We start from the raw sequence: 60,948 nt of genomic DNA, 5'->3' as shown, positions 1-60,948 counted from the left end.
CGTGTGAGTGTGACAAGGAGAATCACCTTTTACCCTAGACAGTTTGCGTTAAGATCCAATCCTCGTTAGTATAGTGGGCTTCTGTTCTGATTATTTCGTTGTCAGTTAGGTAGATCCCTGGAGCCTGCCACGGCCACGATTCCCTTGGCGCCTTCAATCTGACTTAAATGATAACACTCGTCAACACTTCCTTAAAGTCATGTTTATGCATTTAGCTGTCTCGATCCACCTTCCTAGTATAATAATCTGACCTTTGCTGTTTGAGCCTCAGAATTGAGGTGGCTTCACGCATTACTTTTTGTTGACTACATTTCTGTTTCTCCTTGGTCAAGTAATTCAACTCCTTCAGTATCAGACATACAGGACACATTTTCTTTTCTTTTCTGGCAACATAAGAAATTCTTCCCTAACAGTGTGCATGTTAGAACTGTGAAAGAAATGAGAGGAGTGGAGTGAGAGCAATGTGGAGGCAATCCCAACCCGCTAGTATTTTGAGTACAGCTCCTTTAGAGTCATACAAAAATCAACTTATTTAACAGTGTCTGATGATGGCTACACTTTATTATTAAGTAAAGAAAATATTCTAGATGTCTTATATCTTATATAATTTTACAATGTCCTCTCTTCCTGCAGTATCGATCATAAAGGCAAAAGCCCCAAAAATAATATTTTTTTTGAAAATGGCATATGAGATATTTTTAGTAACAAAAAAGCTGTTGTCGGCAGTTTATTTTTGGTGATGATTGGTAAGAAATCCATAATAATCTTTCATCATATTGTATTTCAAGTGTCAAATCTAGCCTGTGACAGGGGACTTTGGCCAATCACAGGTCATTTCAGAGAGAGAGAGCCTTCCTATTGGCTCACGACAGAGAGGGGAGAGGCAGAGCTGCAGGACAAGGTTTCAGCTTCTAGTTCTGGCTTTTTTTGTTTTTGTTTTGCCTGTTACCTACTGCAGCTTTAATTTAAATGTCTGGTCAACCTGTGGACCAGACATTTAACATTTAGCTTAGCTAGCTGCTAAGCTAAGCTAACTAGCTGTTATTGCAGCCTTATGTTTATAGCTGCAGTCGGCAAGTCTGGCAGATCGAGTAGACTAGAATTTCGCATGTTTACGACTCTCACATCCTCCCTCCACTACCACCCATAGATTGTCTATGCTATCACCACGCTCTTCAGCTCCCTCCTATTGAGTGCACATCAGTGCGCATGCACCAGATTCCTGTGAACTGTTACTGTTACTGTCGGCAGCCCAGTCTTTAGGAAAAAAAACACACAAAAAAATACATTTTGGCACCTTTTTTACATCTGTATGAGATGTACCGGCTTTGAACTGACTCCAATCTAAAACCATCCATGTTAATACAAGTGCTCCAGAAGTCAGGTGACGTAGTACAACAAGACTAAAAACACTTGTCTTTACCCATCGAGACTAAAGTTCATGTCCCGTTCATGTCCCGTTCCATGTGATTTCAGTCTTTTCCTAAACCTAACCACGTAGTTTTAACGCCTAAATGTAAGCAGAGTTTTTGTTTGAATCCACAACTTTAACCATGTGTTAAAATAGACCCATCAATCTTCTCCACTGAACTCCTCACCAATAAGCAAAGTCAATTTACACAAAATCTCAAACTATTCCTTTCAAATTGTCTTTTCTTTTCTTTTCTTCTTCACCAAAAACAAATGTTGAAAAATGGAAAGTTTTTTTTCTCACATATTATATCTTATATTCAGGCCAAAATGGTAAGGCAGACATTAACACATAAAGATGACTGACTCATCTGCCAGGACGCGATAATTTCCAGTCATCTTTATTAAACAAGGTTTCACTCTATGTTTGTTTAAGTGGCGTTGCGTCACAAGTGAGCGAGGAAAAGGCGAGGCGAGGTGGGCAGCTCATCCAACACACACAGGTGATGCAAGCCCAGGTAAACATTTACTCTTGTGTGTGTATGTGTGTGTGAGAGAGAGAGAGACTGAGAGAGGGAGAGGGATCTCCATGGAGGGAATGACTATTTAAACATGGCAAAAACATTCATAAACACTGATGCATTCATCCATTTGACAAAATAAGTTAATAAGGGTGTGGTGAGCTTTGATAGTTTCGGTGGCACTGTGGTGGGCCTGTGAGCTTTTGTGGGTGACCATGGAAACAGAGTAAACAAACGGGCAGATGGTTGGTCAGTGATAATTCACTAGAGCTCAAATAAAGGACATGCTGGAATTTCCTGGGTGTGGTAACGCTTTTTTCCCTTCACCTTTACAAGAGAGCAGGTCAGGTCATGCTGGCAGCGTGGCTCTATGGATGGCAGTAGGTTGGCCCAACACTTTGATCCAGACTGAAATATCTCAACAACTATTTGATGAATTGCTGTGAAATTTGGAATAAACATTGTCATGTTCTCCAAAGGATAACCTTGGTAGACTTTGATGTTATATTTGAGCCCTGTCCTTGAGTGCATCTGAATTTCATTGTTCATATCAAGACTGCTGTTGGAAAAAAAATTCCACAGCAGTTTGGTATTGGTGCTTTGCTCAAGGGCACATTGGTAGTGCCCAGGAGATGAACTAGAACCTCACATAAACTGGCGACCCTTGAGTTCCCCAAAGTCCCTATGGAGTCTGGACGGAGCTACTGATACCCCCCAATAAACATCAACTGCAAATATTGTGATATATTGAGATAAACGTCTTCTTCGAACGCTCAGAAGAAGGACGATATAAAAATGTCTGTTATGTTTATTTTTCTCTATCGTTTTGATCGCTATGTTGAAAAACCAGTGACTGAACTTTGTCACAGCAATATCTAGGACAATTTGGACGACGCTTTATGTTCTGATCCTTGCACGTTCATCCTTAAGTCCTTAACAAAATGAAAAAATACTCATAGTACTTTTCGTTTGTCTATTTTGAATTCACAAAAAGAGGCTTTTTCATTGACTATGTATTCATTTATTAAATTACCAGAAAACATGGCATTTTGTGATATTTTTATAGAAATGTGGAAGGACCTGTATCCGGATAGAAGATTTTCACCCAGCCTTAGGTGGTACTAATTTAATTTAGATAACCTTTACGTTATTGCATCATTTTTGTCTGTAGTTATTGTCTTATATGTGTACCATTTTCATTGGACTGTTGAGAAGGTATTCATGCTGTCACAATAGTCAATGGGGATCAAAATAAATACAGTAATAATAATAGAATATTTCCATTCATCTATCTATTATTAACAGAGCTAATTTCATAGTAAAGTCTTTATTAGTGTTGATGGAAATAATCTTGACCACCAGCTGAGTGAACTCTCCTCTCCGTCAGTTACTGCACCACGAACTAGAGCAGAGAGCACCACCTAGTGATGGAGCATGAAAACTGAGTCCCCGGTCATGAAGACTGGGTGTACAGAGTAAATGTAATTAGCAGGCTGAGCTTGACTTCTGTGCAACAGGTTAAACCCACAAGAATTTAGAGTAGGGAGCAAATATTTCAGAGAGACAAAGGAGAACAAGGAGAACAACACTATTTTAGATAACCGAGACAAAGAAAGCTGATGAATAACCCTTCTAAATATGTAACTGTGCAAACTTTGATAACAATGGCAAACGTTTCCTTTTACTGGATGTGGACATGCAACACTCATGCAGCCTTTTGCACATTTCCTGTAGAGGGTCTTAAGATACGTTGTGTGACTTTGTCTCTTGTGGTCTCTCCTGTCTAAAGATACATGATCAGCAAGACATTTGTTTTCCTTTACGGGTCAGAAGAACTCCATGTTCTCTGCGGTAAATGTCTCACACAGGAAGTGTTTTGGAAAAGTCTATATTTCTATATCTATATCTATATCTCTATCTCTATCTCTATCTATATTTGACCTAAAGAGCCAGAAGAAATTTAAAAAGAAAAACAACAAAATGTTCAGTGAGACATCAGAGGTTTTTAATTTGAACACTGATCTCACACGACCTGAAACCAGCATACTGAAACATAAATCTGTGATGCTCTGTGACAAAGGTGTGACATTAGGAGATACTGTAATGACAATGTGTTGTAATAGACAGAGTAGAATATATTAAAAGAAAGAAATATTTATGTATGTATGTCTCTGTCCTTAAGACAGTTACAAATGTCACTGGTTTCATGAAATCTTTCCACAAGATTTGAGCTGAAGCCTAGACATCACTTTCAGCTTCTATTGCAGGAAGTGATGAATCCTTTTGGTTGAAAAATGTCACTTTGGTGATTCGATTTCATCTTAAATGAGATAGCCCTTTAAAAAAAATACTATAACATGAATCAATGTCTTATACAGGCGACCTAATATAGTATATATATAGTATACAGTGAATGTAACATGAAAAGAAAGGCTTCGTTTAGGTGGTTAACTTGGCCCAGGATACAGAATTATTAACAAGGAGGGCTAATTATATTTCAGACTTCTTCATTGTCTTTCTGATCCAGATGAGTTTTTTTTCTGAGAGAAAAGAGTACACGCCAGGCTTTTTAATCAGGCCACACTTCTTTCCAAAAGAAGTGACACCGACTAGCACTCCATTGCACAACAGTGGTCCTCCTGAATCCCCCTAGAGAAAATAAATAAGCAACATGCCATGTTAAGGCACACGCATAGCAGTTATGGTGACAGGCTGTTTACTTCCTGCAAAAATAAAATCCAAACACACTCACCTGACAGGCATCAGCTGCTTTTTTACCATCTGAACCAGCACATATCATGTTGCTGGTGATGACGGGCTTAAGGCCGTAATATTCAGGAGAGTTGCATTTCAATCTGTCGATCACAGTCACATTGACAGACATCAGGACGTCTGACATTTGCTTGGCAACGTTAGATGTTGCCCCCCATCCAGCCACCAGACAGCTGGAGCCGGCTGCTGGTTCTTTGGCGGTGTTACCTAACGATAGACATTGCACCGCCTTGGTTTGCTTCACCGGTTTGTCAAGCTGGAATTTAAAAAAAAGGAACATTAAATGTTGTCACAACACCCTGCTACCTTCTCCTTGATATTGACCTGTTGCCTGTCATGTCGCTGCTGGATTTGTTTGACTTTTTGGACTGCCATGCTGTTCCTGATCTTAAGCTATCAGTACATTTCCCTCCATCTGACCTGCCTCCCTGGTGTGCTTCTCCTGCAGTTAAGCCACCAGATTCCACCAGCCGTGACAATGATTGTTATGAATAAACTTTGCAGCACTACTATGCAGTCTCAAAATAGGACAGACTGAAAGTTCATTTATTTGTGTACGCATGTCCACATTGGGAGGGAATTGAAGATAAGCAGTTGAGATAAGCAGCTTCCTGACTTTACATTGGCAATGATTTGATTTGAATCAAAGTTTGTTTCCGGTTTGGTATCTTTCTCTCCTGCCTGAACAAATTTAAAAGCAAATATTGAGTTCAAAGAAACTGCTCCAAATATGTTTCTCAGTCATCTCAAACCAGAACAAGCTTCATGGGCACTACTGTAATGTCACCTTACCTTGAGCAGCATGAGGTCATTGACCTTATCTGTTTTATCATAGCAGGGATGAGGAACACTGCGCCTAACCCCACGGATCTGCCTGGAATCTTTCTCCTCTTCTTTGGTGGAGTGCACCCCCAGTAACACCTTCTTAATGCTGCCAGAGCTGGAAACACAGGCTTTTTATGAGTTCACATGCAGAAGTTAACATGCTGGGAATGCATATATTAGTGACAAAATGATGACTTTATCACAGGTGCTTCATTGTATTTCCATATATTATCACATTTAATATATAGGCTATAATAAAGTGAGGATATCGCTTTATTGAGGTTCAGAGAAACGTGAATTTGTCCCCCTAGTGTTGGTTGATAAGTAGAGAGAGTTGGTTCTCAAGCAGAGCTGATATGGCTGTGTGGAAGATGTTTAAAATGTCAAATTCACTCGGGTGTAGACTGATCAGAGATGTGATTTTGAGTCATTGAGACTTGGACTTGAATTCTTTTGATGACTTGTAAGTGGACTTTACATAAACTAAATGACTTAGATGTGGACGTTAAAGACTTGACTTGTAACGTGATGATTTGAGTGACTTGTCTGTGTTCATTTTAGGTTTCTGTGCCAAGAGTTATCGCTTTTGGATTTAAGAGTTTTACATGTGAAGGTTAAAGGCGAACTGCTGAATGTGAGACCTGCTCATTAAAAGATTTCCGACAGCCAGACTACAACATCAAACCGTGTTTGCCATGACTCACGGCTGTTATCATTGAACAATTCTGTTGTGACAAGGCTGTGGTTAAGGTCCAGGCACAAAAACACTTGGTTAGGCTCAGGGAAAAGATTGGGGTTTGGAGGAAAACTCTGACTTGATTTCGGACTCGACAAGAAAAAAAGATTTGCTGGAAACTTGGACCTGATGACTTGACGTCTAGGACTGAGATAAAACTGTTATCTGTTTATCTTCACCCAGAGTTACATTTATACAGGCAGAATTTTGCATTCACAGATATGATTTTGTATCCAATAGAAGGAGAATCTTCCAACTACATATAAAGATGACAACAGAACCACAGTGCAGACAGTGGTTCTCAGAGGAGGAGACTCTTAACATATTTGTAAAAGTTTGCCCAGAGTGCAGATTCAAATGTTACAAGGCTAAAGAGCATATCCTGTCTCAAGCCCTGTGTCCTTTGTGGTTTCTTGAAGTGAGACATTTTTGCTTTCTTTTCTGTGCAAAGTCACTGTGTACTTCAGGCTACCTGTCATTTGGTCAGAAAAAACTTCCTTTATTATTCAGATTCTCCACATGCACACCTGTTCATGGCTCAAAGCCTTCAAAGAACTGCATCAGTGATGATTCAATGAATCATTCATCATTGAATCATCAGTGATTCAATGATGAATGATGATGATGATTGTCTCTCTAATTAGGTCACTGAGAACTTTTGAGATTTTTACTTTAAAGAGCAAACTTTCATCTCAATATAACATAAGAGCAGATTGTGTGTGTGGATATTATATTTAATAATAAAAAAAACACAAACATATCTTTCATCTGTACAAAGTAGCACTGCATGCATTTTAGGAATGTGTGTATCTTGTCCTTACTTAGCACAGTGGGCAGCAGTCAGGACCCATGACGGATGGATGAGGATCCCTCCACAGACTGGACTCTCCATCAGAGCCATGAAAGGCAGCGAGTGAGGCTGCACTTCTTTCCCTCCAATAATCTCAGAACCATTACCTAAAACAGAACACACTCGCTTCATTAACTTCACATAAAAGCAGATGAATTAGTCAGAAAGTGGTCAACCACACACATCATAAACACCATCTACGTTGTAATATTGAAAGTAGCGTTACCTTCTGCCGTTTTACATGAACGAAGAAGATATCACAAGGTAAATAAAGACTACTCACTTGGGTGGACGGTGAGGAGGACCACACAAGAGATCAAAACGATGAAATCCCTCGGGCAGAACATTTCTTCTTATCTCTCTCTTTGATGTGATGCTCTGAAACCCACCTCGATGCAGACACTTGCCTTTATGTGTTAAGCAAAGGATGTGGTCTGACCGTGGAAATGCATGAGTCAGCAGAATATATGTAAGCATGACATGGGTCTCGGTGTGTCCTGTCTTCGTTTTCAAGCCCATGTGGTAACAGTTTGTGTCATTTCCCAGTCATCATAACCATTTCTTTGTTCTTTTCTCAGTGTGTGTTAGAGGCTTTCCTTTTACGCGGTGCAGCTGACATCATCAGGGTGCAGACAGTTCGCTAAAGGGCCAGTGTGAAGCGACTCAAGGTGGAGGCAGTTTGCTGTTATACATGCATCACAGACTATTTTTTGTAACTTTCTAAAGTCTCAGCTACTGACCTGGCAAACCTCAAACGCAAGAAATAGTCTGGCACATAATGACCCATAAAAAGGCTGTTTGATTTCAGTGCTAGTAGGCAGATTTTTCTCTTTTTGGACAGAACCAGGCTAGCTCTTTCCAGTCTTTATGCTAAGCTTAGCTCACTAGCTTCTGATATCAATCTTTCTAACTAACCTGAAATGTTGATCTTGATTCCTCAAATGAGTAAAAAGAAATGATGACACCATGTCAACATTATATATTTATTCATAAGGCTCACAAAGTGCTATTGCATTACATATCTTAAAGAATTAAACCTGAAAGCCTCACGCAAATGAGAACGGTAAGTTTTTATGATCACAAATATTTTCTGAATGTAAAACAGCTTAGTTTTCAAGGATTGAAAAATATTTCATTTTTAATAACAATACTGTAATTATTCCTGTTTTGAAATGTGATTTTTTTTTTTTGCTTTGGGTCCAAAACATCCAAATGAGTGATAATAAATTAGACAAATAGGTACATGGGCTTATGGGCCCAAACTTAAAATACTGTATCAAACAAAATACCACAAACAAACGGATAAAAAACAAAGAAATAATAAAAACAACAGAAAAGCGCAAAGAAAAAAAATAATGGCGATACTATCAGAATTTGCTGCCAGATTCACATTAATGCATCCCTTTAAGACTTTCAAGTTTTCAACATAAAATATTGTCACATATGGTCTTTAGATCACTTTGGGCTCACATCTGGTCAGTGACACCAAATGACATGTACCTTCCTTAGCTATACCTCTGGACCATTTCACATGTTCTGACATTGTGTCTTTTTAAAATAAACTAACTGGATACCGACTGAGACTTTATTTGTCATATTACAGGGTGACCAGACGTCCCCGGTTTCAGTGACCTGTCCCCGGACATGTCCCCGGTTTTCACTGTGGCTGAAAGATCCGAAAATGGAATACGGGAAAACAAATGAAAAAACGTAAATGTTGACCAAACGACGAATGAATATCAAACTGACTTCTTACTGGTCATGTTTTAGAAGAAGAAGAAGAAGAAGAAGAAGAATTACTTTTATTTATCCTGCAAGGGAAATTACATTTTTTTTTACTCATGTTACAAACACACAGGCCCGAAATACACACATTTGGAGGTTTTTACGCCTCTGAACCAAAAATGTCCCCAGATTTTGTCTCAGAAATTTGGTCACTTTATCATATAATGTTTCAAAAAAATATAATTAGCATATACTATACTTTGCTGATTCTCAGCTGCAGTCCTGTGAAGTTGTAGAAAGGCAGGCACAAATGCTGCCACCTACAGTTTAACAATGAAACTATTTTTAGAAAACACCAACGTTCCTTCAATACATCATCATTCTGAGAGGAAGAGGGGCCTCAAAATACAGATTGCACTGTTTCCCAGCTTGAAGTACACCTTTTACATCAACACTTTACTCATTCATTCAAGACCTTTTGCTCCATTGCTGCATGCTAAAACGTTTGCTCAGATTTTAATGAGTGACAGTATGACACATGCAATATTTCAGAAATTACAAAATAATAAAAAATCAAAGAATAACAGATAAGAAGATAAAAAAAATATGATACAAAAATACTACAAACATCCACAGTGGGACATCACTGGCAGAGTACAGCTATATAGTTACTCATCAGGAACAGACATTTCACTATGGCTTTTCTGAAAGTTTTAAGTGTTTAGCAGTTTCAAAACGTCGAAGTTGCTGAAATTAGGTTTATTTTAATGTTTTGAAGTAATCCACCAACAAAAAAAGCACTAAAAAACGTCCTAATTTTTTTATAGCAACTTTCAATGGGACCTGTGAGCAGCAAGTTAGTCCTTGTGTTAAATTTGTGTTGACATCTCTTCTCCTAAAAACCAAGGCTCAGATCGGTTAGTTGAATACAGGAACTGGGGCTTTAAAAGTAAAACAAAATGGGCAACCACAAGTCAGCTACACACGGTTAAACATATATAATCCCAGTGGAAATACTGTGATGCTTTAATGGAGGAGAATTGAGCAACGAAACAAATGATCTACACTTGTTTACCTCAAACTGACCAGTTGTGTTCAGTTCTGTTTTGTTCATCAGCCCTGTTTTACCAGATTAGGAAACTAATCCCTTTCCATTTGCTATATATTCAACTTGATGAGGATATGTAGTGTTCATGCTACAATTCATGCTAGATAGAACAAGGTTAAGAAAGGATTAAAGCCCTTCCTCGCCATCTATACCCCAGTATCGAGTATGATTCTATGGAGGTCTAGAAAAAGATTTCCCCCTTTCTAACGGATTCCTCTGTTTTTCTCAGGGATCAGCTCAACAACTGTCCTCAGTTTAGAGCTCCACTGGTAGGACGTCATGTTCGGAAGTCTGGAAAAGAAAAAAAACACAGTAAAGAATGTGGAGGATACATTATACATATATGTGTATATTATGAGGAGTATTTTAGTGTATTCATTTTCTTACACAAAAAAGGAGACTTGCCTTTTTTGAGGATACGATAAAGAATCCACAGCGGAGGAAGACAGAGACACGAGCTTGAGCAACTTCAAAATGAGAATGATGCCTTGGGGCTGCCCAACAGAGTCCACTAGGGCAGAGAAAGGAAACATATGCATCACCTACAAATGCAAGAGTTTCAAGACAATCATTTTTGAAAAAGTTTTGAGTTTCCAATCAGACTAATAGACCATTAATTGTTAGTTTTTTAATTAATTTTAGTTTTTATATTCTATATGGCATCCCCAACTACCAACTGCAGAAGGCCATCATCCTTTTGGTAGAGCTGCAATTAATGATTATTGTTTTATTGCAGCAATCCTATCATGTTAAAGCTTGACAAAAGTGAAAGAATCTTCGGCAACAGTTACCCAGAACAGCCAGTCGCTGCAGAAGCTGTGTCTCAAAGGAAAACATACATTTTGTTTTGGTCTATATTTTTCATTACTTTTCATCCAACAGCTGTCTAATCTTTCCTCAAATGATCATAATGATGCAGGTTTACCACATTCTCCTCTCTGTCCCTCGTCTGCCTTAAACTCCCTGTGTTTGGGAGGTTTATAAAATCGCCTCACACCATGGGGTGATGCAAGAGGTGGAGGAAATGGGAGTGGCCATGTTGACGGTTCACCTGTGGGGACGTCACAATGTTTATCCTTCATTATTTTTTAAATAGAAATTTAGATATCATATAAAACCATTGCCAACTCACACTGAAAAAAACAAACTTTTCTGTCTTTTGCTTTCAGAAAATATTTCTCTTATATATTTCATATCTCTCCTATCACCACAGAATTGTAGGTCTATACACATTTCAATCTGCTTAGCTATCACAAAACTTTTGCACAATCTTTTTACTTCCTGATTATATAGTAAATTGAAAACAACTGACTGTGTAGTTAGCAAACCAGCGTGTCTGAACAAACTGAAAACCAAGTCAAAGGTGTTGAGCTTTTATAGGAGGTGCTAAAAATACTGTAGCTCCACCCTTAAGTCTATTTTAGGAGTGAGCAGTCTGGGGAATGTTTGTTTCAGTGTACTGTGTAACGTGGAAATTTGAATCTAATTAGAACTAGAACAATCCACGGCTTCCAGAAATGAATGACGTGTTTATAAGGAAGAGGAAACACTTTGAAAACTGGTTTGCATGAGAAATAACTAGAACAAGTTAATTATCAGGGTTAGGCTTTGTGCCCCCTGTCACCCCAGATATACTGTATCCGTGGGTATGGGTTTGAAAAGTCAACTCCTTGCAAACACCCCCTGTGAAGGATTCTAGACTGCAAATAGTATAGGAACACACACTTATTCACAGTAGGAGTCATTGTTTTGCCAGTTTATTTAATGTCATCATGCTAACATGCTGATGTTTAGCAGGTATATTGTTTGCCCTATTCACCACCTTAGTCAGACATGTTAGCATGTTTACATTTTCTAGCACTAAACACAAAGTACAGCTGAGGCTGAGGGGAATGTAATTAATTTATCATGCATTTAGTAATAAAGAGAAGTACTGGACAAATTGAAAAAGAACTAAGAAGGCCCAGGCTAATAAGAATGTGCGATTAGTCTCAATTTCCAAGGCATTATCAACGGTGCAGAGCAAAATTCTCCTGGACGCAATTGGATAGACCTACAACCATCAGAGCTGAACGGACACGCAGACTGGCATGCATGGTGTCAGTCATCGTCTTAAACTCGCCCCACATTAGATCACACAGGTCCAGGATGGCTGAAAATCTGTACCAAATGAATGGCAATGCATCCAATCAAGGCTGTAGTCAAGACCAACTTACCTGAGTCCGAGTCAAGTCCAGAGGAAATTGAATCCTTTTCAAGACCATCGTGGGCAATAGTGTCTTTCCAAGGCTAGTGATTAAGCAGTTAGGGTGGATATATAGACAAGATGCATCATCTTTTAATATCTAACTAAATGCAGGCAAACGTTCTGTACAATCAGCAGCCAGGAACAACTTGACCTGTTCTCAATAGGCTCGAGACCAAGACAAGTGCAAGACTTCCCAATAGTGGTCTGAAGGCCAAAACCACACTAAAGTACATCCTTGGGTCCACTAGTTGTTGAGATATTTCAGTCTTCACCAAAGTGGTGGACCAACCGACCAATGGACAGACCCAACGTCCCCATATCGAGAGCCACCACTCTTTTACAGCAGTTGACCAATATTTAGCTGTAGTTTCCTGTAGTTTTATAGGCCTTTGTAGGTTTTAGAATAAATCTAAAGCTGGTGCCTGATTGAGCCAGGGATTATATTTTAACTTCTCACTGTGGTTTCATAAAACACTGTCATGGCGTCCTTATGCCAACAAGATCAAACAACACTTTGGAGTAAAAAGTCAGTGCTTAGTCAGATTAGTCATTGTACAGTATGTTTCACTGCTGATGATGCATCTTGGTGTTTCTGTTTTTTTCTATTCTATATGTTTTTTTGGCTGAAAAGTTTAGTTTTTTTATATCATTAACTCTTATCACCAGTGTGTCTTGCTGACCTGCAATGATTTGAGAGTCTTTGAGAACCGGATGTTTGTGGTGACAAACCTCGCATGTCACAGCATCTCTTCTACACTTCTGTCTGAGAACATTTTAACCAAAAGATCACACTTGACAGTGGTCTTGCCTTTTCTTCCCTTTGTTAAGAAGGTCGTCACCGCATGTACTCTTGCATAACTTCTCTAAAGTCTTGTCTGGTCACATACAGTACGTGCATGAGAGATATCTTTCAACACACAGGTCTTTACCAGGAGTACTTTACTTTGCATCTATTGACATGTGACACACACACTTGTTAGTTAAATAAAATCAAGTAGTAGCAATCAACTAATGTCAAGTAAAAACACATAAGCCTGATGTGATAAAGACTTCATTTAATTGTTCCAAAGATAAAAGAAATGGATTACATATCTCAAGACCTCAACCTTTAAGGTGCAGGCAAGAAAGAAAGGATGACATACATTGAAAAACTTTAAATTTACAAGTCAGGTGAATAAATAAATTATAATTACACACACATGCACATTATTTAATTTCAAAGTTACATTCTTGCTAAATAATAACCTCAATCACAATAAATTTCTTAAACAGAAAGACTAGCTTCGTTGCACTGGTTATGAAAAACTTTTTTGAAATCCTTCTAATTATATACAGGGTTACAGGGTCAGGTGCCAGAGTACATCAGTGGATTTTTATTCCTCAAAAACGTCGCTGGAATCTTTGCTTTAGAAGAGTCCTTAAATTAGTATCCGGTCACTGTCTCAGCTTCAAAGTCATGCTTCAAAACATTTATATACTCGCCTTCTTCTCTGAACACCAAAACATATTTGTTTGCATCATTTTTGGATGGTTTTATGTTTAATATCTAACTTATGTAGGTCAGACACAAATATATGAATGCATTATTATTTGATAAATAATTACAAAAAGCTAATATTGGATGGGCTCTGTGATTGCATGACGGCCAATGCGTTCTACCTCTTTTTTTTGCTCTCCACGCATACTTTTAACCTGCATGCAACCAAAGCCTGCTCAAACGTGATTGATAACTACTACTCGGTCTAAGACTGGAAACCGGACTGCTTCTGCTACCCAAATCTCTTCCTGTTGACTACAAATTCTACATTTCTGTGCAGAATCTGTTTAATCTGTTTTTTACTTAGTTTACCCAAAGGTTAAACTGATCTGTAGTTGAGAAAAAAAGAAAAAAGAAAATCTTGTGGTGCATGACATATCTTAGCCTTAACCTTGCTTCTCTTTGTGGTTAGTTCAGAGAAGAGGACAGGACGTGTGTATTCTCAACACAGTGGCATTACCAAGAGAGTGAGCTATAGGTTTTACACTGGTCTGACCAACAAAATTCACTCTCCATGTTTTTTTGTTTTTTTTTATATTTAGATTTTATTGCTTTTTCACAATGACAATACAAGACAAGGACAAAGACAACAAGAAAGTACAAAACAGAGACAAAATACAAAACAAAGACAAGGGGAGGGAAAGTTAGCTGCAGTTAAATACACATTATGTATACATTAAAGTTCTCATATAGTCCAAAATTCACCCTCCATGTTGACTGATGTGGATAATTACATTTCCCAGATGTGAAACTGTTGGTCCGCTCCAGCAGAGAAAATCTGAGTGCTGCAAGGATTTATGGCCAAGTGCAGGACTCGATGGCAATGACCTGAAAATGACAACATGATAATACTTTGATATACCTACTTTTGCATATAAAACAGGTGTCTTTATGTCTAATTTCACCACTACAATTGTCTAATAAAGAAGTTCTAACTTTGACAAGATATCATATCATAAGGATAAACATTGGACCATGAGGCTTTCTGTCATTTTCTTTTGTGGGTTCGGTTTCACTTGCATGTCATGATTTGTGTCACATCAGTTTTCAATGCAAGACTGCACATTCACTGAACGGTAAATTACGAAGAAATACATAATATAATAGGACATTACAAATTGAGAAGTTGTCTCAAACAGGGTCATATTTATTTAATTAATATTAAAAAAGTCAACATCTCATCAAACAGAAAACAGCCAAGATGAGCACGTCTTCAAAACAGAATGGCAACTCAATCTGACTTTCAGGCTAAAAATCCCCACCAGAATTACTGCAATTTTTGAGTAAATGAATAACACACTCACTGAAAATGTACAAAGTCCTAAACCTAAAAGAATGTTTTAACATGTAAGTCTTTGTTTCCCCCTTGACAGTTCACAACAGCTCAGGAAACTGTGCCATGTTATACCACCCGTAGTGTTAAATTCATAGTTTCACATTCACTGGAAGCCCAGGACATGAATGAGTCAGCACAAAATGGCTATTAAATATCTCAGTCCAACTGTCACACTAAAGCTTCTCTATTTATATTACTCAGTATGTATAATGATGCAACACATTTATTCCTATGAGGCTGTTGTGAATGTGTTGGTCGATGTAGGTGTACATGAACCATATTTCAGGTTCTCTAACCTTCGAGCTGGTAGATCGGGCTGAGGGAGGGGAATTCCCAGGACCAGCAGTTGACTTGGTGATGAGGGAGGCCGTGACCTGTGACCAGATATTTCTTCTTTTCAGCCCATTGTAGAGAACAGATCTGAAATTGGAGAGGTTAGGCATAGCCTGCATTCATATAGCCCATATTTATACACAGTAAAAAATACCTCTGCTACACTTTGAGTCTTAAGCACCTGAGAATTTGTGTTGACAGAAGTCACACAAGTCCCAGAATCTGTGTCCCAGATTCTCAGTTCTCCATCTTTCCATCCGCCTCCTGTGGCGATCATTTTTGTCTGCCATGGACACCATCTCGTTGCCTGAATACACACAATGAAAACAAAAGCACAAACACATTGGTCAACAGATTGTCTGGTTGACCAATGGGAATAGTTGCGGGATAAACTAACGGTATTATCACCTCTGTATAATATTAACCTTTAAGCATACCATCCAGTAACGTGCCGCTCAAGTTTGCACAAGCTAAGATTAATCATCATCGTCATACAGAAATTATGCTTGCAATTTATGATTGTGGCTGTGTCAATCACGTGTTCCCCTGTTGGTATAGCACGTCTACATTTCCATTTGTCCAATACTTTACGACCACCTGCAGATGTTAGGATGCAAACATACTTTATTAGGATGTAAACCACAAATACAACATAAACATCAGCATGCTGACATTTTCATTTTGAGCATGTTGTCATTTTTGCAGTTCGCCTACAGAGCCAACAGGTCTGTGGATGACGCCATAAACATGGCCCCCCACTTCATCCTCCATCACGTGGACTCAGCAGGAACCAACGCCAGGATCCTGTTTGTGGACTTCACCTCCGCCTTTAACACTGTCATCACAACCCTACTACAGGACAAGCTCTCCCAGCTGCGCGTGCCTGACTTCCACCAGATTGATCACTGACTTCCTGTCTGACAGGACGCAGCATGTGAAACTGGGGAAGCACGTCTCCAACTAGCTGGCCATCAGCACTAGTTCCCCTCAAGGCTGTGTACTTTCTTCACTTCTATTCTCCCTGTACACCAACAGCTGCACTTCCAGTCACCGTCAGTCAAGCTCCTGAAGTTTGCAGATGACACCACCCTCATTGAACTGATCTCTGATGGAGATGAGACTAACTACAAGTGGGAGATTGACCACCTGGTGACTTGGTGTGGACAAAATATTCTAGAGCTCAATGATCTAAAGACAGTGGAGATGGTTATGGAAAGAAGGAACACAGATGGACGTATCTCCTTCCCCCCAATGTCGGAGGCGGAGTCAAAGTCTGACAAGATGGCGACTCCCATAGGTGAGAACGATTGGATCAAGTTAAGACAATGGACGTGGACGGGTATGCTACGTCCATTTTTTTTATACAGTCTATGGGTCAGACCAGTGGAGTCTATGATACAATTTTATAAAAAACGTAGTCCTGTATCATTGTTTTTACAACAGAGAATCAAAGTATAGGTATTTAAAGGTGAGATTTCCACGTCTTTTTGATTATAAAGCAGATCAAAGTGCTATTGTGTGGAAGTATCAAAATGCTCATTCCACAGAAAAATACGCACAGCCCGTATTCAGAAACTGTGCCATTAAACGAGCCGACAGGACTTCTGTACGGTTGTGATGCCACAACTATACTATAGCTAGGTAGAAAGTGCTGCTACTGCCATTCCCTGGCTGCAATGACGGTGCTGAGAGGCGGAAAGTTCAGATGCAGAAGACCCAGAAACACTGACCAATCAGTGGGCCTTTTTGGGGAAGGGGCTTATAGAGGCAGAAGCTAAAACTGAGCGTTTCTGATAAAGTGAATACAGGAATATTCAGACAAAGAGTATGAGAACAGGACTTGGTTCTAGGAGTAACAACAGAAAAATACCACTTCATAAGATTGTGTCACATTTGACAGACACAATCTTAAAAAAATGACACAAGCTGTGTTTTAATTTCAAGTCCCAGTCATGAAGAAAACACTAACCTTAACAGCGCTGGGCTGTTTCATGGTAGTGATTGGCTGACGTGACCTTGTGACCCCTGCAATGTCACTATCCCATATACAGAGGAGGCCCTCTGTGGAGCCGCTGGCCAGCTGGTCGTCTCCTGGTGACCACTGGAGGCTGCAAATCCCCTCCTTCTGGATGACTGCGCCCACAAGATGTGTAGGAGCCCGAGGGTCAAGGTGATGGATACTTCCGAGAACAGAGCCGCTGTAAGATCGTGGAAATTCAGTCATTCAGTCATTCCACTGCTATAATACTGCACATTATATACTGATACTGAATGTAGTGCCCTTTATTACTGAAATACTTTGTAACTTCCATTCATACCTGCTGAGTAACTGCTGTTTCCAGGAAAGAGCTCTGACCACAGACAGGTGGGATGGCAGACACCTCATATTCTGCTTGTGCTCAACATCCCACAACTAAGAAAGTCAAAGAGAGAGACACCACAAACAGTCATGCTGCTGATTCAACTATGTTACACTTCCCCCTCACACAGACCCCCCCAAACACATTTTTGTATGAAAGTTTCCATCTCCTTTGTACTCATAATCTCCAGAGCTTTTACCTGTATCTCCCCTCGTCTGGTCCCAACGCAGAGAGTTCTGCCATCTCTGCTCCAGCTCAGACACGAGATGGACTGGAGGCACGCTTGTCCTCGGGTCCTTGTACTCAGGTCAAAATGTCCCACCAGAGCTCGAGTTTCTGAATTCCAGAGGTAAACAGAAGAGCCCAGTGCTAATGCAATCATACCAGTACAACTGCAGTCCAGAAGATTAGTGTCTGAAAGGGAAGAGATTTTCCATCTCATCAAGAGAGGACTACAGAAGCTAGTCAGAAAGCTGACAACAGAATGAGTCTTAACCGACTGATTGAATGTTTCATAGTCAGCATAATAGTAATTAGATTTATTGTGTGAGAAACACCAATGTATTTGTCACAATCAGAAGCTTTATTTGGCTTTAGGGTTTTATTTTTAAAAAAAGGGTTGCTTGACCTATCATGAAAGTCAGAAAAACATATAATACAGGAGCTTCTCACTGATTCTTAAGGAAGTCCCCCCCAACACACACCTTGAAACCATCAAACAGATTATTTTTTGGGCTTAATAGGACAGCTTGAAGAGGGATAGAAAACAGGAGAGAGGGCAACATGCAGCAATGGGCCACATGTGGGAATCAAATTCAGGTTTCTGCGCTGAGGACTTCTAGCCTCTGTACATGGGGCACCCGCCCTAACCACTGAGCCACCAGGAACTCCAACAATCAGACAGTTTTGACCAGAAACTAAAGAGAACGTCTGTAGCTCACAATAATGTTATAATTTCCTGGAAATTTAATACAATTTGAACTTATTACATTTTTGATCAGATTGAGTGCAAATGTTTGTTACATTTTCAAGAAGTGATTGCATTATTGGGTGCTACATTGTCCCTCGCATCTTCTCTTACAGTAGTCGTTCAGCAGTGACGGTGCCGCCAACTTCATCACTGACTTTCCCTGCTGACTCACAGAAGTTTTGTCCAGAACAGCAAATGGCTGCAAAGCATGTCTTCTCTTATCAGAACCTGCGAACGGAAAAGATCACACAAATACACACTTATACATCTTTGGTTTATTGTTGACAATGCCTACTGCATTATTTTTACTTTGTGTTATTTTTCTCAAAATGCTTTACAAGATGGACTACAGATAATGTAACAATCATATCAGCAAACATGAACCTAAACATGACTGCCCTTAATCACCAAGCACGTACTGTTGCTTAAAAATATTTCTGCACACTGTTTAAGGCCTTCAATCTCATTTCCTGGTATGACAGCATGCACTATTGCTCTACATGCCATTCAGAAATCTATTTGTGTGTGTGGGCCAGGATGCGCTGTAAGACTTTAAGAAAAGAAAACGAATGCTGTACCATCCTGTTCAGCACTTCCCTGTTCTTGAACTCCAGCTCTCCACACCCACTGCTGCCAAAAAAAGATTTTTAGATTCAATCTTTTACATTATCTTTATATTAATTTATTTCAAACATATCTTCTATCTTATTCTCCCAGTTATGTTTTATCTATTATGTGGCATAATGACATGAACAGTAATATCCGTAATAACAGGTGTCACTAATAGCTAACTTTAAGTGCTTTTATTATTTCACCTTAAGTAATCCTGCATAAAGAATATTATCATCAGACAGTCTGCAAAAGGTAGTCTAAGCCCTTCTGGAACATCTTGTATTTCATTTGGAGAAAAAAAATCAAACTTCAGTGGCACAGGTACAAGTTAAACAAACCTGTTCTGGTGCATTTTCTGTAGCAGGTAGTATCCTGGCAGTGACGGGACACGGTGTGTTTTGTGGTTTGATAGTGCTGCAGTGGGAAATGCCTCCTGTCAATGCTGTCTCTGATCGGGAGAGATGATATCACAGGAAACATGACATCACAAAACAATGCTGCGAACACAGGGAGACAGCCACATGATGGTGAAGATAACCAACAGTGGATGAACAAGGGCTTCTGGTTAAAGCCCTAATGTTAAGTACAGCTGTTTAGTAATGGAGTACATGTAAAAAAAAAAAAAAAAAAAATCTCTTGTATTTTGGCTGATATTTGATTTGGCGGCCAATGTTTATAGCATTATACAAGATTAAACTAATTCTGGTAGCAATTAATCAGCCTATTCCAATAAAAAATGTACATATTTTCAGCAATCATCCCTGAAATATAGTGGCATACGAGTTATGATTAACATATACATATTAGAAACTGTATTTTACAGTTGAAGCACCAATGTATTGACAAATAAATGACACAAGGATTTTTTTTATTTAGCAATACTGCATTGTTTAAAAACATCAACCGAATTTAATATAATCCAGTAAAACATATACCATATAAAAAAGCAGCCATTGTCAGGCCTCTTAGAGTGCACACAGGTAGAATTTGTGTGTGTATGACTGTGACAAAGAATGTATCTAATTACATTATTAAATATGTAAAATGATGTTTGCATAACCTGAATCAAAATCATTTTCTCATATGAACTTCTCCAAAATAACAAAGTCATTTGAATAGAGCTTGGTCCTGATCACAGCTTGGATGCGGTAACTGTTTGGGATGTTTTTATTGTGCCTTCTACATTTTTTTAAATGATGATGATGTTTAAATAATAGTCTACCTTGAAGGTTTCCATGCAGGACTCTCTGTGATGGATCGTGGTGTCTCGGTGGAGAATCCAGCTGCAGCCTCCGACAGACCGTATCGAGCTCAAAGCGGGGCTCACTCTGCCGCCCAGTGGCCAGCGGTGTGCTCGCTGCAGGACCCTCACCGCCGCCCCTCCGGATGATCCGCCTCCTGAACCGCTTGTAGGAGACGTGATGGGCGCTGTTTTGTCTCTTGACAGGGCAGACAACAATACATCACTTCAACAAAAATAAGGCTAGTCTTAATAATCTAAAATTACTGAAAACTACATTTCTCTACAAACTTCAAACCACACTAACTTCACTAGTGTCAATACGGCGACACAGAGAGCAAGACTTCCGGTTAAAACTTTCAAAGCAAAAGTACCGCTCAAAACAGATGATGGATGATACTAAAACTATAATGTTTAAAAAGTTTTGTTTTTGTTTATCTGTGGTAATAACCCCGTCTTATTTTTTGCCTGGCACTAAAAGTTTGGGAGCAAAACTTATGGGTTTTGATACTTGAATCCTACACTTTCACAACAATTTCCGAAAGCAAATCTTTATGCCTTATTTAATGGTGCTTTATGACTAAGCAACTCACTGGATTATGTCTAAGCTGTTACCATAGTTACTAAAATACAGTTTAGGGGTTGCTAAAGGGACAATAGGTCGTGTGTGTTTGTTTCATTTGTTGCTTAAGTGTTTGGAATTGTTGCTAGGCAGTTGCCCATGTTGCTAAGGGGATGCTAAGATCTTTCTGGGTGGTTGCTAAAATACTGCTAACTGGTTTCCTAAGTGGTTGCTGTAATGTTCAGAGTTTAATTTCTCTGTCACAGTAAATGTAAGAATAATATATGGATACTTTGAATCAGTTTCTGAATATGCTGATGCCAATAACTTGCTAATATGTAAGCAATTATAATTACAGCTACATTATCCTAACAATTCAGTGTGAAAACGTTAGCTGGCGTGTACAGTTAGTCTTGCTTTGCCACACCTAATTCCGGTGCATACTTCAGGTAAGATTATAAAAAATGATAGAACTTTATTAATCCTAAAGGAAGCTCTTGTTCTAAATTGCTCCAAAATTTAGTAACAAATAACAATATAAGATAACAAAAGAGCATCAAAACTGTGAAATATATAAAGTGGAAATGACATAGCATGATGAAATGAAGATATAGTGCACATGAGAATGAACATAATGGGATTGAAATAGAAAAACATTGCACATGATGATGAAAGGTAATACTGAGCAGTAAATTGAAACTGTACAATACACAGCAGCACACATTTCTTCTAAAAACAATATTAAGAATTATATTTTAGATTTAATATCCCTAAAATACTTACAATTTTTTACTATAACGTTTTATTTTTTCTTATTTTGAAGGAAGTAACGCTAGATTTTCTTCTACCCATCTTGACTCTGATTCTTTTCACCGACCCGCCCCAAGACTTCCCCCCCGTCCCCCGTCCACCGAGCACGGTTCGTTCTTCCCCCTCCAAGATGGAGGCCTTAGGGGGCTACCCTACGAAGTCCTCCAACCCGAATGTGAAAAAGTTAACGGTCCTGTTGAGCATGACAGTCGGTGTCGGGTGTTTGTTCCTCCTGCAGACTCAGCTGGTGAAGCCGAAGAAACCAACGGATTTCTATTCGTTTGAGGTGAAAGACGCGAAGGGGAGGACGGTTTCTCTGGAGAAGTACCGAGGCAAAGTAAGTCCACATCATAACCTTTAGTTTGAGAGGACATCTGTGCAAACGTTGTCAAAGTTATCCAGTGTCAGTTAACTGTGTGTTTCATTGCTTAAGGTGTATTTATAAAGCACTTATTCCACAAGTGATGACACCCCGTTTCCCCCTCCTGTACAGGCGTCTTTGGTTGTAAACGTGGCGAGTCACTGCGAGCAGACGGAGGCGAGCTACACGTCTCTGCAGGAGCTCCACCGCGAGCTGGGCACCTCTCACTTCAACGTCCTGGCCTTTCCCTGCGGTCAGTTCGGGGACACTGAGACCGGGTCCAGCCGGGACATTGAGGCTTTCGCCAAGTCCACCTACGGCGTCACCTTCCCCTTCTTCAGTAGGATCAAAATAATGGGCTCAGAGGCGGACCCTGCCTTCAAATTCCTCACAGGTTGGCATCTCTACCACATCTGTGCACCATATTGTACAAAAAACACACATGCACGAATATTTGCAGGAACAGTGCACCATCTCTGTGATCAAGGTCTATATGTGCATTTCCTTCTACCTAAAATGAGGACTGATAAAACATGATTTATGGCTAAACTTGAGCAGCTGTCTGGCAGGAAGTGCAGTCTGGACCTATCACTGCACCACACCAGTCTGAAACTTTATTTGTTCCATAATGGTTAAATGAATATGTATGGATAATCCAAAACAACACCTGGAGAATTAGTCCCCTGTGGAAATCTGGTACTTTTGTATTAATATTATAATATTGAATAATATTTGTTATTATTGTTCCTTTCAGTGAAAGGACTTTGTTGACTCGTGATTCTGTGGGTAGTTCTTGCACTCAAATAGGGTTTACATTTGGTTTATACCTGTAAACACTTCTTTAAGGAAGACTGAACCGTAAAAATTATAATTTGTTTATCAGTCACTTGTCCCGTATTTTCTTTTTCAAGTTTTTTCGTTGAGCAGCAAATTAAGACAACACTTGCACTTTACATTGTAGGTTATTTTCCAACACCCCTGAAGGACGGCCAACTACAATAACTTCTTAAACCACAAACGGCAGCAACAAGCACTGCCTGTCCCAGCCGTGTGCGTCAGTTTTTAGTGTCCCGTGGAAACACTTTCCATTGTGTTGTGAGCTTCTTGCTGCACTTCTTCTAAATTCTGCACGTGTCGTTAAATTGGTGACGATGTTTCCTCTTCTGCTTCGTTGTTGTATCTATTTGCACGTTTCTTATTATTTCACAGTGCATTGAGCACTCAAGAGTATTGTATTCTTGAATTGTCTTTTTGTTAAATTAGCTGGAACACCTGTTTTTCTCCCAACAGCTTCCCAATTGCTTTTCCATATGTATGTATATATATTTATATATCACCCATTACTATTAGGGTAGCAAACAAGCAAATTTTTTTACAGCAATGTTGTTTAAGTCATAACTTAAACAATGACATTACCTGAGGTTCACGTTTGATTATATTAGTTTATAACCCCTTAAAATGCAACTCAGTGAGACGTAAGGATCGATTATCTGTATTAAGTTGATTTATCAGAAGCACTGGAGGTGGAAACATGCAGGGCAACATCAGAGTTTCTGTCTAAATGTAGATTGTAAGATTCATTCATGAGTGCATGCTGATGTGTTGTGTTTCAGATTCTGTGCAGAAAACTCCCAAGTGGAACTTCTGGAAGTTTCTGGTGAATCCAGAGGGGAAAGTGGTCCGGTTCTGGCGAACGGACGAGCCCATGGAGAGCGTTCGACAAGAGGTCACGGCGTTGGTTCGCAAAATTATCCTGAAGAAACGGGTGGAGCTTTGATGGGGCCAGCTGAGGGAGATACTGGGCACATCTGTGTGTGATATGTCAGAGTCTCCTGTGCTTTGACAGCAAGGAATGACTGAACTCTGAACTCTGATCTGTTACAGTGAGCGTGGTTGGGTGATGTCTCGCTCAAGGGATGTGCAGGATGAAAAGATCCACTTAAAGTCAACCAAGGCTAGTTGGAGTGTGTGTTAATTATCCTGTGGTTTATGACACTCATAATGAACATTCCTCATAATGACCACTGCTGCAGCTGAAGGATTGTTGAGCCAATGAAGTGTTGGATTTTTACAAATGTTCAGTTTGGCTTAGTCTGTACTTTGTACCATCTCTTTCTAATGTTTACATCCAAATCGATTTCTTATGATGAAGCATAATTTGTTAGACCGTTTTGACTGATTTGAGCCCGGCAAATTGTGAAACATCCATCCAACAATAAAATAATTTCATAATTATATGATTAAGCTAATCAGCTCAGGATCTTTTGTTCAGTTTATATTTTAAAAGTAAGAATTTTGAATGCAGAATATTGATACCACAAATCCATATTGGTGCTGGTTTTGATATTTTACATTTACTTCTAGTGATAGACTAATACCTTGGCTGACCGATATTATCAGCCGATATTATCATTTTTTAGGTGTATCATATCGGTCGATGCGGGCTGCTGTGTTCGCCGCTAGTTTTTTCCTGGCATTATTTAAAAACATGCGTCCACAGGCAGCTCCGTGTTGCTGGAGACATCTTTTTTAGGTTTATAAAATGTTCCTTTTTTCAAAAAATTCAGACTTGTAACATTTGTTATCATCATTGTATAATATTTATGATGTAAATTGAGGGAGCAAAAGTAGTATCGGCTCCAAATATGGGCTCAAGAAAATCGGCGGCCTGTACCGGTCATTGGCTAAGGCTGATGAAATCAAATCGCTATTGGCATTGGCCTTTAAAATCCATACCAGTCGATCCGTACTTGTTTCAGTATCATTGGTACAGGTCACCTCTAAAGATTTTTTTTTTTTAAACTGACGAATGGTCACAAAAAAAGCTTCTTTCATCAAATGTACAGCATAAGCTCCGAAACCCAACCTGCTGTTTTTAATTGATAGAAGTGCATGTTGATTGCAGAAGGCTCCGGCTTGCAGGTGTGGATTTAGATGGACAGTTGGAGGGCAGCAGCAGGTAAGCTGGCACAGAGAATCAACCAGCTAACAAGACACTGCCTACCAGCCACCCACGATAAGAGAGCCCAACAACTTTTTGTAATATCATGTGATATTATCTTCCCAAGTTGTTCTTTTTTAGCTCTTTTCTATACCAGGAGCTCAAATATTGAAAATAAAATTCTGTAGACCAGCTGCTGGAGCGTATCCTCTAACTGTGCAAAGTTTCTAAGCATCTCAGAATCCTGTAAGATGCTTGTATCTCCTGATGAAATGAGTAATAAACATATAGTCAAATGTAACTGTTAAGGTAGCAGAGCAGTGTGAGCTGGCAAGAGAAACATCAGCTAACATTACACTGCCTCCCAACCAGCCACGACACAGGCCTGCTGTGAATGCAAATGTATGGATTTGACTGTTGAACTGATGTTGAGTACATTGCAAAATGTACAATTTAATGTTTTTTTTTGTCATCCATCCCCCTCCAGACTTTATTGGATTCTTGACTTTATATTTTCACGGTGAATGAATAAGTGTCAGCAGCAGGATGTTTGAGGTCAGTAGGTAGCACCAGTGAGGAGTGCAGCTGACAGCTGTCAATCAGATAGCACAGCCAGCAGCAGTACACTGCCACACTGTCACCACCAGCTCACAGGCTGCCTGGAGGAGAGGATGCAGCCAAAATAATCAACCTTTTCATGCCCTTTATTTCCTCTCTTACCTTCAAGGGGCAAAATCTTCTCTTTCCTACAAAATCTCTCAGCATTCTCCTCATCTTGTCCTGTTTATGGAAACAAAAAGACTGTAGTCAAGGTGATGCTCAATATCGTCAAAATCTTTCTTAGGATAAACTAAGACTGGAATCTCTATTTTCAAATGATTATTCAGAGAGTTGGGGTTATTTTATTAATGTCACAGTGTATCACCGTAAATTGGTGTTATTTTATCAACGTTTAACAGTAAAACAGGCTCAAGTTTGCAGTACCAAAGAGACACAGCCATGTGTTTAGAGACTGAAGTGGTTGCCTCGTAGCAACAGCTTTTATAGAATTGTATAAATTACTCACCCAGTCATTTGATGCTCCACCTGTAAGTTTCATCTCCAGTTTCCATTACTTGAGTAAAACACCATTTCCTTCCCTCCGCGCCTGTTCATGCCTGGTGCACCTGTTGTCTGCTCTCCTGGACGGATCCCACCTTTAAATACTCTCTCCGGGCGGACGGCGGCGCGGGAAGCACCGTCCTCTGCGCTGCTATTGGCGGTTAGGTTTGAGTTTGTTTTTTTTAATTAAGTAGGCCTGTCCAGGGATTCCTTCCGCGTCTCCGTTTCTACTGGAAACAAATTGACACACAGTAAAAGAAAAAGAGCAAGGCGGTAATGTTTTAAAGGCGGAGGCGGCAACATGTTATCAGTTAATGACCCAGACAAGGACAGACGTTTATTTCTAATGTCAGTCTAAACACTTGATCAGATCTGCCACACTCAGCCTATTATTAACTGGCTGAGGGAAATATTATTCTAAGGAGTAATGATGATGACTAGTTAGCATTATTAAGGAAAACTCAGTTGGGTTATTTAAAACGCAGGCAACCGAGTGAAAATAAACAATTTAAAAGGACACATGTGTATGCTATTAAACATGTGTTTTTCCTTAAAAATAGACAGAAAAAAAGGCAATAACCTAAGACGAGACAGACACGTCTAATAATAAATTGTTTGGGGAATATGATTATTATCACAGTAACAGTGTATCCTAGTATTGTTGTTTTTTGTCAGAATATACATGATTTAAACAAAATATACCCCTTGTAGCAGGTAAAGATCTTTATGCAAACATATATTTTATTCTATACTCTTTAAGGAAAGTAAAGTATTTATTTTAACAAACTGAAAAAACATTTAAATAAAGTGAAAATATTCTAAAAGAAATGCTAGGCCTATTTTCTTTTATTTTAATTAACAACTAAATTGAAAGAAAAAAAATGAAACATTACGTATCAACTCAAATTAAAAATGACACTACAATATAGCCCACCTCCACTATGTATATACAATTTCCACAATACAAATCAACAAACACATCAACAAAAATAATATTTAATCATTTAATTCAATCAAAAAAGTATTCTTTTGTTTATCTTTTTAATAACCCTGTAACTGCTCTTTAACAATCGCCTCGTTTTGCGGGAAGAGCCCGTGTGGCCGCGGGCCGCACCGTTTTAATGATGAGCTGCTCTGGCGCTAAGCGAGCTGAACGGCGCGAGCGGCGCACGTTCTCGCCACCTGCCAATTCCATATGCGCTCACACCCCGAGCTCGAGCCTGGCACTGTGTGACAGGTGCGTGCTCTCAACGACACGCGGCAGCAGACACATGCTGACTGACTGAGCTGCCCCGTAAGAGCTCCAACAGCAGGCAGCCGTGTACCCATAACAGACATTATATATCTATATATAATATATATGTATATTATATAAGAATAAAAATCTCAGTTGTGATCCTTGAAGTTGTGATAATTAGTTGAATCCATTATTAAAGGTGATTGCAGGTCGTCGATTAAACAGTAGGCTGACTCATTATTGTGTGTCTGTATTGTTATAGCATATATGCAATTGTATGTGGGTCTGTGTTTTACTATGCCTAATGTTTTCCTCATTATATAACTTATAGGTTATTGCAGCCTGCTTTAAAATAGGCTAAATGTGCCCTTGCAATTCACTTGCATAGAAAGAAGCTTAAATGAGCCTACAAAGAGATAAGTGAACATTTAGGGACACCTGATTAAAACTGGAAACGTTTATTTTTCGTTTCACTTGGACTTTAACTTTATGTTATAGCCTGTATTTGCCCAGAGGCGTTGCAGTGCACAACCATCAGCATCTCCACAGGAAGAATTAATGTTTTTTGTTTTTTTCCCGCGGGACTCTGTGTGGGTTTGCAGCCTCCCTCCGGGTTTGGCTTTAGTCACCTTAGAAACGCATTGTGTCTGTATTTTCCTTTCCCCTCCCGCATTGTCCCCCGCAGTTTGGCGGTAGCTTAACCGGTCAAATGTGTCACAACCAGCTTAAACAAAGCGTCGCCCTGTGTGCCCACTCTGGTCACTGACAAACGGGTTTGTTTGCAGTAAAAGTGGCTCAAGGCGCGCCTGTGTGTGAAGGTTTGTGCGGTTATATGAGAGCTGACAACAAGCAGGAAGTTCAATTGATAACGGTTATCAGGCGTAGTTCCTCGATGTCAGGGGGGAAAAGTAACTAGGCTACTACTCATACTGTACTTATACTTAAGTGGGTCCTATTTTGAGGGCTACATACATGTAATTACTACGATTCAGAGGCATACTTCCACCTTTAGACTACTTAACAGAATAACACAACATATAATATATAGTTCAAACCAAATTTATTATTATTATTTTTATTATTATTATTATTATTATTATTATTATTATTATTATTATTATTATTATTATTATTATTATTATTATAAGGCAAAGAAAAATAGTTCTACATTTACCAGCTGCAACACTGAAGAGATGTAGGACACATAATGCATCATGGTGATTCTGAAATGGGACATTCTGCATGATTAGCTATTTTTACTTTAAGTAGAATTATATTTTAATGCTAATACTTTTGTATTTGATTTAAGTAAAATGTTGAAATACTTTTTTCCTGTTTTTACAAATATATGTTATCTGTATAATGTTGTTGTTGTTAAATATGTTGTTTATATAGCTGGAGTTTGCAATGAAAACAATTTCCCCCCAGGATTATTAAAGTATTTCTGATTCTGACCTTACTTGTAACAGTATTCCTACACTGTGGTAGTTCTACTTCCATGGTCGCCTAAACATGTGACAGGTGTCTAAATTCTGCCTACATTATACATTTTTTTTCCTGTTTATTTATTAAAATACATGTGATAGACCTATATGGTGATTTCAGCACTAATGGATAAGTCAATCAACTAACAACACTTATGTCTAACATGATAGATAGATAGATGGATAGATAGATAGATAGATAGATAGATAGATAGATAGATAGATAGATAGATAGATAGATAGATAGATAGCTTTCCATGATCTTAAAATTAAATGTTTTTGTTTATCAGACGTCCATCTATTTGTCAGGTTCGTCTTATCTTTGTTCATTAGTGTTCATGACAACAGCAGCAGCAGCAGCAACAGCAGCAGCAGCAGCAGCAGCAGCAGCAGCTCTAAGTGGGGCTACCAATGGGCCGCACTAGTGCCTTCACTGCTCTAAGGTAAACAGGCCCAGGTTTGGGGAGTTTAAACAGGTGTCTGACCTGAGGTTCGACATTGTCCCCTGGACTGGTCTGCCTCCCACAAACTTTAAAAAAAAGAAAGAAAAAAGCTTAAGTCCTCACCAGTGAGGTTGAAGGACTATACGCCACAGATGAGGTCAGAAGGTCACATCCTCTTAAGATAAGTTAATCTCTTCTTCTTGTTTTGATTCCCTCTGTCTTTCTTATCCAAGTTTGAAAAATAGGATTTATAAGAGAGGTTTTTGTGGGAAAGATGGGACTTTTTTCACTAGGTAATTTTTTAGTTAGTATTTAATGTTGAAGTTTTATACCAGCATAGTGTAAAAAAGCAGTAAGTCATGCAATCTGGAAAAAAATAATCAATTTCCAGAATGAAAGATCTAAACAAGGATGTTGGCTACAATGCATCATGACTCAGTCCTGTTTTCAGACCACACAGTCGCTCAGACAGAGACAAAAGGAAAGGAAGTCCCTGCTTCTTAAAGAAGGTCACAGGGTCACATTTGTTTCACTGTTCAAACAAGAAAAAGTTCACATTGAAAACTGTTGCTTTCCATTTATTTAAACATCACCTCTACAAGTCAGCTTTATAAAACATAACTTTTATTTCCAAACCAAATCATTTCTGGTTTCCAAGGCAAATCATATATTGAGGTGTGAAAATAAGCATGACATTGCTCCATTGTTTGGCTAGATCGTTTTGAGGCAAGTAAACAAAAACACAATGAAAACAAAAAGCTGTGGCAGTATCATTTCCTTTGTCAGGCATCTCCTCTGACTGATTAGCTTACAAGCTACCTGAGGAAGACATCATGTAATCATTTACAGATCTCACTATAGATTATTAGTTAGGCATTAACAATCATGTCCCTCCTACAGTTCCTTCCAGTCTTGATGTATGGCACTTACAAATCCTTAATAAGAAGCATTAATGGATCCACTTTTACATTTGCTAACCCTTCCGTTTCAGCTGTGGTTGGGAAGCCAGCGGAAGCGGTATCCTCCTTGCTGAGTCCTCGAGGTGAAGGCATGTCCGTGAGGAAACACCTGAGTCTTTATGGTGCAGTGTTCTCTAACAGAAGTTTTGAAAGATGAGTCGCTCTCTTCAGGCTCTGCTCCATCGACCATCATGCTGCTGTCTTTGGATATAGAAGTCTGTAGGCCTGAGAATGCACCGTACATGCGTATAGTCTCTGTTTCCTGCAGTGGTTTTGTTCCAGTGGCAGCGCTGTGCAGGACGGCGTTGCAGCGTGTGCTGACGTCCCTCAGCATGTCCTCCACTGAATCAGAAGACTCTGTTTCATAACCTTCATCCATTCGCTGTCGCTTACAGGGACTCAGTGCAGCTCTATCACTACAAGGCATCACTGGTTCCCGTAGGTCTCTGACTGTCATCAGTTCCTGAAGACCAGAAATAGATTTAATTCATGATAACTCATGCATAAGAGGTTATATATTGCATCCAGGATGAAACTGTGTGTACAAATTTGGTATGAACTCACTTCAAGCACTGAGGCCAGGTGCTTTGCACGGCTCGCCAGCTGCCTGAGATGAATGTTTCTCTCCTGAAGGGAATCAATCTCCTCCTGTTTCCGTTGTAGAGTCTCATGGAGCTGCTGACACACAAAGACAAATCTGTTGAATCATACTGACAGTAGACACTTTACTCAGACTGAGAGTCCTGAAAGCTTTTTTCATCAGGCGAACAGGCTTATGAACAACTGACACTAACAACCTGTTGCCTGTCTGTCCATGACTCACACAAACACACAAACATGCAACGGCATACACAGCCCAGTCATGCATATTAACATTTGCACATTTACACACATATGCACAATATTTATATTGCAATATGATTATTGCATTGTATTTTGTTGTATTGTACTTCACTGTTTTTTTCAGTGTCTTTCTATTGTCTGTGTTTATTGTTATACTGCTGTAATGTCCAGGAGCCCAAACTAGATATGTTTGCTCTCTTATACTTGTACAACTGGGAGGTAACAATAACTGAATCTTGAATCCTGCCTTAACTCAATATGCAAACTTATTTCAAAAGTAGCCCTATTGCACCAGTAACGACAACCCCCAGCTCCACCTTTCACCAACCAAACTGGATTACATGTACAAAAAAAACACCAGTTCTTTTTCTGAGTATGCTTTTGGAGGTACAAAGTCTTAACACAACAGAAGGGCCATGACTGAGTCCGAACATGTCAATTAATTTCTCAAAGATCATTAGCAGGGCTTTGGGATGTCTTGGATAACACTGACATATAAAATATGAATATTGTCTTATTATGTGCACCACAGTCATGAAGTGCAGGTTAAAAAACAGTGTATAATCTCCCAGTGAGGCTCTACCTGAGTGTTAGTTTCCATGGATTCTCCCAACATCCTGCCTTGGCACTGTGCAATGCCCTGCCAGGGAGCTCCATCTTGGGCAAATGGGTTGCCTGCTTCTGTGGAAGAATGAACCAGACTATCCTCTGAAGAGAAGTACCGCTGAGGGTTGAGGAGAGGTATGGCACATCCCTGAAACGGGATCAATTCAGCTGGAGACAGACTGCTCTCCAGTGTGGCAGGGGAATCTGACAGAAGAAACAAAACACAACAATTTCCTCAATGATGATGATGATGATGATGATGATGATGATGATGATGATGATTATGATAGGTGTTTTTTCTTTTGCTTCACTCACCTGCCATGAAATCCAGCGCATAATCTCCAAAGTCTTGGTCGTCTACATCAGATTCATTTACCTGTGGGCGAGTAAAATTGACGATTAAAAGACATACATGTATTAAAAACTTAGTTGACAAAGAAATCATAACTATCCCAAACCTGAAAGTCCCACCACGACCAATCAGAGTAATGTGGCTGTATGGCAGAACATGTCTTGGTGGTCATTTCAGTAAGTGTGCCGTCGCGTAATGTGATTTTGGCGCACGGTGAGCTGTGCCAAAGAGGCTGCCTTGTGAGCATAACTTGGGAGGTCCAGCCAATTAGCGGTAGCCTGCGTGTCATGAGTAAACTACAATCCCATTCGTGCAGAATTCCAGCACATCGTGTCAAACATTAACAACCTTATAGTGACGCGTATCTGCCAACACATTATCGCTCTCTGGTAGATCTACATTGACAAACCCGGTGTCACAAAAATATGAGATTTCTCAATGAGAATAAGACATTTCCTTCTTGTTCTGAGGAGGGTTTTGTCTCACCTGAGAGTTAAAGGAGTCTCTTTCCAGTCTCACCATAGACGCACGGTCTTCCAAATCATCCCATGCAATTGTTGAAAACGCTACAACACAAGAAAATTATATGTATGATTCAAACCTCGAAATGTATTTATTTACACACGAAGGCTTTATACCTATGCACGCGTTACCTTGTTCAATGATGCAGGGGGACCCAACGTACACATTCACTGGACTGCTGCTTCTTGGCACCAGTTTATCCTGCAGGTAAAAAAGTGTGTTAACATCAGCATACAGCACTGCATTGTGCGCATCACTGTGAAGAGAAAGATACCTTTTTGTTTCCTGCAGCTCTCCTCCCCTGTTGGACCATGTGGTTGGGGCACAAAGCACCAAACACCTTTCTGTCTCTTTGCATCTTCATCAGCTCAGTTTTGGCTGCAGGACTGCAGGATCAAGGTTTGATTTAGAGCTCATATAGAAGAAATTCTCCCGGTCTGTGTCTCTCCATTCCGCGGCCTCATAGTTTTGGCCCAATCAAATGCACTTCTTTGGTCTCCAGGGAGTGACAGCGTCCTCGGAGATTAAATTGGTGCAGAGTAACGGTTTTCTGCTCTGAAGTGTAAAGTGGTACCGCGCATAACGGCGCCATTACAGCTGGTGCTCTCTGCAGCAGACCTGCCCTCCCTCCGCCTGCGGCCAAATATTCCCTTCGCCCTGCCAGAGTCGCATGTACAGAGCCTGACATGGCTTCTCCCGACCATGTCTGTTTAATACAATCAAACACTTAAGCTTATTTGTCTTCTGACCAGCCCGTTGGTACAGTCAGGACTAATGCTTTGTTTCATATGACAATATATCATTCAGTGCGTAATTTCGATTCAGCTGTGCGTAAAATATCTTTAGGTCAAGGCCTGTTGCCACATTTAAAGCGAAGTGGAAAAAGGAAAAGGGCAATTACAGCAGACAGCTCAGTAAACACTCTTGACAAATGCCCCTATTAGTAAACAAACAAGAGTAAGCCTAGTTGACCCTTAACGCTGAATGCACCTGTGTGGTCGACACTTTGTCAGCAGGTCGAGATGCCACGCGTAATGGATTATCAGAGAAAGACCCTCAATTGACCAGGCTGTGTTGGCACAGGTCAGTACATAATGATGCAACGGTAAGTAAAGATGTGGCTAAGCTGACCTCAGGGCAAACAGCCACAATAGCCTTTAAGCCACATAAATCACTTATACTGAGAGAAGAGTATTTATTTCTGCTATTATGCCTAAAGAGGGCCTATAACCTCACATTTAATCTATAACCTTATATTTTTGTAGTCTACTCTTTAGCAATCTAACTGGGCAGTCATGCATGCCATAGTGAGCTTTTATGCTATAGTGCCATACCCATTCAATCCAGATAAAACTGCCATCATGGCCAACAGTTACATTGGTTGTGCATTTAGCCTAACAGTATGATTTCTTCATTTCATGCAGTCTCCATGACATGTGATTTGAATTGATTTTTATTTGGATCTAGCTCATTGGCTAATCTTCTAAGTCAAGCATCATTCCTAAACTATGGGATCAAACCAGCTGCAGCACCCAATCAGCAGACCATACCCATCTTTGACTTCAACCTTTCATTTTGACCTCAACTACACACCTGTAAAGTTTCATGATTGTACATTGTCTTGTACATTGTCAGACCAGGGGCATAATGGAGGGGGGCGGGGGCTGACTTGGATCATGTCCAATTCCACTTTCGTTTTAATCTTGACTACAAACCTGTAACTTTTTATGACTGTATATTGCATTGATGACGCTATTGCAGTAACAAAATCTGTCCACAGACGGACTGACATACAGTTAACACGTGGCAGAATACTCAAAACCACCTCTGTGTTAGTTCCCGCTACAGTAGGTGTCTCCAGGACCATATTTTGCCATGATGACACACACAAACACACACACACACACACACACAAACACACACACACACACACACACACACACACACACACACACACACACACACACACACACACACACACACACACACACACACACACACACACACACACACACACACACACACACACACACACAAACTGGAAACAACAGCAGATTTACTCAGCTAGTCACAGCTGGTAACAATTTAACAACACACATATCCAACATGCATACACAACCTACATACATTGGCTCATATACAGTATGTGTGGTGAATATACACATATTCATCTACACGTGCTTACATACTATACCAGTACTCTACAAACCTACTGAGTAGGCAGTACAATAGTGCAATGATTACTACATTTGATTATTGCAATCAAATATCACACTGCCATACTATTCTTGACTGACACATGGACAGACTTGTTTAAGATAAAAGAGTTATTATTAGGGCTTCACATTTATTTATCCATTCAGAGACCAACATAAATTCATTTACGGATCATTTATTTAACAATAAAAACAATCAATTAATTACAGTACACTTTTCCAGGTCCTTCATTAAAGAGATTGCAACAGTAACATATCTTGTAAACTTGCAGCAAGACAGTGCATACACAGTAAATAATGACTTTTATTTAGAATGCATTAAATAAACAGAATATATTAATGTACTTCATTGATAAACAATAGTAAAATACTATGCTCAGTTGTAAAACATTCATTCAGTTTGATTAACGACGTCTAAGAGGTTGATGAGTTTGCATTAACACCAGACTTCTGAACATCACCTTTAAATAACCCCAAGAATAAACCCCCCAAAGTGGAGGAGAAATTGGTATATTGCTGACATCTGAATGGTGGCACACTTGTAGTCACATGGTAGACATCACTTCCAATGTCTCCTGGTTTAATGACACCAACAGCCTCAGGTTGTCCTTGCATTCCTGGGCCAGATTGTGGTTGTAGCTCCCCTGACTCACAGACAGGAAGTCAACCTTTACTGCCTCAGAAAGCTCAGGGTCCTCAGATGGTTGGGTATATAGTTCCTGCACAAAACTGCCCCACTGGTCTTCTTTTGACTGGATGGCTGCATTCTCGACAAGCCCTTGTTCAGGTTTCAGTAACTCTTTGGCTATCGTCAGTGCACAGCTAGCAGTCAGAGATGGTGGGTATTTGTTGAAAGCATAGTCCGCAAGACTCAACTCGCACACCTTTCGTGCAAGGCTGCCCCACTGTCCTGGTCTTTTTGAGTCTGAATTCATTTTTGTAAACCTGTCACCACCTGTGTACTCAGCCTCAAGCTGTGCAGCCTCAATGCGGTTGTTGTAATAGTCCAGGAAAAAGGCCAGGGTAGGTGCAGCGAGGTGGAAGTTGAGACGGAGGAGGATGAGACTCTCCAGGTTACAGAGCTGCTCCTTCGTGAAGGCATCACAGCACAATGACAAAAGATGGCTGATCCGCGGTGAGCACACCTCCACCTGGGCGATACAGATAAATGAAGTGAGTTACAAATTATAATTTAAACATGCAAATCTCTTCATCGAGCATTAAAACACTCAAAGACGCACTTGTTTGCTGGCTAGGAGGACTGCAGTGACACCCAGTAGCTGGAAACAGTCAGCAGCCACAGGTGTGGATGCCATGAACCTGTCCATGATATTCACCGCCAGGCAGCAGCACTCAAAGGACAGACGGAAATGTTTGTGTACAGGGATGAGCCAGCTGACGAGCTTACACCGGGCCTCTGCAGTGAGCTGCAAGTAAACACACACTCCATTAGAATAAGCAGCACAGTTAGCTTGATATGGATTATTAGGATTTTAGTGACCCCAAAGTATTCATGCATTCGGTTTCTTAAGTTCCACAATGGCAAGACTTCAGGAGACTGTTGAATGTTATTGACAACATCATGCAGAGATACTGAGAGGTAGAAGGTGAAATATGAATAGTTAGGAAAGGATCATCCATGCTGGAGAATCTAATTAGTCTAATTAGAAATATATTACCATTAAAGTCAGATGTACAAATGAGCCAGTTTAGATGACCTTAACTCTTAGTTAATGCAAACTGTGAAAAGTAGGTTAAATATTGTAAGGCACATAGCTTAAACGAATTCATACAAGATGTTTAATAAATTACCCTTCGTATTTTCATACAGCCTATTGACCTAATGTGGTTTCCATCCAGCTACATTTCATTGTAATACACCTGATCTAAGGGTGCATAAGGTGTTAAAGCCTACCTGTGGTTGGCGTGCCAAGCTTCTGCAGGAATGAAACTGCGCCTCTTTCTCCCTCTGGATCTTGAAACCGATGTCACCGTACTGGAGGTACCAGTTAGACAGTTGCCCTGCAGGAGGCTCGTCTGAACGGAGCGGGGACACATCTTTCCCAGCCGGAGATGAAATCGGGGAGGATCCCAAGTCTTCCTCAAAACCAGAGTCACTCAACTTGGACATGAGTGTTTGCTTTCTGTGCCGGGCAGTCTGCTGGGCAGTTGTGCGCGCTTCTGTTGGAGTAGATGCGCCAGTTGTCCGTCTCCGTTTGTAAACAGCCAGGGAGCCACATTCACCATTCACAAATGACACCATCTCCTGTAGGCTACCTCTCCCTGGAGCCTCCGCTAACCGTGTATTACTGAGGCCGGGTCTGCATATGGGTGGCGAGAGGGTGAGGGGAGTTCCGTCTGGCTACGTCAGTTTTCCCGGGGTCTTCCCCGCTCCAGCAGCGCACCTTTCTCCCGTCGCCCGGGCAACCGAGGCTAAACAATCCCTTGTCCCATGTAATTAACTAAACCTAAACCTTGAACCATATGGCTAGCCTGGCTTTTGCTGTCTGCCGGTTTATTTCATGAGACAAAAATAAATAGGCCTAAATAAATAAATATATACTTAGAATACTTATATTTACACATGTGATAAACATGTGAAATGTGATGAATTATAGTGCAATGCTTGAAAGAGTAGACTATATGGCTATTTCCTTTTATTTGAATCAACCATTATAAACGTATTGATATATTTTTGTATCAAAAAATAAATTCATTCAGAATATAAACTATTTTAATGAATAAATAACACAAAATACAAATAAGTGAATAAAATGGAGTGAATATTAAAACCAGAAGGACCTGTCCTGAGATGGGCGGGGCTTTAACTGACGACTAGAAAACAGACATAACTACGTCATCTTTCAAACTCAAGTGAGAGGCGAGCGATCATGCCAAGTCAGACCTGAACAAGGCTTCAAGTATGCCCTCTGCATCCGTACAAAAGGTATTTTAAATGATTTAATTATACTTATCCTTCACATGTGTTTGATAGCTGCATTTGTCGCCGTTGCAGCTTGAAAAAAAACTGTAATAAGCAGCAACGTTAGCTGTCGCTAGCTCGAGAGCTAACGGTCGCTGTTGCTAGGTGTCCTAGCTAGTTAGCTAATAAATAGGAATAGCTAACAGTAATGCTAGCTTGTTGGGCTGTATGTGACAAGTTAGCTAACGTAAAATGAAATGACCAACACCACTCTGTTGATTGTGTGTTAGCTACTTGCGTGATAAAGTTACGCCGTTAACTCGAGGAAGAGGAAGATGTAACCTCAGAGGCGAATCAGACTGCAGAGTCTAGTTGGCTAACGTTAGCTGCTAACACCGTGCAATAACAAGCCCCTAAAGTCAGCTAGCGTTACAAGTTGCCAGGTAACTTAAATCGCTGGTTAATTTTACAGCCGTGCATACACTTAAATTCATGTTACGGTCATGCTATATTAGTGATAGGTTTGGTAACACGAGAAGCATCAGTGTTAACGTTGGTGTTTCCACGGGACAGATTTTCGGTTTGGAACTGTCAACCTTCACAGCCAATAAAAGCCTGTTAACGGTTAACCTAAGTTTGCAGAAGTCAAAACAAGATGTTACGCAGTTTAGGGCTAATATGACACAATTCAAGTTCAAATTGTAGCTGTGTTTGATTTAGCTGCAAAGTTGTGTAACAGTCCGGTATGACTTACACGACGAGCTGTGAAAGCTGTGAGCAGTTGCATCCAATGAAAATGTATTCTCAAAATAATTGGCATCTTCCAATGTCAACAGTTTGGCAGATGACCCCTGGCATACAGTTTGTGGCAAGGATGTTATGATTACATGAGGGCTATTTCAATATTAACTGGTTCATTTCATCCTGCAGTTTTAGAAAAAGTGAACCATGGAAAACTTTGGCAGGCCTTATCGGGCTAGGCAAGGTGGCTGGGAGAGGGCAGCAGGAGCAGAGCGGGCAGAAAGCTGGAGGATCCCAGACCAGGGTCGTGGACAGAACTACAGATCAGAGGGAGGTCAGCAGGGCAAGAACCATGGCGGGCCCTACCGGGCCAGTCCCAACAAGGGAAGACCGGGGCCCCAGAGTTATTCCCCCGGTGGATTCAGAGGTGGTCACAGCCCCTCCCAGAAGGATGACCCCCGGTGGTCCCAAGGTTCTGAGAACAGTGGTGGGGGTCGTGAAGATAACTGGAGAGAGCGCTCGCACTGGTGGAGGAATAACCAGGGAGAAAGTCCAAGGGAGGACAGGGAGCAGGGAGGGAGAGAGGACTCTGATGGCAGTGCTCATAAATCAGGTGAGGATTTGGAAATCAGACTCTGGGGAAAGTGTGGAATCCCCACTTACATTTTTTTTAAAGCAGTCTGCCTTAGACTGAAGTCTCAATGGACACCTTAGAAATGGGGGGGAGGGGCACCATGATTCTTTACTTGCCTACAACTTGGATCCTGATCAAAGTGATGTACTGTATATTAAAATCTAGCTTGAGTCTGATTTTAAGAACTGGCTCTACTCCATCATCCATGACATACACACATTACATATACACATTACCGTCTCCACGAAAGCATATTCATCTCATTTTTGACACATGTATTTCGTTCTTTCAAAGGGAGAAGACGGAGAAACAGAAACAAGAATAAAGCTTATGCTGAAGAGAACAGGGGCCCTATGATTGACGAGTCCACACTCTCAGCTAAAGAGCTGCAAAGCCTACGGCAGGCAGAGAGGCGGCTTAACAGAGAGGAAATCTACAGCCTGAAGAAGGTAAAGGCTGCCTGTGTGGTACGCCATAATATACAGCCATGTGCATATTTATATGTTGGTCAGACAAAACACGACCTTTAGTGCTCTGGGTCTAGAACATTGTGTTGGACGTCATTCACAGTTTTCGGATGTTTTATAAAAAAAAAACTTTAATGGAGAAATAATCTGCACATTAATCAATAATGGTAATAATCGTTAGTTGCAGCCCTAATTTGCTTTTGAGTCTTTTTAGAGTAGTTAAATCTGACAAAGCATTCTTTCTTTAGAGTCCTTTCAGTGTATTTGATGTTTATAAGGTACAGATGAGTTAAGAAGATTAATAACAGGGTAATTATTTCAGCTGTTATCTCATGTCTGTCCTTTTTTTCCATTGGTTCAGAGGTCCCACAACAACCCTGATGCACTTTACACCTGCGCTCTGTGTGATGTTCTGCTGGAGTCTGTGTCTGACGCTTACAGACATATCAGAGACAAACGGCACAAGAAGAGGGCCAGGGTAAGAAATATAGCCTTATCATGCAAAAAAACATGCAGACAACATTTTTAGAGAGATGTTGCTAATATTCTGTCATTGTGCAGTTATAGTCTTAATGCATTAAAAATTGTGTTAACCCCTATTTGCTTGTGTGTGTTTGTAGGAGAGGCAAGAGCAGGTGATGCTGACTGAGATTCTGCCTCCTGGTCCAGAGCAGACCCATGCAGTGAGTGCTGTACTAGAGGCTGTTGTCCTGGAACATGGGTTGAATGACCAGGATGTTGAGTCAAGACAATGTGTTGTCTCCATGATGCAAGACCTCCTTCTGTCCGTCCTGCCTGGTAAGTCATCGTAGGATGAAATATTGGTATGGTAACAGAAACATCCTGATGGGGATATTGTTTTGTATCAAACTTGCTGTCTTTATGTTCTAATGTAAATAAAATTATTCCATATGTCTTTCTCTTACCTGTAGAGATCCGACTCAGGCTATATGGGTCATCTTGCACCAAGTTTGGATTTAAGGATTCTGATGTCAACATTGATATTCAGTATCCACCTCACGTGAGTAGCCCAGTGTGAGTCCGATAGTGGGAATCTGTTTTTGTTTTTTTACACCGCTTTTAATTGGATTTTCTCACATTTTGTTAAGGACACCCACACCTCAGGAAAAAATAGATGCAGCATAAGCAGCTTTGCTTTACAGGATATTTATAAGACAGATATTCATTCCTACCAGTATGACTTTATGACAATCTTTAAGTAGAAAAAGGGACAGTTATGACCTAATGGTTGGCAGCTTATTTCCTATTATTATTATTATTATTATTATTATTATTATTTGCATTTGTTAGAATCCTTAAAGGTGTTTTGTGGTTATTATGTTTTGTAAGACAAGCCACATATTGTCCTTTTTAATGTTTGTTGTATAAAGACTTTGAAATGGAATGTATTCACAGATGCATCAGCCAGACGTCTTGTTGTTGGTCAAGGAGAGCCTCTCCGTGAGCCGTGAGTCACCTCTTTATTCACTGAACCGCAAGATTTTTTTCCCTATTGACTGGCATGAAAGCTTTAAATTCAACATATCTTGTTGTGTCCTCAGCTATTTTTGTTGATATGGAAGCTGATTTTCATGCCAGGGTACCTGTGGTCATCTGCAAGGAGAAAAAGAGGTGGGTACCTCCCACAGTTGTTATGTTTACCCGATTATTTGCATGTCCAATTTATGAATCAAACTGTGATTCAGAGAAACTCTGAAATGATCTTTTGAGAATTTCAGGATGATCATTAATCAAGGAATTATTGAAGTACCAGAATGGGTTTTCTAAAAAAAAGTGATTGCTCATATCAGGTTTACATTTCCACATGCACAAGAGCAGTAAACTGAAACTGTTTTCTCAACAGTGGTCTGATGTGCAAAGTGAGTGCAGGGAATGAAAACGCATTCCAAACCACCACCTATCTTTCTGCTCTATCCTGTCGGGAGCCTCTCCTCCTCCCACTGGTTTTGGGTCTCAGACGCTGGGCCCAGGTATGTTTCCAGTCGAGACCCTTTTGTTGCAGGTAGAACATCACATTTAGTTTTTAAAATGTGTTGTTCCTGCTTCTGGCTTAGATCTGTGTGATTGACCGTGCAGAGGAAGGTGGGCTTCCACCGTATAGCTTCGCCCTCATGGTTATCTACTTCCTACAACAGCGCAAAGAGGCCCTCTTGCCAACCTACCTGAAACAAGAGGTGTGTTGTTCTTTTCATCTTGAGTCTTAAATAAATTAGACAGTAATTTCAGCATTGGAACTAGGTTGAAACTAATCTAATCATCTGTTTTTGGATTAAGGTATTTTCACTCAGCAAGCTGTCAGACTACAATCTCACTCATACAGAGGATGGACATTTACACTGGGCCTACACCCCTTCCTCCAAAGAACAGTCAGCCGACGGCTCCTGCACGAGGGGAAAGGTAGTCATTGAGACACTAATGTAGTTTTTTGTCCAATAAGAAAGTGTGTAGGTTTCTTATTTTTGGCAGTGATTGGCATTTTTATGATAAATGTGCTTTTTCTTCATCAGATGTATTCATTTTGTTTCACCACAGTAAAAAAAAAAAGTCATGTCATAATTCATCACTTAAAATAAACCAGGCAACCAAAACACAGAAAATAGTTTCTGAAGAAAATAATGATCTTGTTGTTTAACCAGGGAACAGGAAAAATGAGTTGGGCGACTCAAATACAGCAAAACGGTTTGGAATGCTTTTGGGAACTGTGTAGTTTAGTAGAGGAGCAAAGGTATGCATAATATGGTCTTTTTAATCCACTATCATACTAGCTCCTTACAGTTTATACTTTAACATTGCAGGTACCGCTGGTGTTTCAGAGCCCTCACCTGCCTGTGGAAGTTGGGCTTCTTTGGGTGGAAATGCTTCGCTTCTACTCGCTGGAATACAACTTGTCTGACAATGTTATCAGTGTGCGGACCAATGCTGTCCTCTCCAGAGAGATGAAAGACTGGCCAAAGAAACGCATCGCTGTGGAGGGTCCGAAACTTTCCTTTTTACAGTCAAAATTTCAAGAATTTTGCTTTTGGGTACTGGGAAAATCACTAGTGGAGTTATGCTAATTCACAGGTTGAAATAAACAAGCAGCAATGAAATAAAATGCTACTTTAGCATTTCAATTTTCAGAGTCCAATTATAGCCATTAATAGAAATGTTATTTTGGTAGATGGGTATTTTTGGATTTTGTTATACTGAATCCAGATGGTACCAAACCTTAGATGTGTTAGTGTACCATATATCTATTAGCTTTTTAAATGAATATACAGTAATCTACATTTATGAATACATGAAGGGATTAGTAACTGTTATATGGTTTAAGTAACGTATCTGTTTCTGTGTTCAGACCCATTTGCTGTGAAGAGAAATGTGGCCCGCACATTGAACAGCCAGCAAATGTACGAGTACATTGTTCACTGCCTCAAATCCACATACAAGTACTTTGCACTCCCACTCAACACGCCAGCTGCTAATCACAAGACAATGGCACAGCGTGGAGCTGTTCAAGGGGCAGAGGCTTTGAATGAAGAGACTGCATGCCTTCCAGATTTAAGTAAGCTCAGCGTTCAGTCACAACATACAAATCAACCTAAATCGGTAGAAAATGGCCCTGAAGACTCTGATTGCATTATTGAGGAAGAGGAGGAAGTTGAAGAATATAGTGAATCAGATGAAGACAGAGAGAAGGAAAAGGTGGATTTGGGCAAAAGCAGTCTCTCTGAGGATGAGGAGGACGAGGATATTGATGTGGACACTCATAACAGACATCACTTGGACAGCTTCACCACAGAGGATGATGAGATTTTCCCAGTGGACGAGATCTCAGGGGAGGAGCTTTTGTCTGATGAGGAGGGTCCAGATTTGGACACACCTGGTTCAATGGAGGAGGAAGAGGAGGAAGAGTTGGAGTTGGCACCTGTAAGTCTCTCACCTCTACCTGTGAAAGATACAACTAAGGATGAAGGCCCAGAAAATAAAAACCAACAGAAGAGACGATCTTATGAGTTCACCAGGCAAGCTTTCACCAGAGGCAAGGTAAGTGTAGCCATATGTTTGTTTTCACTTTACATACAGGATTTATGAATAATTCTCTGGAAAGTAAGGGTCCTAACCATAATATGTGAGAAAAGAAATGCATACATTTCAAACTTAAGTGAACATTTAAAAACAGTTTGGGGTTTTTAATTTTGGGTTGTAGGTTAGTAGAAGTTAAACTAGACAAGAAAATTGCAAATAAGCTGCATCTTAAACTCTCACTTTCTTTAGTCACACATGGTTGTGTGCAGTTTGTGCAAGCGTGATGGACATCTGAAGAAAGACTGTCCGGAGGATTTCAAGAAGGTGCAGCTGGAACCTTTGCCCACAATAACACCAGAGTTTCTCAGTGTCGTCAACAAAGTCTGTGAGCAGTGCTACAGTGAGTATTATGTGATCGCATAAGTATTTAGAGATGATTACAATGTGGGATTCAGCCATCGTAATTGGACAGCATTGTTGTAAATTGTTAATTTCAGCTTGATGAAGGCCACCTGTTCCTGAGTAGGTGTGTTTTAATCAGCCCAAGATACACCCTCAAATTTCTATATAAGGAAATAAATGTTTCTAAAGAGTAAAAAACAACATGGAGCTTCAAATCCCACTGTCTAATATAATTTGCTGGGGAAAACCTAGCAAATGTATCACTGTCAGTTGCAGCTTTCAATGGCATGAACAGAGCAGTAAATAGATTGGTCTGACATGGATATATATGTCAACAATTTAGACGAGACTAAGTAGTTAATTGCTTGAAAGTAGAGGTTGAAGGGGATGCAGCAGGGGACTTTACACTTTGAAGCATTAAAACAGAGTATGTTCACCTGGACAGATTTGCATGAAGACCATGATGCAGCTGTTGGTAATCGAACAAATAAATAAAAATTGATTTGGTAACATTTAAATCCAAATTCCAAAGTGTTTTTCCACCTGTACCTCACTCATATGAGCAGTCTCAACCACTTGGGAATATTGTTCTTACTTGAGAGAAAATTACAAGTACAGTAGAGAATGGTAATTAATGAGGCAAGTTTTTTAAAATTCCTTGCACATGCCACAATCTTTCTGCGTGGTTCTGCATGAGTCGTAATGTGTGTGAAAAGGGTTGAGCTAATGACCTTAGTGTTACTTGTACAGCAGTAACTGAACCCTCGGTAGATTTTGTGCCAGTTAAGTTACTTAATCATAAAGTATTTTCACTCAACATACATCACGCACCAGCAGCGTACAGCAGAGATGAAGAGGTGCATGCATATTCCCATCTCTTACCAATGGCATCCTCTCAGTCAGCCTCATATCTTTACAGTTCAGTGAAATCCGTAAAATAAAGTTTTGGTCAACTTTTACGGTGTCTGGTTTCCTTTTTAGCTGACTTCGCCCCGGATGAACTGGAAGTTGGTGTAAGAGAGCACATCCTTCAAGACCTGGAGACCTTCGTCAGACGACAGTTTGCTGGTGAAGTAAAATCACCATCTTAGCATCTTTTAAGTCTTTCTAAACTTAAACTAGCGTGATATTGTATTTTATTGACCTGCCCATAAACCATTTAGATGTTAGAATGCAGTGCACGCTTACGATGAAATTGACAAATCATGTTTTAATGATGGACAGGAGCTCGGCTACAACTGTTTGGATCATCCAAAAATGGCTTTGGCTTCAGACAGAGTGACCTAGACATCTGTATGGTGCTGGAAGGGCAGGATACCATAGATGTAAGTTATGGATTTAACCTACTGCAAAGTACAGAGATGCAATTTTTGTCAGCCATTTAAGTTAAACAACATGACCAAATTCTTAATTAAGAAACTTCTAGGAATCTAGTTTGTTTATTTATTGATGGATTGATATAAACGAGAAACAGAAGTTGTGTTGGTATGTTTTTGGCTACAATAATTGATGATTTAATCAAGTTATGAGGCATTTGAAGTTATCGGTAATGTGTTAGTGTGATTCATTGCAATCATTATTCTATAAAATGTAATTTATTAGGTTTATAAATTTCTTCCACAGGATGTTGACTGCATCAGCATTATTGAAAGCTTGGCGAGAATGCTGAGGAAACACCCAGGTTAGTAAAAAGTCAAGGCAGTTGGATTCATGTAGCCCAAGATCACAATCTGTGCAGCATAAAGTAGCACACCCTCAGCTCAGATAAGGAAAAACGTCTCTTTAAGTTCTGTTTTAATAATAATTCGAGCTGACACAACTGTATAACACAACATTTGTGATTCTTGTACTTTCAGTCGCTCACAGGAGGTTTTAAATATTATTATTTATCAAGCAATATTTTGTTTATGCTAGGTATTCAATTTTGTTTGAAAATATCACTGCATCCTTTTTAACCAGTTTCCACATCTGCACCCTGTCACCAGGTCTGAAGAACATCCTGCCCATCACCACAGCAAAAGTGCCGATCGTGAAGTTCTATCATGTTCGCACAGGCCTGGAGGGAGACATTAGCCTCTACAACACTCTGGTAGGATAGTCTGCCTCTGTCATTTGTCCCAGCCTTGCTATTGAATCACTTATCATGTTTGACATTCTTTAAAACCTTTTTCTTTTTGCAGGCACTGCACAACACACACCTGCTAGCTTCGTATGCTGCCATCGACAGAAGAGTAAAGATCCTCTGTTACGTCATGAAGGTTTTCGCCAAGGTGAGTGTGCCTAAGACACTCAGTGTGTCTTTGTATATCTCCACTGTCATGTGTTGTTATACTTTACCACTGTGTTACCAGCATTAATTTTTGTCCCATTACAGATGTGTGACATTGGGGATGCCTCACGTGGGAGCCTCTCATCCTATGCTTACACCCTCATGGTGCTGTTCTTTCTCCAGCAGAGAAACCCACCAGTTATCCCTGTGCTGCAAGAGGTACAGATAACATGCCAGTAAAAATAAAAGGTTAAAACCTTATGACAGAGTGATAATAAAACAACTTATGCCACCCGATTGTGGGACTTTTTGGACCTATGAGGAAGATATTGCACAGGCCTCCATTGCTGCGGTGGCATCACCCTCCAGTATGTGCGTATTTGAATGGGAGTTGTCATAAGTGAACCTTTTCTACAACCATCACAAACCTTTACCTCATGAAGAGTACTTGTAATTATTTACCTCCATCACTGATTAACTCAGCTACTTGATGTTTACATTGTGGTCATTAGGATGCTTTAGTTAGAGCAACTTGTGTTATATTTCACAATAACACCACATTGAGTTAATTTACTCTGTGCAACCACAGCAGCCTGATAGAGATGTCTTACGTGAGCTAGCTAAGCAGTGTTGGCTAAGCTGACATTACTTTTTCACTGTGTGAAGCTAGGCAGCCCAATGCTATTCATTGTGAGATTGATGAGTGTTAACCAAAATGCTGCAGTGTTGCTGTGTCTGTTAATATTCTTGATCCACTTCTGGTGAACATCTGCACGGTCAGGGAATCAATGTAGACAGTACGGCCTCAGACGGGCACTGATGTAGAGGTTTGTGTAGATTGCATTCAGTTTTTTTTCAAAGTTGAAGTTTCCCGCTGCTCTTTGAGCAGCAGAGAATTGCACAGGTTCTTCCCAACTTCTTAGAAAGCATTGTCAAAAGTAATGCTGCACTAAAAAGTACAGGTAAAAGTAGAAAAAGTATACTGACTACCATTCAAGCGTGTGCATACTGCCACAATAATGGCGGCCCCACCAGATGGTGAAACACACAAACGGCTCACCGGATTCGTCTATATCCAAGAATCTGTAAATTTTCTGACTTATTAATCTTTTTGTTGCAGATTTATGATGGAAAGAAGCCGGAGGTGCTAGTTGATGGCTGGAACGTGTACTTCTTTGATGATTTAAAAACACTTGTGAGTATTTTGTGTTTTTGCATATTCTGAGCGTCCTGTAACGATTTTAGTGCCCTGAATGTCACACCTTCTGAATACATCTTGTCTTCTTCCACCTGCAGCCCAGTCTCTGGCCACAGTATGGGAAGAACACTGAGACGGTGGGAGAGCTGTGGCTTGGCCTGCTCCGCTTTTATACTGAGGACTTTGACTTCAGAGAGCATGTTGTCTGTATCCGTCTGCACAGTCGCCTCACCACCTTCAACAAGCAGTGGACGTCCAAATACATTGTCATTGAAGGTCAGCTTGTGTAGCTTGTCATATAAAAAGACCAATGGATATTCTTATACACAGACGCATATAAGTGTTATTCCACTAGGTTGATGAAACAAATTGTTGTCCTGGTATCAACTTATCCAACAACACAGCCTGTTTAAAATTATTTTGGCACTTTGGGAATCATTATTACATTCTGCTGTCTATCTGGTTCAATAAATTCACATCACTGTTAATGATTAGTATTGTTTTTGGTGACTGACTGCTGTGAAATATTCTTGATTGTTAATTTCTGTTGCTTTCTCTTCTCTGTTCATATGCCAGATCCATTCGATCTGAATCATAATCTTGGGGCTGGTCTGTCCAGGAAAAGTATGATTATTGCTGTTTGCATCTTCTATTGTCTCATTACCTTTGTCTCTGGTGTCTTGTCTAATATTTTCTTGTCTTTTTCGTCATCAAAACAGTGACTAACTTCATCATGAAGGCATTCATCAATGGCAGAACAGTGTTTGGAACACCAGTTAAAGCCTTTCCTCCCATGTACCCCAGTCAGATGGTTAGTGTTTGCTGTGTAAACACCATATTTACGTATTGTGGTGGCTTTATCCAAGCATTAAAACTGTGATTTGTCTTTATCTGTTCCAGGAGTATTTCTTCGATCCTGAAGTCCTCACTGAGGGAGAAGTGGCTCCCAATGACCGATGTTGCCGCATCTGTGGCAAGATCGGCCATTTCATGAAAGACTGCCCCATGCGTAAGAAGTAGGTATAATCACATTACATGTCTGAATCTGTTACAGTATTTATAAAAGTTTATCTCCACCACCTATCAAGCTACATGTTTGTATCATATTGTGCATAATTTTGGCCCAGGTCCAAACACAGACGGGACTCAGAGAAAAGGGCAGAGTACCTGCGAGACTCTGCAGAGGATCAGGTCAGACACAAGGGTGAGCACTGGAGGAAAAGGGATTCACTGGAGGTGCGTTGCTGCTACCTGTGTGGATCAAGTACTCACATCAAGAAGGACTGTCAGCTGTACAGAAGCCCTGCAGGTACTGTACACACAGTATTAGCTATTTTTTTTCCAAATGGCATTAAGACAATGCAAAATATTTATTTTAAGTCCATAGTAGAGCTGTCAGTTGTCACTTCTGCTGCATTCAAAAAAAGTAGAATATATTGTTATGCATTGAGGCTATTCTTCAAGATTAAAAGGGAGAAAGCAACTGACTCCTTGCCTCCTTTTTTAATTATCATTTGGCAGGTAACGTAAAGATGGAAGGCTTTTCATCTGCCTCTTCAGCCCACTTGAGGAATTTAAGAGAAAAGGAGAGACAGGTATGAGCTCAGTTTTGTGACAATCAATCAAAAAAATTCTATTAAAATGATTTACTGATGATTTGGTAGACAGCTTATATGCACAGCTACATTTGCCCCGTTTATCTTTCTCTGTTCAGGGTTCAACTATACAAGAAGAGAAGAAGCGAAAGCAACAAAATGTGATCTTAAGTCCACAAGCAGGTATGTAAATTTACTATCCTTTTTTTTTTTTTTTGGCTTCAATTTGAAAATTCTTAAGGAAGGGATACACCAAGTAGACTTAAAACAACTAATGCAATGTAGGCAGACTCTTACGTTGCCTGGGTCTCATCCAAAAAGTGGCACTTGAACACACCACAAAGACTACAGCCGACGGCGAACGAGCATATTCGCTGTGTGCCCGCAAGAGAGGAAGTAACTCTCCTAATCAGCAGGCAGTGATAGTCTGTATTCATCATTCAAAAAGGGAAACCGGAGGACTGACAGCTTGGCCCAAGCAGCTACAGCAGTAAGCCAGTAAGCATGTTAACAACACAACCAGATTTTTAAAGAACAAATCATATTCATAGTGCACAGACGAACAATAGAACTAATGACCAAAAAAAAGTGTTTCAATCTCATAGCCTCTTGACTTTAGCTGTTTGTTTACACTCCTCACTCCATTTATCTTCTCTGACTAGTGCCAACTGTGCAAGACACACCCCAAAACTAGGGCGACCGTTGGCTTGGAGTGCCCCTGCCTTTTTATGCAATCAATTTTTCAGCTACTCATTGTCAGTGTGGAATAACAAGAAATAGTCTCAGTAAAAACAGTTGACCATCTTTCTTGTTTCTACATTTCGGGGCAACTGTCTTGTCTTAGGGCTGGTGAGGAGAGAGAATGAGAGCAAGAAATGTTTGCAACAGATTCTTCCATCTTTCTCTGGACTCAGGATCGCATGTTTGCTGATAATGTTTAGCATTTTGCTTCTGTTTTTTTCTGTTTTCTATATAATCCAAGATGATAATCTGTGATCATATTTGTAACCTGAAATGGTTTTGTGCAAATAAAGCAGAAAATAAAGCATATACGGCAGTCAGTTTATCAGGATAAGGCAGTCTGCCCTCTTGTCATTTTACCTGATGAGATGGGTTTTTTTTACATTTTAAGTGTGCAGGTTGAAAATATGTTTTGGAGTAAATGTTGACAAATGCATTCTGGTTTATTTCAGGTAGTTTAGCCTCCCGAAATTTGGGTCGCTCTGGTCACAGGAAGAGCCCAGTGGAATGAGAAGCAGCTGTGGCTACACAAACCACGAGGTTCTACTCATGTCTAGGCAAACAGCATCTCAAAGTCCAGAAACCATTGAATCTGAATGGGACTATTGGGCCAATGGAAGCCCGTTAAAAGCCAAAGCCAGGACGCCTCGACTTGAAGCCAATTAGGGCCTTTTTATGTGTTTTCCCAACCTAAAGCTCTCCTCCTCAGAGGAGCTTTTTAAAGCTTTCATTTTAACAACAGAAGCCATTATGCATGCACCTCATGTCTTTGTTTACCTGCACTGCCAGTCAAGTTTTTTTTTTTATATGCATTACATTCTTAAATTAGAAAAAGTACTCAGTCTCTTCCATGACTAGTAGTTAATAGCTTCAATCTTGATCACCATAATAAGGTGTATTTTGCAGACATGCTATATTTGTCTTATACTTGATGCTAGCACTTTTTGATATATTGGCTCAACTGTCCTCACAGACTAAGTGCGCTACAGTTGTAAGACAAATGGACATGCCAATGGTGTGTGGTGTGTTGTCTGCTACTTTTAAACTGACTTGAAGTCAGTTAGAGTAATCAAGATAAAGGCTGTTTAAACCAAGAAGTCACTTGGTATCAGTTCGATAGTCCCTATTTTATAATTGCAAGGTTTTTAGGATAAATTTCCAGTTATGTTTTCAAAAAAAAATTACACTATAGGTTGTTCAGAAAATGTTGTCTGGCAGTGTACGTAATGGCTCAGATCCTTTATTTTTTATTTTTTAAATCAAGTCTCTTTTAAGTCCTTGTTAATTTGTCCTCTGCACTGACGTCCATCAGTCCGTCTCTCCTTCAGCCTTGAAAGCAGCTGTACCCACAGTACTTTTGTGTGTCTCTGTGTTAGAGAAACCACCTTGTAGATATTTTTCAGGATCATAGTTTTATTATTTGAGACTGCTGATCCATCCCTATTCCATAGATGCATACTGCCCCTCAACTGCCTTTTGGTGTGAACAGAAGGACAGTAAAACGGCTAACCCTGACCTGTATGTGTCTCCACACGTGCTAGGAAGTGTTATTAGTGCAAGAACATTTGGTTTAAAAAAGTTCATGCTTTCACTCTGGTATGGGTTTGAAAAAGTCACTGGTCCAGCTGTGTACACTGCTGCAAACACTGTTATCACTTACTAGAGGTAATCTCAGTTAGTTCAGTGAAGAAATAATTGTATTTATTTGCCACAAAGGCTTCATTTTTGTTGTAATGGTGCCACAGATTGGTAGCTGCACTGTGTGAGGGTACACACCCCTTAATTATGTTGCTGCTAGTTAATGTCTCCAAGACCTGCTTATCATTCAACTTTGAAGATGGACTGGCTGGCTTTATTGTTGTCCAAATATATAGCTGAGTTTTTATCAACAAAAAAAGTGTTGTTGGTGGTATTGTAATCAAATTTCTCATTTTAAAGTAGCTTTGTTTTAATACCAGCTTAATTGCATTTATTTTTTTCGACTCAAATGGGAGGTTTAGTTTTATTAAGGAACCCTGATCCTGCCAGGAAAGGTTGGCTTGCAATCCATTTTGTCTCAAATAATTAATTAAACTGAAATAAAACCCCACTCTTGTTGTTGTTGTTTTATTGAAAACAATGTTTGTGATTAAACTGCATTTATAAAACACAGATTAATTAGGGATGTGCGACTTCAACTGAGAACAAATTATGGGTGGCTGGTTAACTATTTTGATTTCTTCACCCACTTCTTTGTCCTTGCATAATACATTTTAGCCAATAAACAACTGCTAAGAAACTGGACTCGTGTGAAGTTATCACAGTCGCACATCATACAGTTAGGGATAATAGTCCAGTACCGTGAAACTTCTTTGACATTGGAAACAGGGTTTTTCAGAGTTTGACCAACAACGCTGGAAAAATCCAAACCTGAGTAAAGTTTTTTTTTTTCAAAGTAATAAATTAGACGTGAATACGATCTTCACGAGTATTCCTACATAGGCACACATGACTTATCACAACGTTTTTAATGTTTTTAGGGTACTTATGGTACTTAGAACTACGTTACATAACAAGATAAGGTGTTCCCATTTTGTAGGTTTATCCGTGAGCCCATTGGCTGAGGAGCCTGTCCGTCATGATATTATCCAATCATTGAACGCCTTCTTTCTTTGGGCGGTCGCCAATTTTTCTTTCGCGCTTGCGCAGTTCAATGTTATGATATTAACAGAAGCAACATGTCTGCTTCCATGGTGCGAGCGACCGTCCGAGCGGTCAGCAAAAGGAAGATACTGCCTACAAGAGCCGCACTGACACTGGTATGTTATTACGCTGTGGTTATAAACTCACGGAAAACACCTTTCTGCCCGTCCAGTAACGTTATGTGTTAAGTTAATACACAAAGTACGACGTTAATACCGAGCGGCCGTTATGTAGCGTCAACGTTACGTGATCTAACAGTTGGAGTTAGCTAAGCTAGTCGTTGCACTCGATACAACTCGGTTCCTATTTTTACGGGGCTTTCGTAACATTACATCTTTCATCGTGTTGATGAGCTTATCTTATTTGATGTGCACACAAGGGCGGTTATACAAGTAGTATTGGGTTATAAGATTATGACGCTAACTGTCCTGGGCTGAGCTAGCATAGACCTTTAAGGCTAGCATGCTAACCTTAAAGCCTTGCTAAACTAAGCTCTTTGGTAAGTTTATGTTGATGTGCCATCTCTGCTCTGCTCCTCAACAGCGACAGTTGACTGTAACGTTACGGTAGTTAAAAAAGGAGACAATGATTCTCCCAGGGTACAGGGACGAAGGGGTCTGACTATCATTGTTTGTTTGTTTATTTATTTCGATCATTTATTCAATTATTATTTATTCTTTCTCAATATCCAGATTTTGATTCTATTTTATATTGTTTTGTTTTTATTTATTTTTAAATTCTATAAGAATATTTATTTATATATATATATATATATATATATATATTATACTTGAACATACCAATACGTTTATAATTTTGATTGAATTAAATACATATGCAAGAATTTATATTATATATTTGATATGAATATATTGTGTATTATATTATATCTGATTATAAACTGTATTTGTAATATACTTGTTAAGTAACATTTAAAAAATGGTTGGTGGAGTTTGGGAAAATAATTAACTAAAGAAATGATTAAACCATAATAAGGGTATTAAGGGTAACACTAAGTTAATCCTCTATCACATTTTAAAAATCAACACTAACGTTAAAACTGCCTTAATCAACAGGTACGAGCTGCAGGATTGTAAATGCAAGCTACTAAAACTACTTCAGTGATGTAGAGTGAAGGGACTCAACACATTTGTATAGAAAAATGGTTACAACAACACTATTTACTCCTAGCTGTCTTTAACAGAGGAAAGCATACCATGAAATAAGATGGTGGAAAATAACTCAATGTGATATTGATGCAAACTAAATATATTCTCAGTGTAGCAAGCTGTCAAAGCAGACTAAGGTCATGCTTTGTTAGTAAGGGCGGGACAATAACGTGGCTAATACCAGCCTGACTGGCTCAGTTGGTGCTGTTGCAAGATAATGGTATGGTGGCTCGAGCTGATAAAGGTAGCCCCTCAACACTGAGGCGGGCAACTGCAGATGATTTTCCATTAAAGCAGATGGTATTTAAGATGTTATACTTGATATCCAGAACATTAATGTAGCAACAAACTAAGCGTTATGTAAAGATATAGTGGAGAGAGCAAAGAATAACGTCACTCTCCCTCAGTGTGTGTTTTGTAACCTGAGAACTCTTATTTGTTTTGTTTTGATTTTTTTTACACATCTGTAGTCATAGTTATGCAAAAGAACAACACATGGGAAAAGTATTATTAAGATATTATACATGTATTAAACATATTTGTAGGTCCTAAGAGTTATAAATTACAAAGTAATCAATGAACTATTATATACTTCAAAATTAAATTAGTATTAGTTTAACTATGAAGCCTTTTGGAAAAAACAAAAAATAAATGCACATTTTTATATCATGATAATTTAAATAAATCTAAAACATTTCATGCACCGCCCTTGGAAGAGTGCCACGAACCCCTGGGGGTCACACGCCTCCACATTAATAGGTTCGGCTTCAGTTACTTTCTTTACCTGTCAGGGACTAAAAATAATAAGGCCCAACCAAAATGCTACCAAATGATGCATTAAATATGACCGTAGCCCAATAAGCTGCAGAATGTATGGGATTATCCTACCCTTTATGAATGAAATAAAGTTTAAGAGTAAAATAAATAAGAATTGAATATCCCGTGCAAAATACTTGTATTTCTATTAACTCTACTCTTCACAGACACCTACAAATAAAGTTTTGGAGATTACCCTTGTATGACAGTATAGTCATTAAACAACTCCGAGCATTGACACATTCAGGATGTACTGCACATTTGGCATCAGCGGCTACACGTTAAGGTGAACAAACCAGCTTTAAGGGATTAGCCTGTGGCTAATGTTGTTCACCTCAGTCTCCCAAATACCTCCACATGAGCCCACATGCTGTGATCCCTCTTTCGTGCACCTACAAACACTCAATTTTAGCAGGAGCTGCAGGTTATTTCATTATGCTGTAAGTATTTACTCATTTCAGACCAGTTGAAGTTTTAGCTCCTGCAACAGAAACTTCTCATGGTGGGGGGTAAAGTATCAAAACAGCCATGGGAACTTAAACCAGTTCAGCACCATAGTTTGTTTTTCAGTTATTTCTTTTGCCCAGTGAGCTCGAAACAGTCACAGTTTTGCCAAAATACACTGCTTCCATCTGAGTCCAATATATATTTAGTAACCTTCTATCTTCAATCTGTTGTGTTTCTTTAGACTCCAGCAGCTGTGAACAAGATCAGGTTTTTGTTGCAGGAGAAGCCGGAATATGTGAGTACCTGAAACATCATATCATCAAACAATGTTGCTCTACATCTTATGTAATGGCAACAGGGTCCTGTGTTGTTTTGAGAATTTTCAATACATTGGATTCCTGTCAAAATAATTTATACGCATCTGCTATGGGTTTTCATTGCTAAATTCAAGTCTGTTTTGACAAAATATATCTTGAAATTAAATTTAAATATTTACATGTAATAAATGCTGTCAGGAATTTTTTTAGTTATATCTAGCAGGTCAAACATTATACCGCACAACATCTATTATTCCACAATGTATTCTTTTTTTTTTCTGTCTGACCATTTCTGTAACTTTGGTACAGAGTTAGTTCAGTACTCCTTACAGTAGTACTGTTGTAAATGACACTGAATGGCTATGGCTGTCTGGCTCTTCATAGATCGGTTTGAAGGTCGGAGTGAGAACGCGTGGCTGTAATGGAATGACCTACACACTGGACTACACTAAGGAGAAAGGCAAATCTGATGAGGAAGTGCTGCAAGATGGTAAGCTTTTTGTTATTGTTGTGTGCAATGGGATAAAATAAAGTGATGACCTTTTATATCCAAAAGGTATGACATCATAATGTTCTGCAAAAAATGCTTTTCTGGCAACTATTCAGCGACATATCTCAGGACAGAAGGGGAAACATTTGGTTGGATACTGAACTACGTGTATTATGGATAAACCTGTTGGTGGATGTAAGGTGGTAATTCTAGTTTGATACTACCACTCAAGTGTGCAAAAGTTGGAAATGTTCAAATTCTACACATAGTGTCTTTAATAAAAATACATTTTTGACGAATTTTTGACGGGCTGTTTCACTGTTGGCAATGTATAATCAAACCCACAACATTCTGGCTAAGTTTTGCCCACAAGGTTTGAATTTGGGAGTAGTGACGGCTCTACTGTGGCTCTCTTGCAGGTGTGAGGGTATTCATAGAGAAGAAGGCTCAGCTGACTCTTCTGGGAACTGAGATGGACTTTGTGGAGTCGAAGCTGTCCAGTGAATTTGTCTTCAACAATCCGAACATAAAGGGCACATGTGGCTGTGGAGAAAGCTTCAACATCTGAGCGTCATGGAGCCTCCGTCCTCCCGCACCCCTCCTGCTCCACCCTTAAAGACTGAGAGACTGAATGTTGAAGAGGAAGTCTGACATGAGGCAATCCGAGATGTGGACATGCCTGCGTTCCTGTCACTGCTCATCCCGCAGACCACTTGCATACACCCTTGTGAAGCCCAAGTATGCATATTCAAGCTTAGAGGAAGGTTTTATTGAAATCTGTGTAGCCAAAACTATCTTAACGTGTTGATTTTAGGTTCAGATACCTCTGATGTTGGCAACTGCTTTTTTATGCTTGCTTCTACATCCAAAAATGTTAGGACCTCAAAAGCAAGATGTTTGTTTTTTTTGATTAAGTGACTTTCACACATATACGCACATTATTTTCAGGAATTTAGTCAAATTTCACAGTGACTTGTATGCAGGCGGAAATGGCCCAAGAACATGTTCACTGAAGCTGAGAATTGTTGGGGTTGGTGAAGCTATGTATTCTGTTTGAGTTTGAATCTATCCCCACACTAAGACAGTGTACTATAATCCAGTGTCATGTACCCAGCTGTATGCAAAAGTGCAAGAGTTTGAGTGTCTCGAAACTTTGTAAAGTGTATATTTATCCGTGTGTAAATATAAAGAATGTATATTTCCCTTGAACCACACAAGCGCACACAAAAAAAATAACGCACAAAACATGTATCCTTCACATAAGAGTACATGAGGTTTATGTTGGTTTATGTTTTGTTTGAGCAAAGCCAGGACTTGTTTGTACTGGGCAATATGTCTGTGTACATATGAAATAATAAACAGCAAAATCCAGTAACATCACACTGTGGCCACTGTTTTATGTTCAGCAAGTCAGCTGTAGGATTTGTGCCAGGATGATTTTGATGTGTGTCATTACTGACAAATTAAGACCAGTTGTCGCGGTGATGGCACTGTTGTCTTTTAGAATCTTCATCTCAGTTGTCATGGTGATGGATGGTTTCCGTGTCACTTCATCTTCAAGTCATCGCTGCTCTTTGTGTCGGAGGAGAAGGAGGTACTGTCATTGTGAAAGATTCAATTTAATAATCTGTATTTCAGGATTTAACATGACTTAAGTAGCAAGTGGGCACTTTTTAAGGTGCTTTGGGGTCATGGACAACAAGGATGGAGATTCTGACAGCAGAGAGTCTTATAAGCTTAAGGTAGTGACAAGTAATACATGCAGTGTTATAATGTTTACTCATAGCTTTTTCAGAACAAGCTGGCCAACATTTTACTCTGAAAGTTTCACTCTTTTTGAAATGCTGTGTTTAGGATGACATCACCAAGGAACAGCATGCAAACTAGAGGGGAGCCAGAAGGAGCTTGGCTCCTCTTAAAATGACATGAGCTCCCCTTAAACATGAATTGTGAAATGTCGGTTGGTTTCAATAAAATATCGACAATATTCTATTTTCGCCGTGCATTTCTATTTTTCTGTATCTTGATCATCATTAATAATGCATACAATTAGGTTATTAATGTATGATTCATGCATTCATGTGCTCACCTGTATGCGATGGGTAACTAACTATTGCTGATGAGGACTCGATCCCTTGTAGGCTACCTGGAGGCAGCTCCGATTTTGATTATTGCACATACATTGACCTAGCCATTTCTGATATTGTGCTGATAAACTATAATATGTTGTACGTCCCTATATCCTACTGTGACCTGCTTTAGTTGGCCATCTTGTATCACACTTACATTTGTGGAGGTTTGATGTGGTCACTGACTGATTAGTATCAGATGTGCTAACAGACACATAAACAAGTAGGCCTACACATTTGCAGAGGCTTGTTTTATTTATGTAAAAGTCATGTTTATATGAATTGTGACCACTGAAGGATGATGTGTTTTGTTTCTGCTGCTTCTCTCAGATTTCAGAGTTATTAAAGGCTTTGGCTGAGAGGAAATCACCACCTATTGACCTCCGAAACATCAGCGCCACCCTCTCCACCCTACAGAACACAGGGATAGACACTACTAACACCAATGGGGCCTTTAGATCCAGAGCTTTTCTCCCTGATAACATCAGCCAGCTGTCCAAGTTTCAATTTAAAAGACGAGATCACCTGAGAGAAAGCTTACCTGCTTCAGTACCTGTTCCTGCTCCCGTCATCACTGCAGTGGCCTCATCTCAAGAAGAACCATCCTTAAATCCTGTCATCCTGGCACTCCTGGTAGAAAAGTCCAAGATGCTGCCCTCTGACTCGTTCGGCTCTATTGTAGGACGGCTTAACAAGCGAGAGATGCATCCACACATCCTGTGTGTGCAGGCTTGGACCAAACAGCAGTCCTGTGACCCACGGAGGCCGCTGCCAGAACACTTTCCCCAAAAAGGTACATAAACAATTAGTGGCTACACTCACAAACACATATAGATTACTTATTGTTCTCTGTCCAAACCACTAGGCTGAAGCAAACTCATGATGAGAAAAACTGTCCTTCAACTCCTGTCAGAGCTCCACTGGGAGACCATCATTATTTTACAGCTTTGATTATTTTAAGATCAAGATATTGTATCACTTTTCTTAAAGCATACTTTAAAGCACTTATGTGACTTCTTACAGGTTGCAACCAACACCTTTAATGCAAGAAATAATGAATGCTTTATAAATCATTGTCAGGATGTGAAAAACCCCCTTTGGCAGATGTATATCTTCACATAAAGATGTACTATCAAGGGAAATCAATAAATAACCAGTTACTCTCGACCTTATTAATGCTATAAACTCTCACTCTCATTTTCAACCGCTTGCCCCTTTCGGGTTTGCGGGGGGGGCTGGAGCCGATCCCAGCTGACATCGGGCGTGAGGCGGGGTACACCCTGGACAGGACGCCAGTCTATCGCAGGGCACATAGAGACAAACAGAGACAGACAACCACTCACACCTACGGGTAATTTAGAGTCATCAATTGACCTAACACGTGCATGTCTTTGGACTGTGGGAGGAAGCCGGAGAACCCAGAGAGAACCCACGCAGACACGGGGTGAACATGCAAAGTACACGCAGAAGGGCCGCAGCCGGGATTCAAACCAGGAACCCTCTTGCTGTGAGGCAACAGTGCTAACCACCACCATGCTATAAAGCAATAATCAATTACAACTTATATTATATATATTAAATTATTATATATTATATATACAAACTTCTCATTAAGTTTTTTGTTCATATATAAATTGTTGAATTTTTTTTTTACTAAACTAAAAATAATGATTTGACAGATTTCTTTCCCACTGACATGTTGGCTCTGCTGCAGTGCCCTTTAATGACACACTAGGTGTATGAGAGCTGTTTCATAACTGACCCGTGTTATGACATGTGTGAGCCACAGAGGAGATGTATAAAGGGGATTCTTTTCTGAATAATGAGGAAACTTGTCTGTGATCTGAAAATTGTTTCCTCTCAACCAAATGAAGAATTTTTTTCTTGAGGTCATGATAAACCAATGAGATGTAAAAAGTGTACATAACATTGCATGATCACATAATTGTGAAATACGAATGCCTTGTTGTATAAATGACAAAATCACCATGTTCTGGTACATAGACCAATCAGGAGATCAATAGTAGATCCTTCACTAATTGTTGTAATGCTTGATCCTGATCCAGGGCAAACCAATGAATGGTTCTTTGAAGACTTGACGGACCTCCAGAGGAAGCTGTTTGTAGGTGCCTCAAAGAAATCAGGAGTCCCGAGGAACTCTCAGACAGCTGGGAAAACTACTCGCCACAACTAATCAGAGCCCACAACTTTACCACTCAGGCAGAAACAAAAAAAGATAACATCAAACTGAAACCAGCGTTTGCATGTTTTTTAGATAGCACTTAGACACACTAAACATTGCTGCAACACCTACAAAGACAAGAACAAAACAAAAACAATAGACTCAATGACTACTAAAAAAAGCCATATGTTCAACTTTTAGAAACCCAACATGCAGAAGATGACAAAAAAATGATGTCTGAAAAAAAATGTCAGCCTAACACACATCCAAACTAAAAGCCCCTTCAGCAGACTTTTTCCACTGTCTGCATATATTGCGATGATGCATTCAGAAAAGGCAGACAATTGAATTTGCCATCTAAAAATTTGAATAATCCAATGAATGATCAAAAAATCCTGTTTAGGTTTCCTTTCTCTCTTTTTTTTTCACCAAAAGAGAAAAAAATGAGAGCAACTGTGATAAAAGTATTCAAAGGCCCCGAACACAACCTGGAGATGTCTGGCAGTGATTTGTGGAGACATTGTAGCTCTGAGCACATTTAAGCTCAACTTAGATTTGTTTGTTGCAACATAATTCCTCTAAAATACCAGTTTTCATTTATTTCGCCTCAAGGTAAAATAAAGTCAACAGATGTGTATGTTTGATGGCCATATTATTATGTCAAAACCCCAACTCAGAAAAATAACATCCGTCATCA

General features: G+C 39.7%; 7 protein-coding genes across 7 annotated transcripts; 3 read left to right on the top strand and 4 right to left on the bottom strand.

Moving 5' to 3' along the window:
- Positions 1-4,421: 4,421 nt before the first annotated feature.
- LOC310946277 (granzyme A-like) lies at positions 4,422-7,461 on the bottom strand (the record flags this gene model as incomplete). Its single annotated transcript, XM_083912715.1, has 5 exons — positions 4,422-4,580; positions 4,684-4,959; positions 5,496-5,634; positions 7,086-7,221; positions 7,398-7,461. The coding sequence occupies 5 exons, from the start codon at positions 7,459-7,461 to the stop codon at positions 4,422-4,424; spliced, it is 774 nt and encodes a 257-aa protein (XP_083768841.1).
- Positions 7,462-10,150: 2,689 nt separating this feature from the next.
- Positions 10,151-21,306, bottom strand: LOC310945929 (cell division cycle protein 20 homolog B-like; the record flags this gene model as incomplete). Its single annotated transcript, XM_083912191.1, has 10 exons — positions 10,151-10,238; positions 14,467-14,560; positions 15,365-15,488; positions 15,583-15,708; positions 17,371-17,599; positions 17,720-17,814; positions 17,961-18,175; positions 18,843-18,959; positions 20,566-20,782; positions 21,292-21,306. 10 exons carry the CDS (start codon positions 21,304-21,306, stop codon positions 10,151-10,153), a joined length of 1,320 nt encoding a protein of 439 aa, XP_083768317.1.
- Positions 21,307-22,070: 764 nt separating this feature from the next.
- On the top strand, positions 22,071-24,550 carry gpx8 (glutathione peroxidase 8 (putative)). The gene is made up of 3 exons (XM_083913168.1): positions 22,071-22,292; positions 22,449-22,710; positions 23,930-24,550. Exons 1-3 carry the CDS (start codon positions 22,086-22,088, stop codon positions 24,091-24,093), a joined length of 633 nt encoding a protein of 210 aa, XP_083769294.1. The 5' UTR covers positions 22,071-22,085; the 3' UTR covers positions 24,094-24,550.
- A 5,959-nt stretch (positions 24,551-30,509) lies between these two features.
- On the bottom strand, positions 30,510-33,508 carry LOC310945928 (multicilin-like; the record flags this gene model as incomplete). The annotated part of the gene is made up of 8 exons (XM_083912190.1): positions 30,510-30,944; positions 31,046-31,156; positions 31,908-32,134; positions 32,246-32,306; positions 32,769-32,848; positions 32,936-33,005; positions 33,079-33,190; positions 33,423-33,508. The coding sequence occupies 8 exons, from the start codon at positions 33,506-33,508 to the stop codon at positions 30,510-30,512; spliced, it is 1,182 nt and encodes a 393-aa protein (XP_083768316.1).
- A 2,057-nt stretch (positions 33,509-35,565) lies between these two features.
- ccno (cyclin O) lies at positions 35,566-37,283 on the bottom strand (the record flags this gene model as incomplete). Its single annotated transcript, XM_083911786.1, has 3 exons — positions 35,566-36,171; positions 36,262-36,447; positions 36,936-37,283. The coding sequence occupies 3 exons, from the start codon at positions 37,281-37,283 to the stop codon at positions 35,566-35,568; spliced, it is 1,140 nt and encodes a 379-aa protein (XP_083767912.1).
- A 612-nt stretch (positions 37,284-37,895) lies between these two features.
- On the top strand, positions 37,896-52,108 carry tut7 (terminal uridylyl transferase 7). Its single transcript, XM_083911664.1, has 29 exons — positions 37,896-37,967; positions 38,874-39,297; positions 39,613-39,767; positions 40,147-40,263; positions 40,406-40,583; positions 40,718-40,806; positions 41,202-41,253; positions 41,348-41,417; positions 41,650-41,776; positions 41,861-41,980; positions 42,081-42,203; positions 42,602-42,779; positions 43,144-43,832; positions 44,064-44,214; positions 45,198-45,284; positions 45,441-45,541; positions 45,840-45,897; positions 46,202-46,305; positions 46,397-46,486; positions 46,591-46,704; positions 47,606-47,680; positions 47,782-47,959; positions 48,260-48,307; positions 48,403-48,494; positions 48,584-48,699; positions 48,811-48,992; positions 49,205-49,278; positions 49,398-49,461; positions 50,472-52,108. Exons 2-29 carry the CDS (start codon positions 38,892-38,894, stop codon positions 50,528-50,530), a joined length of 3,897 nt encoding a protein of 1,298 aa, XP_083767790.1. The 5' UTR covers positions 37,896-37,967; positions 38,874-38,891; the 3' UTR covers positions 50,531-52,108.
- Positions 52,109-52,729: 621 nt separating this feature from the next.
- isca1 (iron-sulfur cluster assembly 1) lies at positions 52,730-57,322 on the top strand. The gene is made up of 4 exons (XM_083911967.1): positions 52,730-52,817; positions 55,375-55,428; positions 55,835-55,940; positions 56,360-57,322. Exons 1-4 carry the CDS (start codon positions 52,737-52,739, stop codon positions 56,506-56,508), a joined length of 390 nt encoding a protein of 129 aa, XP_083768093.1. The 5' UTR covers positions 52,730-52,736; the 3' UTR covers positions 56,509-57,322.
- The last annotated feature ends 3,626 nt before the right edge of the window (positions 57,323-60,948 follow it).

Source organism: Echiichthys vipera (genome assembly GCF_963691815.1).
Source record: "Echiichthys vipera genome assembly, chromosome: 4".
NCBI classification, from domain to species: Eukaryota; Metazoa; Chordata; class Actinopteri; order Perciformes; family Trachinidae; genus Echiichthys; species Echiichthys vipera.
The sequence above is the reverse complement of the archived record's forward strand: the minus strand, read 5'-3'. Positions and strand labels throughout refer to the sequence as shown.

What these genes read in the sequence shown, in the direction of transcription:
- isca1 (XM_083911967.1), top strand. Translation starts at nt 52,737, where the DNA reads ATGTCTGCTTCCATGGTGCGAGCGACCGTCCGAGCGGTCAGCAAAAGG. An exon ending in CAAGAGCCGCACTGACACTG is followed by an intron (nt 52,818 to 55,374) that starts GTATGTTATTAC and finishes GTGTTTCTTTAG; the next exon opens with ACTCCAGCAGCTGTGAACAA. An exon ending in TGAGGAAGTGCTGCAAGATG is followed by an intron (nt 55,941 to 56,359) that starts GTAAGCTTTTTG and finishes GCTCTCTTGCAG; the next exon opens with GTGTGAGGGTATTCATAGAG.
- tut7 (XM_083911664.1), top strand. Translation starts at nt 38,892, where the DNA reads ATGGAAAACTTTGGCAGGCCTTATCGGGCTAGGCAAGGTGGCTGGGAG. An exon ending in GGAGAGCCTCTCCGTGAGCC is followed by an intron (nt 41,254 to 41,347) that starts GTGAGTCACCTC and finishes TTGTGTCCTCAG; the next exon opens with CTATTTTTGTTGATATGGAA. An exon ending in GAAACGCATCGCTGTGGAGG is followed by an intron (nt 42,780 to 43,143) that starts GTCCGAAACTTT and finishes TTCTGTGTTCAG; the next exon opens with ACCCATTTGCTGTGAAGAGA.
- gpx8 (XM_083913168.1), top strand. Translation starts at nt 22,086, where the DNA reads ATGGAGGCCTTAGGGGGCTACCCTACGAAGTCCTCCAACCCGAATGTG. An exon ending in TGGAGAAGTACCGAGGCAAA is followed by an intron (nt 22,293 to 22,448) that starts GTAAGTCCACAT and finishes CCTCCTGTACAG; the next exon opens with GCGTCTTTGGTTGTAAACGT. An exon ending in TGCCTTCAAATTCCTCACAG is followed by an intron (nt 22,711 to 23,929) that starts GTTGGCATCTCT and finishes GTTGTGTTTCAG; the next exon opens with ATTCTGTGCAGAAAACTCCC.